The sequence below is a fragment of the Zalophus californianus genome, chromosome 9 (genome assembly GCF_009762305.2).
Source record: "Zalophus californianus isolate mZalCal1 chromosome 9, mZalCal1.pri.v2, whole genome shotgun sequence".
Lineage (NCBI taxonomy): Eukaryota > Metazoa > Chordata > Mammalia > Carnivora > Otariidae > Zalophus > Zalophus californianus.
The window spans coordinates 10,750,242-10,803,681 of NC_045603.1; the positions used below are offsets into that span (position 1 = coordinate 10,750,242).

At 57.4% G+C, this 53,440-nt stretch overlaps 2 protein-coding genes across 5 annotated transcripts; both read left to right on the forward strand.

Annotated features, from left to right (window-relative positions):
- Nucleotides 1–803: 803 nt before the first annotated feature.
- Nucleotides 804–27,246, forward strand: CARD10 (caspase recruitment domain family member 10). 3 transcript variants are annotated; one of them, XM_027594878.2, is made up of 21 exons: nucleotides 804–991; nucleotides 1,162–1,413; nucleotides 2,315–2,452; nucleotides 4,287–4,612; nucleotides 8,074–8,259; nucleotides 9,164–9,319; nucleotides 9,935–10,060; nucleotides 11,101–11,292; nucleotides 12,498–12,632; nucleotides 12,981–13,096; nucleotides 14,023–14,051; nucleotides 14,499–14,622; nucleotides 19,564–19,723; nucleotides 20,163–20,274; nucleotides 20,741–20,984; nucleotides 21,164–21,233; nucleotides 22,311–22,413; nucleotides 23,887–24,045; nucleotides 24,148–24,263; nucleotides 24,722–24,834; nucleotides 27,117–27,246. In XM_027594878.2, the coding sequence occupies exons 1-21, from the start codon at nucleotides 853–855 to the stop codon at nucleotides 27,127–27,129; spliced, it is 3,009 nt and encodes a 1,002-aa protein (XP_027450679.1). In that variant the 5' UTR covers nucleotides 804–852; the 3' UTR covers nucleotides 27,130–27,246. The 3 variants fall into 3 exon arrangements, with proteins under 3 accessions (XP_027450679.1, XP_027450676.1, XP_027450677.1); XM_027594875.2 differs by lacking the exon at nucleotides 27,117–27,246 and adding an exon at nucleotides 25,019–27,021 and having other exon boundaries at nucleotides 24,719–24,834; XM_027594876.2 differs by lacking the exon at nucleotides 27,117–27,246 and adding an exon at nucleotides 25,019–27,021 and having other exon boundaries at nucleotides 805–991.
- A 1,397-nt stretch (nucleotides 27,247–28,643) lies between these two features.
- Nucleotides 28,644–44,564, forward strand: MFNG (MFNG O-fucosylpeptide 3-beta-N-acetylglucosaminyltransferase). Of its 2 annotated transcripts, XR_003520037.2 has the most exons (9): nucleotides 28,644–29,140; nucleotides 34,294–34,342; nucleotides 34,733–34,835; nucleotides 35,252–35,405; nucleotides 38,370–38,455; nucleotides 40,208–40,373; nucleotides 42,130–42,215; nucleotides 43,619–43,777; nucleotides 44,237–44,564. XR_003520037.2 is itself a non-coding variant. In XM_027594879.2 (8 exons), the coding sequence occupies exons 1-8, from the start codon at nucleotides 28,886–28,888 to the stop codon at nucleotides 43,683–43,685; spliced, it is 966 nt and encodes a 321-aa protein (XP_027450680.1). In that variant the 5' UTR covers nucleotides 28,644–28,885; the 3' UTR covers nucleotides 43,686–44,564. The 2 variants fall into 2 exon arrangements, 1 of the variants encoding a protein (XP_027450680.1); XM_027594879.2 differs by having other exon boundaries at nucleotides 43,619–44,564.
- The last annotated feature ends 8,876 nt before the right edge of the window (nucleotides 44,565–53,440 follow it).

The window sequence follows — 53,440 nt, forward strand, 5'->3', positions numbered from 1 at the left end:
GGGCCCCTGGCTTTCAATGAGACTTCATGTAGGGTGGGTGTTAGCAGTGGCGCCCTTGCAGTTCAGACTCCCATCTCTGAGAAGGTGGCCGTGACCTCTGTCCTTTGTTGCCCACGCGGGGGCTGCCAGGTGCCAGAGCTGGCAGTCCATTTGGGGGCAACGAGCCCCAAGAGGACAAGCCCTTGGTCACTTGCCCAGGTCAGGAGCAGGCCAGAGGCCCGGCTGAGATGAGGATGACGTGCTCCCAGGCACTGCTCCCACACCGAGGGCGCCAGTGGCCCCACGGCCCAGCAGGGCCCTGGAAGTGCTTTAGACCCGGGAGGCCTCTGGGGGCGGCCTCCGGGGTTCCGTAAGCACCGGAGCCCTGGCCCCTCGCTTCACGGTCACGGAGCAGATAGGACTGCGATTGCGTGTGTGGCTCTGCACAGAGCCCGTGCGCTGTGTGCGTGGTCGTGCGGGACCCCCGTGCTGTGGGAGCTCTGTGCGAGTACGCCGAGTGCCGGCGGGACGCGCGTGCCGGGGTGCGCTGCGTGCGGGCGGGCCGCGGGCGGGTGTGGCCGCCGTGCGGGCTGCGCGTCTGGGCAGCCGGCGCCGCGTGCCCCGGGGAAGGTGTGTCCCGGCGCGGGCGGGGGTGCTGAGCGTGCGTGGTCGGTCCCCGCCCCGCCGGGAGGCCGGACAGGTGTGGGCGGGCCGCCGGGACCCCGCGGGGCCGGGGCCGGGAGCGCCGGCGGGAAACAGGAAGCGGGGGGGGGGGGCGGTGAGGCGCGCGGCCGGAGGGCCGGGAGGCAGGGCGTGCGGGCGGACGTGCGGGTGGCTGGCGGGGCCGGACGCTCGGCCCGGGCCGGGGCGGCGATGTGGGGGGATCCGGGCAGCCCTGGCGGCCGCGGGGACGGGGGCGGAGCCCGGAGCGCCGCGGACACCGCCCCCCTGCGCCGGCGGAGCCGCCGCCCGAGCGCGGACCCGGGAGCCCGAGGCGACTGCGGCGTGCGGGGTGAGTCCCGGGGGCGCGGGGCGCGAGCGCCCGGCGGGGACGCGGGGAGGGGGCTCCGGGGACGACGGGCGGCTGCTCCCGCGGGCGACGTCCCGAGGTGGGGGGGGGATCGGCCGGCGCACCCCGCCCCCGGGCGACCCAGCTGACCCCCGCGCGCCTCTGGCCCGCAGACCCCGAGGACGCGACCATGCCGGGCGGGGCCGAGGCTGGGGAGGCCGAGGAGGAGACTGGGGCCGGCTCCGGGTCCGAGGCGGAGGAGGACGCTTTGTGGGAGCGGATCGAGGGCGTCCGGCACCGGCTGACTCGCGCCCTCAACCCGGCCAAGCTGACGCCCTATCTGCGCCAGTGCCGGGTCATCGACGAGCAGGACGAGGAGGAGGTGCTGAGCACCTACCGCTTCCCGTGCCGTGTCAACCGCACCGGTGAGCCGCGGGGGGCGCGCGGGGTCGAGCCTTCCCGGGGCTGACTGCCCCTACCCCGCCCCGCCCCGCCCCGCCCCCGAGCGCAGCGCACCCGAGCCTTGGCGCTCGAGGCCAGGGGTTCTGGTACCCACCATCCTGCCTCCTGAACCACCATTACGATCCAGCGGGTGTGTGCTGCCCACTCGGGCATCTGGGGTTTATCTATCTTGGACTTTCCTCCCACTTCCTGGGCCCACTTTAGAGCAGGGAGGTGGGTGTGGTTGCCAGTGCAGTCTAGATCTGGGACCTCCGGGCATCTTTCCTGTGCCTTTTGATCTCCTGGGTTCTCTCTGCCCTCTACCTCTGTGTACCACACATTCCTTGGGGAGCCGTTTTTCCTTAAGTGCTCAAGAGACATCAAACTTTGTGAGGGTGCCCGTTCCCACAGAGTGTGTCTTTGAACTAGAGTTAGCTAGCAAAGGGATGAGGGTCTAATGGTGGAATTTCAGGCATTGACCGGTGGGGGGAATAATAGTATTTTACTTTGCGTTTGGGGTAGGGGGATTCCTGTGTGCACTTAAAAGGCAGGAAGTATTTGCTGGCCCCGGATCTGTGTGTGTGTGTGTGTGTGTGTGTGTGTGTGTGTGTGTGTGTGGTGGGGGGTGGGCAGGCTGGGGGTTGGGAAGCCGTTGAAACACAGGTGCGTGGCAGGAGGGTCCTGGCTTTCTTGGCTCGGGCAGACAGGCTCTGCCCACTGATGTGTTGAGACAGGCCCCTGTGTGTGTCACTGGCTCAAAAATCTGGGGAAATAAAGTCTGGGGAACGTGGGCCCTGGAGCATGGAGAGGGAAAGGGGGAGGAAGTGGCTCGGCACTGGGGGAAGCCCTGCCCTTGACCCTGGGGCACCCCCTGCCACTCCCCAGGGCGCCTGATGGACATCTTGCGCTGCCGTGGCAAGAGGGGTTATGAGGCCTTCCTGGAATCGCTGGAGTTCTACTACCCCGAGCACTACACACTGCTCACGGGCCAGGAACCTGCCCAGCGCTGCTCCATGATCCTTGGTGAGTGAGTCCGCAGTGGGTGCTGGTGCCTGGGGCACCCATGCAGAGGTTCCTTACCCCATCCCTGTTGTGGAGGCACTTCCGCTATCACTGTTGAACAGATAGGGAAACTGAGGCATGGAGAGACCAGAAGCAGTTTGCCCAAGTTGGGATTCTGATCCATTTTGTCTGAGTTTAGAGCCTGCCCACTTAACATGGCTCTTTCCCCCTAAAATTGTTTTCGGATGCACACATGTCAGACATACATGGGTTTATAGTTTCCTGTGTAAATAATTCAGACACCCCGGGTAACTTTAGAATAAAAAGAAAAGATCTTTACTTCTTCCTTCAGCTCTGTTCTGCTGGTGACAGTTTGGTGAGTCTCTTCTTTTCTTTGCATTTGCACACACACACACACACACATGTTCACTTTTCCTGAGAACTGATTTTAGCGATTCTTGCACATCTGGTGCATTATCTGAAATGACTGCACATGTTCCTTAGTGATATTGTGCCATAAGTCATTTAAGCGACCCCCTGTTCATGGACATCTAGGTTGTTTCTGGTTTTGTAACATGTACCAGTGATGCCGGGAACATCTTTGTATGTGTATATTTGTGCAAATGGGTGTCTCAGGAGGAGAGGTTCTGGGAAGTAAAATTTCTCAAAGATTGTACGTATTTTAAGTGTTAAATCAGTGTTCATCCCACCAGCAGGGTATGAGTGCCCATTTTGCTGTATCCTCATGAATCCCGGGGACCATTTAAAAATGTTTTTGGCAGTCTCATATGTCAAAGATATCTCGTTTTAAATTTGTACTTCATTGAGAAGTCATTCACAGCTTACTAGTTAGTAAACCTTGGGCAAATGACTTGACCTTTCGGGGTTCCAATTTTTTTGTCTTTCAAGTGGTTGTAACAATAGTATCTACCTTATACTGTTGTCATGAGGTTAAGTAAATTATTATATTTACTTAGCACAAAGAATGGAGCCAAATGTTCATGGTTACTATTATTGTCATTGTTACGATTTTTATTGCTGGTGAGCTGGAGTATTTTTTCCTTTGTTTATTAACCAGTTTTGTCTTGGACCTTGCCTATTAGTTTTTGCCCATATATTTTTTGGTTTGTGTTTTCTTATTGATTCGTAGGAGCTCTTTTTATATTGTGGCTCTGAATCTTTTGTTATCTTTGTTATATTTTCTCCTGCTCCACTTGTTACATTTGAACTTTTTTGTCACAGCTTTCATTGTTCAGAAGTTTCAGAAATTTTTATATGGATTTGTCCGTTTTTTCTCTTATAGCTCTTTTTTTTTTTAAAGATTTATTTATTTATTTATTTGAGAGAGAGAGAATGAGAGATAGAGAGCACGAGAGGGAAGAGGGTCAGAGGGAGAAGCAGACTCCCTGCCGAACAGGGAGCCCGATGTGGGACTCGATCCCGGGACTCCAGGATCATGACCTGGGCCGAAGGCAGTCACTTAACCAACTGAGCCACCCAGGCGCCCAGCTCTTATTGATTTGTAGAAGCTGTTTATATATAGTGGCTCTGAGTCATCTGTTACGTTTGTTATACTTTCTCCTGTTCTGCTGTCTATCTTTTAACTTCTTTTGTTACATCTTTTCTTACATTGTTCAGAAGTTAAAAAAAATTTTATATGGATTTGTCCATCTTTTCTCTTATAGGTTCTAGATTTTGTACCTTAATTAGGAAGGCCGCCTCTACTCCAGAATGCTAAAACAACATTCCAGAATTTCTGTCTAGTGTTTTCACAGTTTGGGTTTTTCGGTGCAGGCTGCTATCCCCCTGGATTTCATCGGCTTGACCTGACGTTTCTCTCCCCTGTCCCTGGCAGATGAGGAGGGGCCAGAAGGCCTGACCCAGTTCCTGATGACGGAGGTGCGACGGCTGCGGGAGGCTCGCAAGAGCCAGCTGCAGCGGGAGCAGCAACTGCAGGCTCGGGGCCGGGTGCTGGAGGAGGAGCGGGCGGGGCTGGAGCAGCGGCTGCGGGAGCAACAGCAGGCTCAGGAGCGCTGCCAGCGCCTCAGGGAGGACTGGGAGGCGGGCAGCCTGGAGCTGCTGCGCCTCAAGGACGAGAACTACATGATCGCCATGCGCCTGGCCCAGCTCAGCGAGGAGAAGAACTCTGCAGTGCTGCGCAGCCGGGACCTGCAGCTGGCGGTAGGCCCCAGGGAGGGGCGGGTGGGGAAGAGTGGGGAAGTAACCTTTGTGAAAACTGACCGTCATGGGGTAGCCGGCCTGTGTCCCAGAGCCACCGTCTCCCAGCTGTTGGACCATGGGGCAGGTCCCGTCCCCATCCTGTGCCTCAGTTTCCTCACCTGTAACACAGGGGGGTTGGTAGCCCTGATGTTGTTGAGTTACGAGGGTGGTTCTCAACGGGGGAAGCATTTGGCTGTGTTTGGAAACGTGTTTGATGCTCCCAGCGAGGAGTGTGCTCTGGGCCTCTGGGGGGGGAGCCCCAGGATGCCGCTGGGCAGCCTGCAGAGCACAGGGCAGCCCCCACGGCCCAGAATTACCTAGCCCAAGAGGTTGGTAAGGGCCGAGGTGAAGAAGCAGCCTTGGTTAGTGAGGATTCTAGTTTAAGACCCAGAGTTTGAGACACATGAGTGCCTGGCACCATTAGCACTCAGACCTGGATGGTCATCAGCAGCTGTCATTAAGTGCGACCGCGCTCCACCACCACCCCGGTTATACACGTCATGTCGTGTGATTCCCGCTGAGGCACCAAGCACCAGGTTTCATTTTGAAACATAGGCACTGAAGCCGGGATTGTGGAGGCACTTGCTCAAGGGCACAGAACTGGGAAGCGGCACAGCCTGGCTTGGCACCAGGTCTGCCCGGCACCCACGCTGGCCTCCGCTGCGTGATGCTCTTCTGCCCGCTCCCATCCAGGGGCGGCTGGCCTGCTCCTTCCCGGTGGTGAGTGTGCCTGCACCTCGTCCAGGCCGAGAAGCCGAGCCCGCCTTCTGGGTTCCTTCCTGGGACTCAGTATGGGGGTAAAGCTGGTGTCTTCCCGCTGCAGGGACTTGTCCAAAGGGCTTAGTGAGCGAATGCTTGTCCAGGGTTTAGCAGTGCCAGTGGCACCCAGGAGGCTCTCTCCAACGATACAGTACGAGGTCCATGGGGGGGGCTGCTGCCTGTGTGATTTGAAGCCCCCTGTTGCTGCGGTGCTGCGGGTGCGGTGGGTTCCCGGGGACGATGGGTGGCCCGTGGGAGGCCGTAGGTGCTGGTGCGTCGGTGCGCCGGAGCCTGTGGCTGTGCGTGCTGGCGGGTTGACGTTTGGGGAGGAGAGAGTCCTGATCGGGGACATGGAGGCCACTCGTTGAAGACTGCCAGGCGTGCTGAAGAGTGTAGGTGGCTGATGGGAGGGTGTGAGGCTGTCCTCGGAGCATCTGCTCGGTGTTTGGCATGAGATGGGGCTGTCTGAGGCCTGTAGTCTGGCGGCAGACTGAGCAAAGGTGGTCCTGGCAAAAGGCTTCCCTCCCTGTGCCTCAGTTGCCTTCTGGTCCTTGCAGGAGGTCACGGACGAGGCTGCTGGAACCGCGGTCCCACACCTCCCGCCTCAGGCATGGTCCTCTGTTTGCCCTGCACCGGCTCCCTGACTTCAGCAGCTCCACCGGGAGAGGCCGGTGGGGGGACACACTGTGAGCGCCCCCGTTTCTGGATGAGGAAACTGGCTCGGGGAGGTTGGTTAGAGCACTTTCCTGGGAGCCCAGGAGTGAAGGATTTCTGACTTTGCTGTCAGCACTGCTGGGGCCAGACTAGGGTCCCCCCTTCTTTGCCGTGTCTGCTTTTCCTGAGACGGATGTGGGGTGTGCTGTGAGGTTTTCCTGGAAGAAAGGGGTCAGCTACTCAGAGGGGGCAGTGGGACAGCCACCAGCCCCGGGGTGTCAGGAGGGGCATGGCTTGTTTTGTCTTTGGGATGGGTGTAGCTGTGAGTTGGGTCCCCTGAAGTGGCAGATGTGTGTATATGCCCGGGGGGATGTTCTCTGTGTGTGTGTGTGTGTACAGCTGTCTGGGGTCTCCTGGGGTGGGGTAGGGGGATGAAGAAGAGGTGTTGGAGGTGCCTCTGTGTGTCTGCAGATTAGCAGCAGGTGCATGTTCATATGCCCACCTCGGGTTGAGGTCATCTGCCCCTGGGCAGAGAGTGACCGCATTTCCCCGGTTTAGGGGGTAGAGGGCAAGGGATGAACTTTAACCAGTAGATAAGATTTTCTTTGAACGTAGCTAGCGTAAATTTGCCTTAACTTTTCGGAGCTTTCCTGCCACAGAATTAACCAGAGGTGTTGCAGGAAATGAACAGAGTAGCTGATGGCACCTGTCTTGGCTGCTTGGGTCCCCTACCCCCATGGGCAGGTGTGTGGTGGCTGAGATTTAATACCGTGTTTTATAAGGTGCAAATTTAATGAGCTCTTATTTCTGAGCAACGTAAACTTCAGGACCGAACACTGTAATTTTGTGCTCAGTGAGTTTGTACGCCAGGATTAGAGGCATCCGCGTTTCCTGGTGTTCGGGGGAAGACTCCCAAGTGGCCTGTCCTCTGAGCTCATCGGGGGCGCCTGCTGGCCACAGGGCAGGCCGGAGGCCGTAGTGTGTGGGGGCAGTTCATTGGAGAGGGTGTGACCACACTTGCCCTTGTAACTAGCTTTCTCTGGCGGTTCACAAAGCATGTTTTGTGAGGGGAAAGGAATGTGAGAGTCATGAATTTCTTTCTGAGTCCTTTGTGGAGGAGGAGTGGAGCTGCCTGACCCAGCATCCAGACCCGCGAGCGTGTGTGTGTGTGTGTGTGTGTGTGTGTGTGTGTGTGTGTGTGTGTGTGTGTGGGGCCACGCCTGGCTCTGAGGGATGCAGGGCTACCAGCCATTTCCAAGAGAGGCCAGGGCGCTCCTAGGACACCAGATGTTGGCACGCCTACGCAGAGCACCAGAGGTCATTGTGTCCTTGTCCCAACAGTGACTTCATTTTGTGGCTGACACCTGCTGCTAGTCTTGTCACTGTCCGGCCACCTCAGACCCCACATGGGAAATAACCCTGGCCGGGTGCACTCCTCATCCAGCAAGCAGACTGTGTCACCGTCGGCCAGGCCACCACGCAGCTGCCCACCTACCACGCCACCCCCCCTGCCCCGGGCCAGCTTCCGGCGGCCCACACTCAGCTGGTGACAGGTTGGGGTTCTGGGATTTTAGTGAAGGCTGTGAAGACAGCCACCGTCCCACCCCTGGCAGTCCAAAAGCCAGCCTCTGACAGTTTGAAGGCCTCTACCCGTCCACTGTCATGCTGAGTCCGAGGCAGAGCTGGGCCCAGACGCCAGCTCTCCCTGTTCCTGGCGCAGCCCAGCTCTCCTGTCGCGCCGGCCCGTGGATCACCGGCGCTCCGTGTTGGAGCTGTGGGACAGACGAGCCTGTGGGGATGTGCTACACCCGCCCCCAAGTCCTTGAAGCACAGTCCCCTGGGACTCCCCAGCCTGTCCCTTCTTCATAGACCAGTCCGGGGAGGACTCCTGTTCAGGGAACCCTGGAGGCAGGGGGAGTTGAGAGGGTGATATCTCTCCCTGTGCCCTGGCCGGTGGCCCCTCCCCGGGCTGCGTCCCTCCTGGGGCTGATCCTTGTGTTGGGCCCTAGGTGGACCAGCTGAAGCTCAAGGTGAGCCGGCTGGAGGAGGAGTGCACCCTGCTGCGGAGGGCCCGGGGGCCGCTCCCCGGGGCCGAGGACAAGGAGCCGGACAGCGTGGACCTGGTCTCTGAGCTGCGCGCCGAGAACCAGCGGCTGACCGCGTCCCTGCAGGAGCTTCAGGAAGGCCTGCAGCAGGTACGAGGGGCAGTGAGGGGGAGTGTGTGTGGGGAGGTCAGACCACCAGCTGCTCACTCATCCCCCTGAGGCCCGGAGGATGAGGATTCTGGAGTGGAGATGGAATCCTGGCGGGCGTCTTGTCTTAAGCCCTGAGTGGAGGGTCCTTAGTTAGCGCTCAGCTCTCCCTGGGTGTTTGGTCTGGGACCTGGGGGTGGCCCCAGGAAGTCTCTGAACTTCCCGAAACGGTGCACCTGATTTCGTGTGAGCACTTTTCTGGGGAGAGGCCTGTAGCTTTCCTCAGATTGGTAGAGGAGTCTTTGACCCTGGAAAGGTTCAGATCCCTGAGTCTGGGTGGCCCTGGGGCTTGCTGGGTGTCCCGTGGCTGGTCCGTGGCGGGTCAGTGGCAGTGTGGGCCTGCCGCCTGGGGGATGGGAGCCGGGGCTCCGTTGTATTTCACAGGGTTGGGGTGCCCGGCTGGGGTGTGGGTGTGTGGGCTGGATCTCGGGCCCATGGTCTACCCACCTGCGCCAGGCTCAGCCCCTGTGAAGACCCCTTGTCAGAGGGGTGGGGACAGGCTTTGGAAATAGCACTCGTCAGCTGCCCTGGGCGGTGGCTGGGGGCCAGAGCAAGAGTGAGTGGGCTTGGTTCTCGTTTAGGAATAAAATCCGGGCCAACTTGTGTAAGCACGCCCTCAGCCACTTACTTCATTTCCACCCCAGTTGCTCCCTGGAGGGTGTGCAGGGCTGTGGGCCGCACCCACTCTACAGACGGGGAAACGGAGGTCCAGAGAGATTGAGGCCCTCGGCCAAGGTGGCAGAGCGAGTGGGGCGGAGCTGAGGGCCATGTGTCCCTCTCCCTCCTGCCTCAGTCACGGCGGGCCCTGGGCGAGAGGCTGAGGCGGCCTCTGAACTGTGCTCCTCAGGAAGCGAGCAGGCTGGGGGCCCCAGGCTCAGAACGCATCCTCCTGGACATCCTGGAGCATGACTGGCGGGAGGCTCAGGACAGCAGGCAGGAGCTGTGCCAGAAGCTGCATGCCGTCCAGGGGGAGCTGCAGTGGGCTGAGGAGCTGCGGGACAAGGTAGCGTCTCCCTCGCGCCCCACCCCACCATCCTGCCTTGTCCCGGCCCCGTCCGGGCCTTGTTCCCGCGTTCCTTCTTGCTAACAGCCTGGCTCCTAGGGAGGGGAGGTACTGCAGCCCACCTACTCTGAGCGTCTGCTGTGTGCCAGGCACTGTGCTAAGAAACCTGCGTTCGTTTGTTCTCGAATGTTGAGACATTGCAGGCAACAAAATAAAGGTTTCTGTTGCTGTAGAGGGTAAATTCTCATAGGGGAGACCAACAGTACTCTGTGCACATAATCCTAAGTCAGTTACTTCACATAGCAGAGGGCAAGTGCTGGGCAAGAAGCAGAGCAGCAGGTCAGATCCCAGTTTAAATGGGGAGGCCAGGGTGGCCTGGGAGGGTGTCATTGTTAGAATTATCCCCCTTTTACACGGTAGGCCCCTGAGGCCCAGGGAGGGGAAGTCAGTCTGTGGCCCAGGCCACCCAGCTGGGGAGGTGGGCCCTTGTGCTTGAGGCTCAGGCCTCTCTTCCTGGACCCGCTGAGCATCTGCTGGTGAGCTTGCCCCGGTGCCCGGCCCCGTGGTCTGACGCGGGTGCTCGTCCCGGCCGGCTCCACCCCGCCCGGCCTGCAGTACCTGCAGGAGATGGAGGACCTGCGGCTGAAGCATCGCACGCTGCAGAAGGACTGCGACCTCTACAAGCACCGAATGGCCACGGTCCTGGCCCAGCTGGAGGAGATCGAGAAGGAGCGGGACCAGGTGAGGCCAGCCGCTGGTTCTCCTACTCAGGAGGACGGGGAGAAGCGGGACTAGGGTTGTAGATGGAGACTTTCCCGGGGCTCGGACTGGTCTGGGAGGGGCAAGGAGGCCCGCAGAAGCACAGACTCTGGCCTTTAAGCACTCGAGATCCATCAGCCCCGCCCCCTGAACACACCTGCCTCACCTGAGCTCCGCGTTCAGGAAAGCTGGTCCTGGCACCTGTCAATTCCGAATCCCTTCTTCCCTTCATGTCAAGGACAAGGCCAACACGGGGAGGCACTTGCAAATATTTGCCGGCGAAGAAATTCGCTGGAGTTCTGACTCCTGGGCCCTGGGTCTCATGGTCTTCATCTCCTGTGGCCACAGGGCGGGCCATCTCCTCCTGGTCCCCTGCCTTCCTTGTGGAGGGCTCCCCATGCAGAGGGCAGGGCAGGAGGTTTTGTCCTTGCACCAAGTTCGAATCCCACTAGAGCGAGCCTCAGGGACCACTGGTGGGCATGGTGAAAGTGCAGGTGACCTGGTGGTCTGGGGTGGGCCCAGGACCCTGCACTGCCTCTGGCCCCCATGCCCCCTGAGGCATTGGGGGGCAGGTCCCGGCCATTGTCCCAGCTCCCAGGGACTCTGGTCTTCATGGTGGGGACAAGTGCTTTGGGTGCGGTGTGCTGGGTTTGAATCCCAGCTGCTCCGCTAGCCCGGGATGCTGTGAGTGAAGCCCCAGGCACACAGTAGGTTTCCCAGAAGAGGCTTAAGTTGCTCTTGGGAGACGGCAAGGGCCTGGACTCGGCACCTCCACCACCTGAGTTTGAATCCCAGCTCTGTCCCTGCTGGCTGGGCCGTCTGTAAAATGAGAATAAAAAGAACGTCCACCTTGGAAAGTTTGTGTGAAGGTTAAATGAGCTCATATTTAGCACAGGGCACCCAGGAAGGGCTTACTACCTGTTAGCTGCTGGTCTTGTTGACCCCCACCCCATCCCAGAGGGTAGAGGGCAGGACAGTTGGGCCAGTGTGGCCCCTTCACCCTCGCTGCCCGCTCTCCCCAGGCCATCCAGAGCCGTGACCGGATCCAGCTGCAGTACTCCCAGAGCCTCATCGAGAAGGACCAGTACCGCAAGCAGGTGCGGGGCCTGGAGGCTGAGCGGGATGAGCTGCTGACCACGCTCACCAGCCTGGAGGGCGCCAAGGCCCTGCTGGAGGCACAGCTGCAACGGGTCCAGGGCGGCCCCTGCCTCAAGGTGAGCGGGGTCAGGGGTACAGGGGTTCTGGTGGGAATGCTGGGGTCCCGGCAAGACCTCTTGGCCGGGGTTGGGAACATGCAGGACCCGGTGGGAGACATCAGCCCCGGGGGTGGGACTCCGCAGGACCCAGTGGGAACCGTCGGCTGGGCTCAGGAAGATGCAGGTTCCGGGAGGAAATACGTGGGTCCTGGCTGGAGCCCTCCCCCTGGGTCAAGAACCTGCTGGTCTGGGACGGAGCCCTTGGGCAGGACGGAGAATACGCAGGTCTGGTGGAGCTTTCCGCTGGGGTGGGTTGGTGCATCCGGGGACGGGAAAGGGACACGTGTGTCTCCAAGTCTCTGGGGTTGCTCCTGGGGCACCAGGAATAGTGAAGTTTGTTTTTGCATATGCTTGGAGAAGCCCGGCTGCAGGAAGGCCTGAAAGCCCCTCAGAGACCAGCTAGCCCAATTCCCTCATTGTATAGGGCCCAGAGAGTGTCAGGGGCTTGCTCAAGGTCACACAGCCAGCCAGCGCCCCTCTCAACCAGATATTAGTCCTTGGACCTCTGTCAGGAACTCTGCCTTTTCCTATCTTGGGTTTGCTTGAAGATGATCCCTTGGCCCTGCATTTGATGCATGAAGCCTGGAGGAATAGAACAAAGGAAGCATGAATCTGTCTCCTCTCACTTAAAATTCTCAGTGGCTTTTTTGTTTTTAGGTAAAGACAAAGCCCCTTATCAGGCCCTAGAGACCTGAAAGGTGGGCCCCTTCCTCCTTCGAACCTTGTTCTCTGGGTCACAATCTTTTAATTCCTGGATTGTGTCACAGTCCTGCCCCAGGGCCTTTGTGCATACCATTCCATCTGCCTGGACCATCCTCCCCAACTTTATCTGCTTAACGCCTACTTATCCTTGAGTCCTCAGTTCAAACCACACTTTCTCTAGAAAGCACTCCGTTGCCCCCAGGTAGGTTGGGCCCTTTGAGTGCCTTCCCCACACTGGGCACCTTCCTTCTCTGCTCTCTTGGCAGTGTGGGGTTATTTCCTTAATCAGCTTGCTTGTTTACAGTCAGTCTGCTCTAGGCTGTGAGCTCGGTGAGGGCAGGGATCCAGCTGTCTCATTCCCTGCTCTGTCCCTGCTCCTCCGGGCATCCAGTAAATGCCTGTGGCTCACCCTTGCCCCTTGCCCCGCCCTGCTCACCTCCCCTCTCCCCTTCCTCTCCCAGGCTTGTGCCTCCTCCCATTCCCTGTGCTCCAACCTCAGCAGCACCTGGAGCCTCAGTGAGTTCCCCCCGCTGCTGGGAGGCCCGGAAGCAGCTGGGGAGGCGGCCATTATGGGGGGATCCGAGCCCCACACCTCGGTAAGACACCTGCCCTCCCCGAGTGTGGTGGGGGCGGGGTACGGGTGCTAATAGTGTTCGTGTGACGTAATTACTAATATGTGGAGTGCTGTCCAGTTTGTCGACAGTCCCATTTCACATGTGAGGACGTTGAGGCCCCCAAGTGCCTTAATTAAGCTCGCCCAGAGCCAGCTCAGTGCTGGGCCTGAGTGCCAGGAGACTTGGGACCCCCACTGTACTCTTGCAGAGCCCACACCTCCGCCCTGGGCCCTACTTGTCTGTCACCTGTGGAATGGGCACAAAGTAGGGGTGTTGAGGTGTGGGAGATGCCGTGGAGGTGACCCAGACCCTGTTGTGGCCTGTTGGCAGGAGGAGGCGACAGACAGCGAGAAGGAGATCAATCGGCTCTCCATAATGCCCTTCCCCCCAAGCGCTGGCTCCATCCTCCGCCGGCAGCGTGAGGAGGACCCTGCACCCCCGAAGAGGTAAACAGGATGGGGAGAAAGCAGTGGAGGCTCAGGGACGTGCTGCTGCTGTTTCTCCAAACAGCCATCTCCCGGAATCCCTAGCACCAGCGTCGGGGCTGGGCCAGCACCTCCCTTGATGGCTCTTCAATGGCTGGGGCGCTGGGGACTCAGGTCCCAGGAGTCACAGCCGTGACCCAGGTCAGAGGCTAAGACAAGGCCAGAGGGCGGAGTGGGCTTCATCCCTGGGGAGCACCCTGGCAGGAGAGCCCCTGGAGGGCAAGCCTCAATGATCCTAAACCCCGGGGGATGTCTAGGTGGTTCAGGACTAGGGGACATGGAGAATGTTCCAAGCGGTCAGGGGCCTCAGGCAAGAAAGCCAGGCCCCACGTTCAGAGCGGCAAACGGGGTCCGGAAAAACCAGGCTGTGTCTGCTGGTGGCAAGACCAAGGGCAGGGGCTGGTATATGTCCCCCGTCACAGCTTTTTCCGGGCAAGTTGCCCTTGATTTGTTCCCTTACGGACGTTGGGCACAGGAGGCCGTGATCAACACGGACTTGATTGATCTGATGAGCGCGTCCCCTGTGACTAGGGTGTGTGATGAGGAAGGCACCTGGGAGTCACGAATGACAAAGGCAGAAAGTAGGGGTGAGGCGAGGGGTAAGGTGAGAGGTCAGGAGAGGCTTCCAGGAAAGGGTGGCATTTCAGGACAGGCCAGGGGGCATTCTAGGTGGAAGGACGTGGGACGGAGGTCAGGATCTTAGCTCCTTGCCCTGTGAGTTGAGGGTTGCTCATTGGCACACTTGCCCTGTGCTTGGGACCCCCGCCTTGGCTGTAGCCTCTGTGTGCTTGGGGGCTGCAGGACCTCTTGGTGGCCAGGGTGCAGGAGGAGTGGAGTGGGGCAGAGTGCTCCCTGTGCCTCAGCTCCTGCCTCCCCCCCACCCCCAGGTCCTTCAGCAGCATGTCCGACATCACAGGTAATGACCCTCTGGGACTCCGTGGGGAGGGCTCAACTGTGGGGGGTGGCTTTCCAGCCCACCTGAGGCCTGAACTGCTGGCTCTGCCCTTGGCTCCCCTTCCTGAGGCCCCCCTGTGCCCTGGCCAGGCAGGGGAGGCTGTGCTCAGGAAGACCCTGGGTGGGGAGTCGGGCCATGCCGCTCCCCCTGAGCCCAGGCCTGCTCCTCTCTCCCATGCCTGGCTGTGCTATACGGGCTCCTTGGTCCCAGGCCGCCCTCCACTCTCTCCAGGGTCACCCTGGCCCAGCCCTGAGCCCTGCGGGTCCAGTGTCCTTCTGGGGCCTCAAACCTGCTAAGGTCCTGGGCAGTCCCTGGGCTCCAGGGGCTCACCCCCTTCTCACAGGCCCTGGTTTCTTGGTCTGGCACCCCAGAACCTCACTTCCTCCCCCCCACCCCACCCCTGCCCAGGGAGTGTTACGCTTAAGCCCTGGTCTCCTGGCCTCTCCTCGTCTTCATCCTCCGATAGCGTGTGGCCTTTGGGGAAGCCCGACGGCCCCCTGGCCAGAGGCTGTGGCCTGGATCTCCTCAACAGGTACTGTGGCTGCCTGGGGTGGGTGGGGGGGCGGAGGGACAGGGTCGGGTGGGAGTGCAGTGGGGGGGCCAGGGGGGTGGGAGGGTCAGGCTCCTGGAGCAGGGCAGGGGTGGGGTGGGAGGGAATAACAGCTCAGCCTCGGCCTCATGCACCTTTAGAATAGTCAGGCTTTTAGAGACCTGGGATTCAAATCCTGTCGCTGCTGCTCATCATCTGGGTGACTTGGGCTGGTCACTTCTTTATCTGGGTCTCCGTTTCCTCTGCCGAAGGCGGCCAGTGATCTCTTCGGCATGGGGGTGGTTTGGGGGTTTAGGACTCGTGTCAGGAAAGTAGCCTGCTTTGCCAGGCATGTTAATAGGTACTCAGTAAATGGTAATTGTTACTCATTTCCCCGGCTCTGAGCTCCCAGCAGAGCTTCGTGCTGTGGGTGGGGTGGGGCCACCATGGGAGCCCTGCAGCTGGGCTGGCCACAACCCGTGACAAGAGTCACGAAACAGATGGGCTCAGCATGCACTGCAGGCGAAGTGCTCTGTCAGTGTTGACTGGAGAGTGACCTCCCTGGTCAGGCTCGCTGGTGGGTCTCGGGAGGGCGGGCGAGAGAGGAGGCCGTGCTGAGAATGTGGCCTTGGAACTCAGGTAGGGAGGGCAGCTGGGGAAGAGCAGAGGGCAGAGGCTGTCCAGGCAGAGCCCGGAGCTTGGCTCTGACTGGAGTGGGAGGGGGAGGGGGCCGGGCAGGCTCAGTGAGTCAGGCTGGCGGTGTGAGTCAGGCGGGAAAGTGTGGACTTTGGCTTCTACACTCTGCTCCGGAAAACGCGGCAAGGTTTGGCTGTTACGGCTGCTTCACATTATTCTCTCCATTCGGGGAGGTGGGTGTTGTTAGGATCATCCCTGTTTATTATAGAGGAGAAAATCGAGGCTCAGAGAGGTTAAGCCACTTGCCTGAGGTCGCACAGCTGGGAAGCGCCAGGGCCGGGGTCCCCAGTGACCCGGTCGGATTTGGGTTTGGGAAAGGGCGTACGAGGCACGGAACGTCAGAGCTGGACGCGTGGGGGTGCGGGATGCAGAGGATGGGCCACACAAGAAATTGGGGCAGAGCAGGAACAGGGGCCTGAGCAGCTTGGCCAGGCCCTGGTCCAGGCCCCTGCCCCCACTCTTGCCCTCCGGCAGCAGGCCCAGTACGACATTGTTTCTCCCTGTGCAGGACGTGCCTCTGGGGGAAGGGGCGGAGGCGCCTCCCTTCCTGCCTGCTTCCCTTCCTCCAGCGCGGCCTGCAGCAGGGGTCCTGGCTGCTGTCCACGGGGCACCAGGGCAGGAGGTTCTGGCCCAGCCCCCGCCCGGGGCCTGGGATCCCAGGGGCCCCCTCTGCAGTTCCTGGGGAGGAGTGGGGCGAGAGAACGCACTGGGGTGGTGGACTGAAAGACGTGGATAGATTGGGGGGCAGCGGGGATCCCGGACTGGTGTGTGGGCTGCTGCCTGCGTGCGTGCGTGTCCCGGGCCGGTGTTACCGTGCAGAGCACAGTGGGCAAGAACAGACACTGGGGCTCTGTCACCTGCTACAGAGGGATATTGGGCAAGTCACTGTATTTCCCACGGCCTTGGTTTCCAGCTCTGTAAAATGGGGTTGTCGTGGGGTTCCAGGGTCCCCATTAGAGTGTTTGGAGCAGTGCCTGGCTCAGAGCGAGTGGTAATGGTAGCTCTCTGCTCTTGTGATCGGTGCTGCTCAGTTCCCACAAAAGCCCTGCAAGGCTGGTGCGTTTAGCCCCATTATACAGATGACAACACTGAGGCCCAGGGGGAGTCAGGAATTTGTCTCAAGGCCACTCGGTGGTGGAGTTGGGGATTCCGTGGTACCTTCCTTCCGGCTAAGCTATTTTCACCTCATGCTTGTGGTCTGTGCACACTGTGTGCTGGGCCTTTGCAGCCTCCCGGTCTCCCCTGCCCTTCTGGGCTCCCAGAGCCCTGGGGCAGGGCAGGGGATGCTGGAACAGTGGGTGTGCTGGGGCAGGCTGGAGGCTGGATGGACACCCAGGCAGGCGGGGAGATAGGAAGAGCCAGAGAGTGTAAGTGGGGTGCTGAGGGGGGCAAGCGCTGGGCGAGGGTTGCTGGGTGAATGTCAGGGTGGGTCTCCCTGGCAGGCCCCTGCCCCCACCCACACTGGTCACATGGATGCCACATCTCTGGCACCAGCTGCCCTTGCCCAGAGAGATTATCGCTCTCCTCCACCACCCACTGGCTGGGCAACCGTTGTCAAGTTATAACTTCCCCGTGCCTCAGTTTCCCTCTTCTCTAACATGGAGGCTCACAGATGGTTCCCATGGGGCTGTCAGGAGGGTTAAATGAGGTAAGTTATGTGACAGGCTTGAGTCTGAGCTTCCTAGGTCCCTGGCCTGGAACAGAGCAGTCATGTGCCCGGCCTAGAGGTCTTCCCACAGTGCACTGGGGCGGGGGAGCACTCATCCGGGTAACTCGGCCCATCACTGCTCAGAGTGGGCAGAGTGAAGGACTGGCCCCGTTTCCCTCTGTGACCCGACTCCTCACTGGACATGGGGGGGGAGGGGCTGGGAGTTGGGGACCCCATCCTTCCCACCACTCACAGGGAGGGTTGGGGTCAGTCAGGTTGTGTTGCTAGAGACCCAGGAGTCCAGAGGTTGGAGCAGGCAGCCCCGCGCCCCCCGCCATGCACTTGTCTGCTGAGACCTGGTGCTGAGAGGGACCCAATTGGACCTGGCCCCAGGGAGCCCCCAGGTGGACACTCCCCCCTTCCCCAGGGGGGCCATGGAGGCACAGAGAAGTCACATGGTCCCTCAGGGAGTTGGGCAAGGGTGTCCTGCCTCAGGGCAGTGCCTGAGCTGTGTTGGCCTGGGGTTTCAGGGATTGCAGGGCGGGGGATGGGGGTGGTGTGCCAGGGCAGAGGGTGGGGGGCGAGCAAGTGGGACGGGGAAGGGCTGAGTGCAGGCTGGTGGCTGGGCTCTTGACTGGGGAAGCCATGATGCTCGGTTCTCTGTGGGTCTGGAACAGGTGGGGAAAGTGGGGGCCACACCTAAGAACAGTAGATGTCCAGTTTTGATTGGGCACGCAGTGTTACCTGGCCACGTTCGAAGAGCACTCCACGTTTAATTGAGTCCCATGATGAGGTGGGTGGATGCTGCTGGGGCTGCGGAGGACCAGAGGCTGAGCAGCCAGGCCGTCTGGCCCCAGAGCCCCTGCCGGTGCCACTTTCCTCAGACTCCCCTGATGGCATCCCACAGCGACAGACACCCAGTACACATGCCCGAAAAGGATCGTGAGACAATAGTTAGATTTACTCGAAGCGCGGCTGGCTTACATTTTCCATTCCATTCCAATCAGAAACAGCGCTGGCCATGACCTTGTGAATTTCACAACCCTCCTGGGGCCAGGCCTGCAGCTGGGTGTTCCTTGGAGCCCTCTGGTTTCCATTCTACCCGCATGATCTTTACATTTGTCTGACCGTCATACCTGTGGTGGGAGAAGATGCCATTACTGTCCTGGCTTTATGGATGTGGTGACAGAATCAAGCAGCCAGCTCGCTCGTCCAAATCCGGGGCCCAGTTAATGCTGGGTGTGGAGCGGGACTGTGTTTCTCCAGCCGTGGGGCAACCTAGCCTGGCCCAGCCTCCGGCCTCCCATCTCTGGCAGGGCTACCTCCATGCAGCCAGGACAGTCCCGGGCCGAAGGAGCCCATGAAGGCAGCGCGGATGCCTCTGCCCACCCCCCCCCACCCCGTCCAGCTGCAGCCCCTCGTGTTTGGCTGTTTTGACTGAGGGCGGAGAAGCCGAGAAAGGCTTGGGGGGTGGGGGGCCGTCAAAGTTCCCTGCTCCCCACTGGTGCTGATTGGGTTAAAGTCCCTGTAGCCTTGCTAATCCCATGCTGGCAGCAGGGGTCAGTGTGGCTGCGTGGGCTGCAGTTGTGGGGGGGTGATGGGGAGGCGGGGGACACTCTGGCCTTTCCTCTTCCCTGATGCTCTGGCCTGGCTGGGGGGAGAGTCAGGGAAGGGAATCTCAGGCAACTGTCTCTGAGCTGGCCCCTGGGCCTTAGCAGTTCTCTCCAGGGGCAGGAAGAATCATGCTGCCAACATGGGGATCTGGGTGACTCTGTCTTAACTGCCAGTGGTTTCCACTGCCCACGAGGAAGGCCAGACGCCTTCGTTCTGTGCCCTCTGCGGGCTGGCTCCAGCTAGCCCTTTCTGGGAGCTGTCTCCCATGATGTTAAATTAGCTAATTAGGACAAGGAGCTTAGCATGGCGTCTGGCACATGGGGAGCACTCAGTAAGTGTTCGCTGTTGCTATTATTACTGTTGTTACTGAATCCTTCCCCACATCCTGTATTCTGTCCTCCGCACCTCTGCCCCTGCCAGCCCTTCAGGAACACCACCTCCTCTCTGTCTATTCCCGAAGTGCCTCTCCTCTCCACCACGGTGTAGCCCCGCGGCCTCTTCCTCTGGGAAGCTGCTCCCCTCTGTGCTCCCACGGCTGGCTGTAACCGTCTCTGGTCTGTGTTATGTTCTAATGGTGACCTTCCTCCCTCAACTGTGAGCATAACAAGCTTTTATTAGTTGTCTGCTGTGTGCCAGTCATGGTGTTTGGTGCTAGGGACCCGGAGCTGAGCATGATAGCAGGCTGGTTCCGAGGGGGTTTTCTTGGCCAGGTGCAGATGGTGCGGCCCTACGGGAAAAGCTCTGCCTCACATGTGCAGGGGGCTGGGAGGGAGAGGTCGCTTTGGAACTGAGCTTTGCAGGATGAGCGGAATTCACCAGGCAGAGAAGAGGGGGAAGGGCGTTCCAGCAGCGCGGCAGGTGCAGTGGCCCCAGGGGTGGGAGTCATGGCACACTGGGGGGATTGCTGTGATGGTTCTCCCAAGAAGGTTGAACCACGTGGAAATACTGACTGAACTCTAATTCCCCTCTCCCTTCTCTCTTCCCAGGTCTCTGGCTATCCGGGTGTCTTGCCGGAGCCCCCCGGGGGGGCCCGAGTCCCAGGACAAGGGCGCAGATGGCCTGTCGTTCCTTGGGGACAGCTGGTCTGGGGCCATGGTGCGGAGGGTGCTCTCTGGGCCAGGGTCTGCCAGGGCGGAGTCCAGAGAGGTATGATCCTGCCCTTCTGAGTTGGGGGTGGAGCCAATGCATTAGCTGGGGCTGGAGCCCTCTGATTGGTGGATCTGGGTCACTGGGCGGTGTTTCTGGGGGTTGACCAAAGCAGAGGCAGGCTCAGAGATGACACTCGGGTTGCCCTACCTCAACCAGCGGTACATTAAATCTGATCAGGCAGGTGGGCTGGGAGGTGGGGCAAACTGACAGCACCTCGACAGATCTCCACCCTTAAACATGGGAGAGACCAGGATGTGGCAGCCTGGTTCGGGAGTCCTGTTGGTGGGAGAAGGGCCTGATTGGGACTGGCATCCTGGCAGGTGGGGGCATCTGAATTATGGGACACGCCATCCCCACCCCAATCTTCCTCCAGCCCCAGGGCTGTGTTGCCCTGGGAAGCTCACTTCTTTCCCTGCCTGCCTGGGTTTTCTCCCAGCCAAGGGCCGAGGCTGCTGGCCTGGAGGGGGCAGGTGTGGAAGGTGAGGTCCAGCAGAGAACATTGCCCTGGAGCCAGGTGTCCACGTTCCCCTTCCTGATGGACTTCAAGGGTAAGTCTGGTCCGGGGCGGGGAGGAACTGGGGACTCCGGGTCCTAGAGGGATGGAGCTGAGAGCCCAAAAGAGCTTGTCCAGCCCATTGTGTAGGTGGGACAACCAAGGCACGAGAGAGAGAGAGACAAGACACTTCGCTGCCGGACTCTCGGCAGTGCCCTTCCCTCCCGCACTGCGGTCCCCTTGCTGGTTGTCCATCTCCTCCTCAGTAAGGAGCTTACTGTGAAAGGAGCACTAGACAGGAGTCCAGAGACCTGGGTTCAAGTCCTGGTTCTGTTCCTAGTGGGCTTTGTGGCCTTGGGCAGGTGCCTGCCCTCTCTGGGCCTCAGGCTCTGACTTTAAGAAGGAGAAGGTAGGGTTTTGGCAGCCCAGGCCTTGAAAGGGGCATGTCTGTGGCCCGAGGCTGCTCCCTGACTTTGTCGTCCTCTTGCCTGCCCTGCTGCCCCTGCCCTTCCCACATTCAGCCTGTCAGTCCTTCCATGAGGCCCTCGACGCCTGGACAAAGGGGCTGAGCACCGAGCCCTTCTATATCCGAGCCAACCTTACCCTGCCGGAGCGAGCAGACCCTCACGCCCTGTGTGTGAAAGCCCAGGAGATCCTGCGTCTGGTGGACCCGGTGTACAAGCGGCGGCAGGAGTGGTTTTGCACCCGGGTCGACCCCCTGACGCTGTGGGACCTGGACCGGGGCACTGTGCCCAATTACCAGAGGTGATGCAGACCTGGGAGTCTGGGCACAGGTGCCACAGGGAGCCCAGAGCAGGCTGGGAGACTTTTCCCCTCTTCCTGCAACCCCTCACAATCCTCTGGGACAGGATGAGGGGCGCTGGAGGGGGCCTCCCTTTCTCCCTACAAATGCATGACGTGTGTCCCCCACCTCTACCCCACAGAGCCCAGCAGCTCCTAGAAGTTCAGGAGAAAGGCCTGCCCTCCAGCCGCCACCGAGGGTCCCGAAGTAATGTAAGCGGTACTGGGTGGGCTGGCAAGGGCCTGGGGCGAGGGACTGCCAGGGGTCGGCTCCCAAAGGGAGAGGCCGGGTTCCATTCTCTGGAAGCCCTGCGGGGAGAAGGGGAGGGAAGCCCCCACCTCGCTCCTTCTCCTGGACGTGGTTGATGGTCTACTGCATGCCGGGCAAACAGAACAACGGCGGGGCTTGCTGGCCAGGGGTGTTGAGAGGGTTAAAGGAGGTGGCAGGTGCCCGGTGCTCAGGAGCTGGCCTGGCCACCATAAGCACTTGACAGAGCAGCAGTCTCTCCTTTTTCCAGTCCCCGGATAAGGGCTGGGCTGGGTGAACCTCCCTGTGTCAACACGGGCAAAGTGAGGCTCGGAGAAGTAAAAATAACTCAAGAGGCCATGGTGCTTAAGGGGATGAGAACTCGGGCTCTGGAGCCAGGCTGCCCAGGCTCGAATCCCAGCTCTGCCACGTGCCTTGCCACCTTGGACCAGCACCTGACCCTCCCTTGAGGCTCTGTTTCCTCCTTTGTGAAATGGAGGAGTTACGTTGCCTGCCTCGCGGGCTTCAGTGAGCTCATGACATCTGGGGCTTAGTGAGAGTCTGTCACATTGTAGCCACTTGACACCTGGTAGGTAGCTGTTGGTGTGATTGGTGCTGTCTTTATTGTTGTTCTTTTCTTCTTACACCAGGTCACATTGCTAATTCATTGGAAGGGGTCCCAAAGTTTGTCTCTTGTGTGACATTAGCTTCCTCGGGTCCCTGGGCCTCGGTTTCCCCATCTGTAAAGTCCGGGGGGGTAGACCTCAGGCGCCTCTAACTGGTACTGACAAGCTTGCTTCCCTGGGCCCATAGGGATGGTTGCCCTCGCCTGCCTGTGGTGGGGGGCTCTGCACTGGGCTGGGTGAGGGCAGGAGAAGGCCTGGTGGGGAGGGGACCCTTCTGCTGACCCAAGCTCTTCCACAGATCCCGGACAGCAGGGGCAGCCCGGCCCCCTCTGCCAGGGGTCCCGTCCAGCCTCTCCTCCCTGAGGGTGGGATGGAACTGGGCTCTCAGGGCCTCCTCTTTCTCTGCCCCCTCCCCAGCTGAAGAAGCGAGCCCTGGACCAACTCCGGTTGGTGAAGCCCAAACAGGGGGGAAGCTCCGCGGCGGCTTCTCCAGAGCAGCTGTTGCTGGAGCCCTGCTCAGGTGAGCGCACTGTGGCCAAGGCATGTCCTGTGCTGGTCACGGCGTCCACGAGTGTGCACGTGTGGGGGGCCTGGGAACTTGGTGGTCCCTTTGGCTCCTCCAGCGGGGAACAGGGCGTCCAGGGATCTGAGAGGCTCCCCGTGGGGGGCACATGGGCCACCAGGGTGGAGGGAGCCAGTCAGAGGAGGCACACGTGTGCAAGTGTGATTGTGGGTCTGTATGATTTTGGGGCACACATGAGCACAGCTCTGTTCTTGTCTGGCAGAGCGGGTGTCGCTGCGCTTCTCACATGTGTGTGCTGGCGGGCACCACGAAGAGCCCAGAGTGGGTTTCTGGAGGCAGAAGGGGAGGCCTTGGGTTGGATCAGGGAGAAGGGCTTGGGGGAGCCCAGATGAGGGGTAGCAATCCTGAGAGGCAAGAAGATGGTGGTTAGGGAAGACTTCCTGGAAGGGAAATTGGGGTAGGGTTTTCAGGGATGAAGAGGAGTTTGTTCCAGGCACAAGGCACAGCCGTGCAAAGGCACCGAGGTATAGCTGTGTGTGATGTGTGTGCAGGCCATTGAATACAGCAAGTGCCTATCAAACGCCAGGTCTGTCACGAATTGTGCTTGGTCCAGGGGACACCGTGGCACTTCCCCTTGGAGCACACTGCCTAGTGGGGGTGGGTGCAGCTGCCTGCCAGTCAGATAATTCTACCTGCAAACGTGATTACAAAGTGCGGCACGTGTACTAGAGGAGAACTGGGTGTGTTGGGGCGCATGCCGGAGACCCTGCATGGCTGGGGACCAGGGAAGGTATAACCGGGGCTCTGAAGGGAGAGTTGGGGTTATGTGGGCCGGGAGATGCTGGAGTGCGGCTAGGCCTCCCCAAGTCATGCAGAAGCCCTGTGATTGGAGGCAGTCGATCCATGCGTTGGGGCACGGGACTCGCCGCCTCTCTAGGCTCTGGCAGGGCTGGGTCACCCATGTGGAGGATGTGGCCTTCTTCCCGAGGGTCGTGGAAAGTCACTGGCACATTGAAAGCAGGGGAGTAACTCGATCTGACTTTCGTTTTAAAGCCTCTTTCTGACCGCTGAGAGGAGAATGGTCTGGAGCGGACAAGGGTGAGGTGGGGGATAGGGTTCGACGCTGCTGTAGAGGCGCCAGCCAGGAGGGGGCAGCTCTGGGGTGTGTGCGTGTGTGTGTGTGTACGTACGTACGCGTACACGCACGCACGCACACACAGCCAGGAGGGGGCAGCTCTGGGGTGTGTGCGTGTGTGTGTGTGTGTGTGTGTGTGTGTGTGTGTACGTACGTACACTCGCACGCACACACCCCCAGGAGGAGCAATAGTAAGACTTAGGAAGGGAAAAGAGATGGGGGGCTTGAGAAGAGGTGATGGGGTTTTGAGTATCGAGGGGGCTGGCCACCCTCGGAATGGGGAGCTGGGGACTCTACCTGCACCCTCATCTCTTCTGTACCCCACCCCACTGCAGAGCCTGAGCGAAGCCTCAAACCCTACAGCCTGGTGCGCCCACTGCTGGTGTCCGCTCTGCGGCCCGTGGTGCTCTTGCCCGAGTGTCTGGCACCCCGGCTCATCCGCAACCTGCTTGACCTGCCCAACTCCCGGCTGGACTTCCAAGTGTGCCCAGCAGGTGAGCCTGTGCCCGGGGAGGGGAGGGATGGGGAGGGCTGGGTGGCACCCCGGGGCAGCCCAGCCCACTGGCCCTTCCTCCCTGCGTCTCACTTCTCTGCAGAAAGCCTCTCTGGGGAGGAACAGTGCTCATCCTCAGCACCTGGAGCCCCCAAGGCCCAGCCTGCCACCCCTGGGCTGGGCAGCAGGCTCCGTGCCATCCAGGAGTCTGTCGGGAAGGTAGGTACTGGGGTGGGGGGCTGCCTTTCTGGGCCAGAGGGCTAGAGTCTGAGGGGCGCTGGGCAAGCCCCTGCCCTTCCACGGGCCTGTTTCCTCACCTGCAAGTGGGAGCGCTGGGCCAACCAAACGTGGGTCACCTTTGAGGTGTTTGGTCCGTCTCACCCGTCCATCCCGTCTCAGATTCGCCGCTACCTTGGGGGGCTGGCTAGGGGCTGCCAGGCATGGGGGTGGTGGTGGGGTTTGCTCCATCCTATCAATGGCGAAGCTGAGGTCCGGAGCGGGGATGTGACTTACTTCCCCAGGCCTCCCGCCTTCCCTTGCAGCTCTTTCCTTGTTGCCAAGGCCCTTCTGGAGAGGGATGCAGGCCCCCATGGGGGCCTGTGCCGTGGGGCCCAGTGGGGGCAGGGAGGTTGGTGTCTCCGGGCCGGAGTAAAATGTAGCCTTGGTCTCCTGAGAAGAAGCACTGCCTGCTGGAGCTGGGTGCACGAGGCGTGCGGGAGCTGGTCCAGAACGAGATCTACCCCATCGTCATACACGTGGAGGTGACAGAGAAGAACGTCCGGGAAGTCAGGTAAGGAAGGGTGGGGGTGGGTGGGACCAGCCTTTCCTCCTCTTTGGATGTCCCTGTCTCTGTGTCTTTTTGTCTCTCTGCATCTGTCCGTGCTCTCTCTGGCTCTCCATATCCTGGTGTGTCTCTGTGTCCCTGTCTGTCCTGGGCCCCTGCTCTGACCGCTGCCCGCCCGCTCTCTCGGCAGGGGTCTGCTGGGCCGGCCCGGCTGCCGGGACTCGGAGCTGCTGCGGCAGTGCCATCGCTCGGAGCAGGTGCTCTGGGGGCTGCCCTGCTCCTGGGTGCAGGTGCCTGCGCATGCATGGGGCCACTCGGAGGGGCTGGCCAAGGTGGTGCGCGGCCGCATCCTGCAGGAGCAGGCCCGCCTCGTGTGGGTGGAGCGCGGCAGCTGTGCCGGGGGCGTCGGCGGCAGCAGCAGCGAGGCCTGAGGGGCCCCTTCTGGTGCCTGCGGCTTTCTCACACACCTCCGAAGCCCCCGCTGCGGACCCCGGTGTCTGCAGTGGGAGCTGGGTCCTCCTCATCCTGAGCCTTCCTAGACCCTTGGCCTCCCAGACGTGGGGCCCCCAGCTCTGGGCTCTCCCCCGAGTGAATTTCCAGGAGCCCTCGGGGCGGAGCTCCCACCGCCCCCGTACTTGCTGCTCTGGGCCTTCAGTGCGCCCCTTGTCTCCGTGATTCCAGTTGTGGGCCCCACGCACGTGTCTGTGACCTGTTCTCCTTGCCCCCAGGAGCATCTGAGCTCTCACTCCGGTGCACTGGTTTACACACCCAGGTTCTCACGGCAGGCACATGAGGTCTCCTGGGTCCTCGTTCCCTTCTGTTCAAGGAAGCCCCGAGCCCGCCCGGCATGCCCCTCCCCCGCACCCCGCTCACGTTTCTTGTGTATACCTCCACGTGTGGGCACCGTGGTTTCCCTGGCCCACCGGGCCCCTCGCGTCTTCTCGTCACATGTATGTCTGTGGTTCTCTCCTGTGTAAATGTCACACCCCGTCCCGTGACACTTGGGCACTAACCCTCGTGTGTGCCCGGGGAGTACACCGAGGACCATGTTCTCACAGCGCCGTCTCCCTGCAGTGACCCGCCTCTCAGAGGTACAGTGGGGGGAAGGCCGGCTGCTCCGTCACCAGAATGTACGGCCTGTTGATTTTTAACGGGCCTTTTTCACTCAGATTCTACACATTATGGAACATTAAACAGTTTGTCATAGAAGCTGGTGGCCTTTTGCTTGCTCGCCTTCCGGGCCCCGGACCCCCTCTCCACTCCCCCGGCTCGTCCCCCCACCCCCAGATCAGGCTGATACCACCTCTCAGGCCCCCGCTTGCCCATGGGAAGGGTCAGATTTCGTTTCTGACTCATCCCAGAGCCGCCCGCCATCTGCTGGCATCACCTTACCTGCCCCTGAATGACCAAAGAAAGGGCCCCACAGATGGGCCCCCTCCACGCTCAGCCCTGCCTGTGTCTAATCCTCAGAGGAGCGTCCCCTGGAGAGGAGACACTGAGGATAGCAGGGTATGGTCTTGGCTTAAGGAGCCCAGCTGCTGAGTCCAGGAGACCACGAGCAAACCCTCTGTGCGCAATCAGGTCCTGAGACCATTCCACCGGCAAGAGGATGGTCCAGGCAGGATTACCACGGGGGTTGCTGCTTCAGCTTAGGGTCTGGGATTCCTTCAAGAAGTATTTATTGGACCTATGTGCCTAAGTGCTGTCCTTGGTCATCCTATGGCTGCCCTCTGTCCTAGTGATGAACTTGGGTCAGCCCCTGGAGGTTGGGGTGGGGGAATGGGTTACTAGGTGGAGGGAATCCCCGGAGTGAAGTCTCAGAGACAGAAAATGGGTTGAATTTGGCCACCTGTGGAGTGGTAGGAAATGAAGCTGGGAAGTCCCAAGTTCAGGGGTGGGGGCTGCCTATATCTTAGTGTCTTTTGAGGTCTGGCTCAGACACCATCTCCAGGAAGGCTGCTTGATTCTGCCAGGCCTTGGGACTTTTCAGTCATGCCTTGTGGCAGGATGGTGGGTCTCTGAGGGTGGCCGTGAGCTCCCTGGGTGTGGAGACCAAGTAATGCTCATTTGGGTAAACGGACCTCCCCATTTTCTTGCTGCATGCCTGGCCCAGTGCTTGGTCTATGGACATGAGTCTGGGTTACATTGCGGGACCTCAGTGAGGCAGTTGGCTTTGTTTGGTCCCATGGTAGGTTTCCCTTTACTGGGCAGAGAAGCCCACTAACCCCTTAATTCTCACCATGTCTTAATTTTGTCTCCATTTGTTAAATGATGAAATTAAAATTCAGAGAGGTGAAGTAACTTGACCAAAGCCACATAGCTGGTAAGTAGCCCAGTCAGGATTTGAACCCTGGTCTGTGGTGTGAAGCCTGGGATCGTCCCTCGGAGATGCCGTTCTGAGAAGATGGGCCATGAAGGGCCTTGGCGTGGGGCTGGCCCACAGGAGGGTGATTCAAAAGGGTTGGTTCTCCTTTCCTCTCACCCCAAACGCCTACTACAGGCTTGGGCCCCAGCGGGCCCAGTCCAATTCACCAGCCATCTGGTATTTTCTTGTGTTTAATGAATATTTCTTGGGTGTGCCAGGCACTGTTCTAGGCAGTGGAGATTCAGTGAATAAAAAAGAACCCCCTGCCCTGATATATTCATGAGAAAGACAGACAGTAGATAAGTAAAATACATAGGGTGTTGGAAGATAAAAAGGGCTATGGAGAGAACACGGCAGAAAAAGGGACCTGGAAAGGACAGGTCTGGGGGGGCTAGGAAGGAGGGGGGAGATGATAGTGCAACTTTTTAAAAGTGGCCTGGGAAGTCCTTGTGGAGAACATGACGTTTGTGTAGGTCTGAAGGAGGTGAGGGAGTGATATGTGCAGACCTTTAGGGAAAGGCCCAGGCAGAAACAGCATGTGCAAAGGTCCTGAGGTGGGTGTGTGCCTGGACTGGCCACAAGCCCAGTGGGTCTGGAGTGGAGGGAGCAAGGGGAGAGTAGTAGGAGGCGGGGTTGGAGGGAATGGGGAGCCAGTTCACACAGGACCTGTTGGCTGCGGCATGATCTTGGGCTTTTGTTCTGAAGGAGATGGGAGATGCAGGGCTCTAACAGGAAGGATGAGATGTGAATGACCTTGTGTCCAACCAGATGGAGGCGGTGGCTGGATAGAATGCCCTCTGTCCCTGGCCTGGCTAGGAGAGAGGCAGCAATAAAGACTGCTGAGTGAGATGGGGTGCGGTCGGCTACAGCAGGACAGGCACCCTTTGGGGCCTCCTGGGGGCCAGGTGAGACCCAGAGACCTGGGTTCGATTGGCTCTGTGGCTGAGCTGCTGGGTCATCTTCGATGGTTCTGTGCCTTATGTGCTCAGCTATCAACGGGACTAGCAATCCTCCCGCTGTTGTGAAGAGCCAAGGAGCTGAGCAAACTACTGTGGGCGCCCTGGAGGTTGGGAGGGGGGCATCCTTGAGCTGAGCCTTAACGTCCAAGTAGGATGTAGCTGGGTGAAAGGAACATGGGTGACGGTGGGGAGGATGGGGGAGGGCATCCAGGAGGAGGTACAGTGTGAGCAAAAGCTGGGAGGCTGGAGAGCAGGACACCGTAAAACAATGGGTGTTGAATGAGCTAACCTGACAGTCCCTGGGGAGTGGGGAGGCTGGGCGGCCCCTCCCTTCCATGGGGGCATGGAGGGTTTGTTGTTGTCCCCACCCCCACTGCAGCAGCTGGCCGGCCCCCGGGGCTGTCCCTTTGGCAGAGCCTTTTCCAGCCACCTCTGGGGCTCCCCGGGCCGGCCCCGCCCCTCGGGCTGCGCTGGAGGCAGGGGCGGGGCCAGGCGTCCCGGAGCCGGGCGGGAGCGCGCCGGGAGCAGGTGGAGGGCTGGCGGCGGCGGCGGCGGCGGCGAGGCTCGGCCTCCCCGGCCAAAGCACCGGCTCCCACCTCTCCCCTCCTCGCCTGCCTCCCCCACCCCCCGATGCCTACCAGACTTTTGCCTGGGCCGGGGCCCCTGCCGAACCAGCCTCGCCTTCCTGTCGGGTGGGGATTCGGGGGCTGAGCTGTCTGGGGTCCCAGGGCCAATGCAGTGCCGCCTCGTCCGGGGCCTGGCGGGAGCCCTCCTCACCGTTCTGTGCATGGGGCTCGTCTCCCTACGGTACCACTCGAGCCTGTTTCCACAGAGCATGCGGGAGACCCCCGGACTGAGCCCGCCAAGCCCTCTGTCCCCCGAGCTGCGGCTGCACGATGTCTTCATTGCAGTCAAGACGACCCGAGCCTTCCACCGCTCCCGCCTGGAGCTGCTGCTCGACACGTGGGTCTCCAGGACCAGGGAACAGGTGACAAGTGGGCGACTGCGGGCCCCAGGAGTGGGCCCTGGCCTGAGGGACTCCTGGAGGCCTTTCTGTTGGGCTGGGGTCCCTGGCGGCCTCCAGGGAGAAGCTGCCCGCCCACCTGCCCAGTCTGGGCTTGTCTTCCCCCTCCTCCTTCCTCTGGGGACCAGCGGCTCCTGCCGCCCGGCCTGGGCCCCTCGCTGGCCCTGGAGCCAGGTGCTCCTGAGGCCCCCTGCTCCATGTCTTTCAGGGGCCAGGCGGGGCCCCTGCCCTAGGCTCCTCAGTCCCTCCTGGCTCTTCTAGCACAGTCTTTGCTCCTGCCCACCTTGGCCCAGACTGGCGATGGGGACAGCGGGGAGGTGCAGGGTGGCCAGGGTAGAGGCGTCTGCGGGGTCCTGACTCGGACGTGTGCCCAGGCCAGGCTGCCGCCAGCCCAGGCCTGTTGTCCCGCTGCTTGGGCTGCTCGGGCTGCTCGGGTGGAGACCAGGGGCTGAGCCGCTGAGAAGGCAAAGGTCTTGGGGGGGCCTGTTCGGGGAGAGGGGTGGGATGGGGGGGCATCAGAATTCCTGGCAGCCCCCCCGACGCCGCTGCTACCCGGGGTGTGCCCAGCGCAGCGGCGCCTCATCTCCTGTGCTCCTTTCCTGTGGGGCAGTTTCGGATGGAGGGGGGAGGTCCACTGTGACGGTGGTGACCAAGCGATGGCGGGGAGAGGTTAGAGGTCTGCCCAGCACGCATGTGCGTGTGTGTGTGTGTGTGTGTGTGTGTGTGTGTGTGTGTGTGTGTGCGCGCGCGCTCCTGCAGGGAGCCAGAGTGTCCTCGTTAGACGGGCTATGACAAGAGGTGTGTGGATGATGGGGCCGTATGGCTTATGTCTTTCTGGGGACAAGCAGAGTCCCTCTGGCTCTTGCCCTCCACAGACCCAGTGCCCTCCCCAAGCAAAGTCAGTGATTTAGGGGTGTTGGGAACCATCTCTGGGGGAGGTGAAGGGTTAGCTTTACCCACACGCGCACACACACACACACACAGTCCCTACTGTGGTGACGGGCTCAGTGGGAGGAAGTGACTGGGCTTTTGGAGGGGACTGCGGGCTCCTGGGAGGCCAAGGAGCAGGGGAGGGGATGTCTGCAGGAGCCCAGGGCCTTCTGGGGAGGGGCACCCCCACTCCCCGATTTCCTGACCATGATGTCTTAGCACCCTATTTAACCCTTTCTCCAGGGGGACCCCAGCACCCAGGTTCTTCCCTGGACCCCCCACACACAGCTTCTCATCTTGGGGAGATTCTGGTTCCTCCTGCGGAAGCCACTGAGCCTGGCCCTGCCCACAGACCTTCCTGTTTATGGTGCTGCGTCTGTGTACCCGGGAGCCTGCCTCACGTGGTCTGAGGCCCCTTCCTGCCTTGTCTTGATCACCATGGTGGTGCCCTTGCCCCGGATGAGGAAACTGAGGCCAGAGGGAGGAAGTGCTTGTCAACGTCACTCCGAAGGCTTGGGGGTGCAGAGCCCAGTGGGACCCAGCCCCTTCCTCCTGGCTGGGGCCCTTCTTTCTCTGCTGAGACCCAGGATCCCAGAGCTGCCTTGTCGCTGGGCCACAGGAGAGGGTCCTGGGGCCCCCAGCCTGAGTGGGCCTGGCAGGACCAGGTCAGCAAAGGCGAGGAAGCAACCACCCACTGTGTGCCTCAAGCTCAATCCCACATGCCCACTGCTCAGCACCCAAGGGGCTGCCCATCAGATGCCTCACTCTGTTTAACCCCCACAGCAGCCCCGAGTGGGAGGTATCGATAGGCCTGTTTTATAGGCGAGGAAACTGAGCACAGTGAAGCTGAGGTAGGAGATGAATTCACTCAGTTGCGTGACACCCCTCCACCCCCAGCACAAGGGGCAGAGTCGAGAAACCTTGTCCTTTATGTAGGGTTGAGGAAAGGAAGGATGCTTACATCGAGGAAGAGGAGGGGAGGCAGGGAGACACATGCTTACCGCACACTGCATCTGGGGCTCATTTGTCTCAACCCTTTGGCGCATCTCTTTCTGTGACCTTGGCTGAGACCCTCCCCCTTTCAGCCCTCAGTTTCCCCATCTGCACAGGACAGGAGGGTCTCTGAGCCTCTCTTAGCTCTGCCCTCAGCAGTGGGCCTGAGCTAGTTAACTCCAGGGCCAGGCGCCCGCCCCAGCTGGTTAAGGGCGGCCGGGTGGCAGGTGGGCCTTTGTGGTGGCAGGCTGGGGCTCGTGTAGCCTTTGTCCCAGGCAGAGGGGGTGGGCTAGGGGAGGCTCCGTGGGGAGCCTTTCCCTTCCCCACAGACCCCTCGAGGGCGGTGGGTGGGGGGTAAGGGCTGCAGAGCCTGCCCCACATCTTCCTTCCTTTTCACCAGATGGCCCCCAGTCCCCTCTCGCCTGACCCCAGCGGGCTGCCTATCCTTTTGTTTTCCTGTGAGGTTTTAACCATTGTCAGAGTCTCCTGCTTAAACAAATTAAATGCAACCCTTGGCTCAGAGGAAACTCTGCCCACCGCTCTGTGCCAATCTCAGGGTTCCCAGGGACTGGAACACCGGCCTCATGCGCCCTGCCCAGCCCCCAGCCCTGCAGCGGGACCCCCTCCCTCCCCCTTCCCCTACTGATTCGGGGCTTATTCATCCATCAGCAAACATGCCCTGGCCCATTTGGCCCATGCTCCAAACTCCAGAGAGTTCCACTATCTGGTGGATGTTTGGTGGTAAAAGTTTCCCAGGGAGCAGGGCAAGAAAGGCCTGATTTACTTCCCTGGCTCCCTGGGGGCTGTGTTGAAAACAGACTTGGGGTGGGGACAGGACAGCAGAGAGACCAGGGCAAGGGTGACTGTAGCAAAGCAGGCAGAAGATGACCAGGGAGGGGCTGGGCCACCAGTGGCCGTGGAGGCTGCTGTGGAGAGGTCGCATCCTGGGTGATTTGAAGGTTGGGTGGGTGTGGGGTGTGAAAGAGAGGAGGCGTGGTGACCCCAGCGTGTTGGGTCCCAGCAAGATGGGGAGCACCGAGAGGAGCATAGGTCCAGGAGGAGCTGGGGCACTGAGTCTGAGGCACCCGGGGAGAAGTTGTGGCTGCCGTGGGGTTTGATGGCTTCTTGCTGAAAGCCGAGGGGCTGGAGAGCATCACTGAGGCGGTGGGTGGGACAGAGAAGAGGGCCAGCATCGGGCCACCAACACTTTCTGCAGCGACATCCAGGGACCTCCAGTGTTAGCTAAATCTGAAGGTGGGAGACACACCCCAGGGAGGGGGGCTCAGAAAGTGGGTGCTGCCCAGGTCTCCTGGACAGGGAGATAAATCAGACCAGGCCTGTGCCCTTCAGGATGTCACTGTCTGGTGGGAGAGACCAAAGGATAGATTTTCATTACCAAGGGGCTGTTGTTACTTACCATCAGCAGGAACAGGTGGCTGAGGGGCACGTGGGAGGGGTGTCAGGGAAGGCTTCCTGGAGGAAGTGATGACTGAACTAGGAGTTAGGAGGCAAGAAATGGGCACAGCCTGTGCAAAGGCTCAGAGGGGTGTGCATGTGTGTGGCACATTTGGGGAACTGAAAGACCTTTGGATTTAAGAGAAGGGGTGGGGCAGGAAGTGGTGGGATAGGCTGCATCAGGCACAGGGGCTGGGTGGCCCCTCATGGCCACACTTAGGAGGCTGGCCTTTATCCTGAGGGCAGTAGGGAGCCACAGAAGGTGCTAGGCGGGGTGGTGGGTATGGGTATTATCTGATTCTGGTCCTGACAGGAAAAGAGATCTGAAGGTCTTGCCCTAATCCGTTGAAAGATAATGGCTCAGAAGGCCCATGGTTGTGGACTCTTGGGGAGACAGGACTCATTCCCTTGTGCCCCTTCCTGTGCCCAACCCTGGCTTCTGGTCTCTGGAGCCTCAGTTTCCCCCGAGATAAGAAGCGGAGCCTGGCTTCGCTGCCACCTCTTTCTTCTTCTTTCTCACATTATCTCACTTTACTGTCACAGCTACTGCTCGCCCCCATTTTCCGGCCAGGTAAACTGAGGCTCAAAGCAGGGGCTGATCTGATCTGAAGGGCTAGTTCCTGGAAACCAGGGAGAAGTTTGTGGCTGAGCAGGGAGGGGCATGCCGTTGGAGGCCCTGAGTCTGGAAGGAGGACAGGGCCAGCCCCAGGGTGGCCCGAGTGAGGGATGGGGATGTTGAGGGCCTTTCAACAGGTGGGGTGCTTTCTTCTTGGTCCTCCCTTGGAAAGAATTCAAAATTGTCCAGGCCCTGGACAGGGCCACCTAAGGGTCAGAGGAGGCTCTCGCTGTGCTTGGCGGACAAGAGGACCTGCTCAGGCAGGGAAAGGTGCATGTGCTGGGCAGGGTGTGGAATGGGGGTTAGACGGGTCCCCGGCTGTGGGTCTGTCTTGCCACAAGCTGCTTCTCATTCGTCTCTCATTCAGTTTGTGTTCAATTTATCTAGGGCTTGAGTGGCCTCTACCTGCCTGGGGCGTGGTGAGGAGAGATCCAGGGCCTGTGGGTCCGAATCCCAGCTCAGCAGTTGCCAACTGTACAACCATGGCCTGTCCCTTAGCCTCAGTCTTGCCATCTGCGAGGGGGACAGATTATGACACCTGTCTTGAGGTTCAGTGAGGTCATCAGGGACCAGGAATTGTGCAAGCCGCTGGTGGGCTGCTTCTGCAATCTGGGAGAGCTGGGGTTGGATCATGATGTAAAATTTCTGAGATGCGTAAGGATCCTGCACCTGCCCAGGGAGTCTGTGTGGCTGTGAAAGCCATGGCCATCTCCCCAAGCAGGTGTGCTGTCCCAGGGTCTGGGTCTTGCCACGCAGAGTCTGTCCCCTGACAAAGTGTCTCAGGTTGTGTACGTGTGGTGATGGAGGGGCCAAGGGGGACTGCAGTGTGTGTATGTGTGTGGGATAGAAGAGGGTGTGACTCTGGGAGGGTCCCCATGGGCGCTGGTCTGCAAGGGTACTTGTGCAAGTGACGTGGTCGCTGGTGTGTGGTGTGAGGCTGTGTTGTGTGTCTTGTCAGGGGAGTAGCTGAGAAAGTCGTGGTGTCTGAAAGGAGTGTGTGATGATGTTGGGAGGGGGTGTGTCTGTCACTGCCGGAGGATGGAGCTCTGACAGGTGCTTCAGCAGGGGCGTGCCTGCGGGCTGTCCTTGGTCGACTCCGGTCCTGACTCCTCTTTCTCCTTAGACGTTTGTCTTCACCGACAGCTCAGATGAAGGCCTCCAGGAGAGACTGGGTAAGTCCAGGTGGGGCCCCTCAGCTGTTTCCAGGGAAAGCTGGGGCGGCTGTCCCCTGGCCTGGGGTCCCCAAGAAACAGGGCTGCCCTCTCTTGGCATGTGGGGATTCCCCTTTGCCCAGGAGGGGAGCAGGCTTCTTCCTTGGAAGCGGGTGTGGGTGTGAGGAGGGGCTGTTCTGGACGGTACCCTGGACTCGTGGGTCCCAGCCCAGCCTCCTGTTCATTAGCTCTGGGGTCCTGGGGAGTCAGCCCTCCCTGGTCAGTTTCCCCATGTGTAAAATGGGAATGGGTGGGCCGCTCCAGGCTGAAGTCTTGCTCTGCATTCTCATGGTGTGCCGGGCTGTGGGGAGGACCTGGGTAGGGTCCCCTGACTTGTCCCCGCTTCTCCAGGGTCCCACCTTGTGGTCACCAACTGCTCTGCTGAGCACAGCCACCCCGCCCTGTCCTGCAAGATGGCTGCTGAGTTTGACACCTTCTTGGCCCGTGGGCTGTGGTGAGTGCCCCTGGGTCTCTGGGGCCAGGTGTGACCTTTGCCTCAGGCTAGTTCCTGAATAGGGTGTTGTGTCAAAAAATGAAGTCGGCTGGGTCCTGTGAATTTAATCATGTAAGGGCCTCCTGGGGTCTGTCTCTGGGCAGATGGCCTGGGTTCAAGTCTTGCCATATCCTGACTGTGTGACCTTGGGCAAGTGTCTTAACCTTTCTGAACCTCGGTCCCCACCTGTTAAGTGGGCACACTCTCCTTGGGAGCTCACACAAGATGCTATCAGGCTCAGAGCATGGGCCTTCAGTGTTAGCTACTCTCACTGCCAAATTTTGTTGACTGATTATGGGGGGCATGGGGGAGTCTGGCTAGCTGGTGGCCCTTGGGAACCCTCCTCCAAGCTTACCATCCCCCTTCTGTCCTCACAGGTGGTTCTGCCACGTGGATGACGACAACTATGTGAACCCAAGGGCACTGCTGAAGCTGCTAAAAGCCTTCCCACAGACTCACGATGTCTACGTAGGCCGGCCCAGCCTGAACCGGCCTATCCGCGCTTCTGAGCCGAGGCCCCACAACCGCACGGTGGGTCCCTTCCTTCCTCCTTCGTGCATTGGCCGTGGGTGTTGGCTGTGGCCAGGCCGGGGGGCGGGGCCGGGCCGGGGCCAGGGCCCTTGCGGAGTCAGGTGGGTTTTCCCACTTTCTCATTTGGTCTCCTTGCTGTGTGTTTGGGTTGGTGACTTTGCCATCGATCTTGTCTTCTCCTCTGAATTGGGGAGACTGAGATAATGCAGGTGAGGCGCAGACTCTGGCACACAGGAGGGCCTCAGTCACTGAGGAGCAGGGGCTCATTCTGGTCACACAGTGACAGGGGTGTGTGGGGTAGGGGGTGTGTGTGTGTTGCGGGGGGTTGAGCTGAGGCTGCCTGACTCCATGGCAGGGCTCCTAGCCCCTGGTATTGTCATGTAGTTGTACAGGCTGTTCAAATGCCCGATACTGCTGGGCTGCGCGGTAAATTGCGCTGCCCCCCAGCCCCTGAGCACTCCCCTCCCCTCTGCACCCCTCCTTTCTCCAGACTTCACTGACCAGCAACTAAAGAGGTGACACCTGGGCACAATGGGGTCCCTAGCACCAGCTTCATTCAGCTCCAGACCTAGATGGCTGCTAATGAGGGTTGTGAGATTTAGGAAACAAATAAACCAAAAATCAGGATAATAGTTAAATTGAACTTGCAGATAAACACGGAAGAATTCTGTAGTGTAAGTATGGAGCATGGTTCTCTCCTGGTCCCCAGGACCCACCAGGCTTCTGGTGTTGGTGTGACCCAGGCCCCTAGGGGGCTCCCTTGGCCCCAGGGAAAAGGCTAGTCAGGGGGCGCCCCCTCCCTAGAGGCGGCACGTGGCGCAGGAGCTGGGCCTGCAGTGGGGCTCTCTGCCTCCCTGGCTCACCATCTGCTTCGTTAGGGAGACCAAGAGCAGGAAGCACACAACCTTAATTATCAGTGGCTAATCGGCCTCTGAGCCCTAATTAAATCCTCCTGGGCCCTGGGGGTGTGTGTGTGAGTTGACTGCAGGTGAGCGAGGGGTGCCCCAGGCCCCCACACCACCACATGCTTGGCGGTAGGGGTTGAGCACGCGGCTCTGGAGCCCGGCTTTCGGGCTTCACACGCCATCTGCCACCTCCTGGCTTCCTGACTTTTGCTCAAGTCACCCCACCTTTCTGTGCCGTAGTTTCCTCGTCTGCAAAATGGGTGATAACCATCCCCACCTAATAGGGTGGTTGTGAGCAAAAAAGGGAACAATTCAATGAGGTCACCTACCCAAGTGCTTGGAATGGGACCTGGCACGTGATGACACTAGTAAGTGTCAGCGATTGGTACCCAACCCAGCTACACCTGCGTCCCCCGGCCTCCTACTCACTGGGCAGGTTCAGCACCTGTTGAGTACACGCAGGCCCTGACCCCACAACGTGCACTAACACCCTCCTTGCACACACTCCATCGGCAGGATCCTTAGACTCTGCCCCAAAGTGTCCCAGCCTGTTTGGATTCTGGGATAGCCCCCGGGTTGTGTGGTTGGGGGAGGGGAACAGCAAAAGGGGGCAAGAGTTCTGGCTCAGGCTCAGTCCCAGCTCTGGGACCCCAGGCTGGTGACCACCCTTCTCTGCACCTCGTCACCTCGTCTGTGGCCCAGGATGCCGTATAGCAGTGCTCAGGGTCATAGGCACTTCTACTGTTAATGCCGTCGCTCCTTTAATTATCTGGGAACAGAAGCCCTGGGCCTGTAGGTCATTAAACGAGCATTCACTGGGCACCTCCTATGTGTCAGGTCCTTAAGAACCCGTTCATTCTGCTTCGAGGCCTGACCTCTAGCTAAGAGGGAGGCATTTCTAGAAGCAGCTCATGGAGATCTTTAGGAGGAGGACACAGGGCTGGCCGCACTGGAGCAGAAGTGCTCACAGGTGACAAATCTGAGGCCCAGAGAGGAGCAGAGACTTTCTCAAGGTCACACAGCTGGGAGGAGTGGAGGAGGCTGAGGCCCCAGAGTCAGGCTTCCCAGTTTCCTGCCCTGGATTCTTCTTACTGTTGCATCATGGGAGATAACCCAACCCCATGCACCGTGCATCAATTAAGCACCAACTATGTACTTGGGAGAAGGTAACTGTAGGGAACTCGTTGGTCAAGATATAGTACAGCTGAAAGGGAGCAGGGTTTGCCAAAAGCCTTAGAGAAATTCATGAGCTGTGACTTCACGAGGCCTCACTGACGAGGCAGGGGCAGAAAGTGATTTAAACCCCAAGGGAGGTTATTGGTTCCTGAGATTGAGATGTCAAGGGGTTTGCTGGCCTTGGGGACGTCATTCTCTCTCTACTCTGCGAGAGGCCGCGATCTTTCTTTGTGCAGAGTTTTCTCAGTCCCAGGACCTGGAAGTGGTGAGGCCAGTACAGGTGGCTTGGCACCGGGGGCTTTGGGACTACCGCTCCCAAGACTGGTGACTCTGTAGAAAGCAGCTCTTCCCCCTAGGTAGCATAGGGAGCTCAGGGAAGAACTCGGATTGGCTGGCCTGAGTCATTTCCCGTCACTGAGCCAATCACTGGCTCAGGGGGTGTGGCCTTGTGATCCACCCTTCCTGCCCACCTCTTGTGGCCCAGGGCAGCAGATGCTGTATTTGGCAGCCCACCCCTGCCCCCGAACCACCTGGGGTGAGGTAGAGGCATTCCGCTGGGGAAAGGGGTAAGGTGTGCTGGGCGGACAAATAGGATACATATTCTCTTTAACTGAAATCCAGCCAGACTGGGGTCTAATTGGTGACTTTTAATTAATTTATTAATTAACTTAATTAATTAATAATTAATTAGCCATGTGACTTTGGGCCTCGGTTTTCTTGTCTATAAAATGGGCATAATAATGTCAGGCTGTCGCAAGACTTTAGTGAAATGTGAAATGAAAAGGTTTTGAATCATGCTGGTTGGGGGGTGAGGGAGGGCCCGGGCGTTGCCCCCACCCCCAGGCTCACCCTGCTCCTTGGCCCTCCCCACCTCTCCCGCCAGAGGCTGGTACAGTTCTGGTTTGCCACCGGGGGTGCTGGCTTCTGCATCAATCGCAAACTGGCTTTGAAGATGGCCCCATGGGCCAGGTAAGCAAAGCCCCACTGGCGGGTGGGGGAGAGTAGGGCCTGGTATGTGTGGGGGGCTTTGCAGCAGGAAGGGCTTAAGAGTGAGCTCAGGAGAAACTGCCTCTCATTCATGCTGTGTCACAGAGTTACACAGTTAGTGGTGAGCAAGCCACCTGCCATCCTGCCCTCAGGGCACTCTGCCACACACAGGCAAGTTGTATAATCTCTGGGAGCTTCAGTGACCCCATCTGTAAAATGGACCTGATAATATGATCGCTAATGGTTGGTGTGAGGGTGAAATGGGAAAATGTTTGGGCTGGTACCCGGTCCCCAGTGTCACAGGGGAGGTGAAGGCCAAGTGTAGAGGCATTCAGAGGAAGGAAGTAGGGACTTCTGCCTAGGGACAGAAGGAAGGCTTCCTGGAAGGGGTGACCTTTGAACTGGGATAGCCTTAGAGGTCCCTGAGTGAAGGGGTTCCTTGGGGTGGTGGAAGCCCCCAGTATGGGATGAGGGTACTGGTATTCTAGAGAGGAAGTGGCAAAGGCCTGGGCTCTCGAGATCTGCCTGGAACAGGATGTTGTTATTAGCAGCAACATCCGTGTCGCTACCTTGTGTTGGGGGCTGACTCTGAGTCAGGGCTGCACTTTACCGGGGAAGAAGGTGTGTCAGCCTTGTTTCCACAGCTAAGGAGACCGAGGCGTGAGAGGTTGGGCAAGTGACTGGTCCAAGGTCACCCAGATCCGAGGTCACTCAGCTGCTGGCTTTGGCTCCAAGGCCTGTCTGCTTTGCCCCTATACCACCCTGGCGTGCTCTGACCTGGACAGGAGGGGTCCTCCCCGGGGGACCTTGGGCCCCAGTTGGGAGTGGTAGTGCTGTCCTAGGACATGTCCACAGCAGGTGTGTACACGTGACCAGGGGTCCTCCCTGTGCCCAGTGCCCCCATCCGGGCTTCTGCCCACCTTTATGGTATATTTGTGTGAATTGGAAAAGGTACCCCCCTTGGGCAGGTGCAACCCTCGGGCACAGCCTGGGGTGGGAAGGGAAGGCTAGGTTTCTGCACCCACTGAGCCCCTCAGGGAGGCGTTCTGTGCAGCGGCGCGGCCTGCCCAAACTGGCCCCCAGGGATGTTCATGGGGCATGCAGTCCGGTGATGCCCTTCCCTGGGACACTGCCCCTTTCCTCCTCCACATCTGGCTGACTCCAACACATCCTGTAAGACTCTATTTAAAGCCTGCCATTGTCATGATTAAATAAAAAGCAAAACAAAAGACTGCCACCTCCTCTGGGAAGCCCACCTTACCCTCCCTGTGTCTCCCAGGCCTCATGCTTCCCTCTGACTTAGTGCCAGTCCTACTCTGAAATGACCTGTTCACTGTCTCCCCTCAGAATGAGGGCTGCTGTCGAGGGCAGGACGCTTTTTCTTCTCATCTCTGTATCTGCAGCCCTAGCCCGGTACCTGGCTCCGGGTAGCTCCTCGAGGCTCAGCAATGGATGAATGAGTGAATGAATGTAAAGAGAGGAAGGGATACATTTATAAAGGGCTACTTCTTGCCATTCTTCCACTTAATCTTCACAATAGCCCAGTGAGGGCACGGCCATTCTCATGCCCATTTCACAGAAGAGGATGCTGAGGCTCCCCGGGTTTGTGGCCTGCCCAAAGTCACCCAGTGCACAAGAGGCTCTGCTCTGCCCATGGACCCCGGTGGAGGGAGGGCCTTCTGGGAGGCAGGGGGAGCTCTGCGCCAGTGGCCACAGCATGGCTCTGTCTCTCAGCGGCTCCCGCTTCGTGGAAACGTCTGCCCTCATCCGATTGCCTGATGACTGCACTGTGGGCTACATTGTCGAGTGCAAGCTAGGTGGCCGCCTGCAGCCCAGCCCCCTCTTCCACTCCCACCTGGAGACCCTGCAGCTGCTGGGGGCTGCCCAGCTCCCAGAGCAGGTGAGCTGGCCCCGGGGCAGTGGGGGAAGGATGTGTGGGGGGAGGGCTGTCCCATACTGATGGGGAAACTGAGGCTCAAGGTGGGAAAGGACCCTCAGACGGGCCCACAGTGACTCAGCCCTCTCCACCTCCAACCCGCAAGGGTTAGCGTTTGTGATGCTCAAATTCTTTGGTCTGGTCCCCGAACACCAGCTGGAACGACCTGCACAGACCAGGTGAAGCTTGCCTTCAGGTTCAGACCACTCCCCTCCCTACCTGCTCTGCTCCCTCTTGTCTCTCTGTTCCTTCTTCCGTTTTCCATCCCCCCGCCACGTCCCTCCAAAGGGTTCAGGCCTGCCCTTTCCAACTCTGCCTGTCAGCTGTCCTGCCTTCACCAAAGCTTACCTGTCTGCTGCCCCCCTGCTTTCTTTCTAACCCAGATGTTGCTGAGAAAGAGCAGGTGCTTAGTGGGAAACCTCAGGCATAATGTCTGGCTCGGGGAGGGGCACCCCATTCTACCACCTGGCAAACAATGATTCCGCGGAGTTCCAGCTGGCTCTGCCTTGCACACAGAGCCCTCCTACTCATGGGTGGTCAGTTCCGTAGGGATCCTGGCTGGGAGGGCCCTCGGGATCCTTCACCCATCAGTGCGAGTCAGAACACTTTGGCAGCAAGGGACACAAATGCAACACAGACCAGTCGAACAAACAAGGACACGTATGGGCTCATGAGCTTGAGAAGCTGGGGGCCGCCTTGCTGGTTCTGGCTAAGTCTGCGTGCTCAGACTGTCCCCACTCTGGTCTGTCTTCCCTGACATTGGGCTTACCCACAGGCAGGCAAGATGGCAGCTCCAGGTTTCCACCCCACCCACAGGAGGAGAGCTCCTCCTTCTGCCACATTCCAGGGCTGGTGCTCATTGCTTGGAAGGCCTGCTTGTGTCACATGACCCGTTTCCTACCAGGGCCAAGCGTTAGTGTTGATTCGCCAGGCCTGGAACTGGGGTGTAGGGTTGGCCCCAATAAGACCGCAAGGCTTGAAGCCAGGAAAAGGGGGCAGATTTTGGGCAGCCAAAACCACGTACCCTAATGGCTGGATTTTCAGAATACCCACCACACAAGGCACCGTGCTGGGGTGGCTTTATTTGCTTTAACTCTGTTTCCTTCCAGCATTTGCATGAGGTCAGCACTAACATTCCCATTCTGTAGGTGGGGAAACTGAGGCCCAGAGAGCTGAACATAGCACAGCTAACATAAGGCAGAGGGGGGATTTGAACCCTGCCCAGGTGGCCCCTAAGTCCACAGTCTTTAACTACTGTGGTCCCCTGCCTCTTGACGAGGGGCGTTATCCCATGTCCTCATTGTATGTGGAGTAACCCAAGGCTCTGGGTAGAGAGGGAGTGTGAAGACCCCATGGTGAGTCTCAAGAAACCTCTGTCCAGGCATGGACTTTACTGGAACAGTGCCTTCCCCTCTTGAGACTCAGTTTCGTAGTCTATAGGCAAGGGACTCGTTCCATCCTCTCAGGTGAGGTGGATAGCTGGGGAAGCAAATAGGGTCTGGGCACGATGGTGCCCTACGAGCTTGAAGCGCCTTGCGGAGTGGGGTGGGCTCCTCAGTGAGTGCTCAGGGTGGAATTTCAGGGGCCAAGGCAGGCTCTCTGTGCCCCTCAGAATGTCTTATGGATCTTCCCTGCTTCTGGCCCAATACCGCCCCCTTGTGGGGTCCCCAGCGGGACACCCCGCCAACCTTCACTTTCTTCTCTGCTTTTCTCTGCCCAGGTCACCCTCAGCTATGGCGTCTTTGAGGGGAAGCTCAATGTCATTAAGCTACAAGGCCCCTTCTCCCCTAAGGAGGACCCTTCCAGGTGAGTCTGGGGGCTCAAACTGCAGGATTGGAGGAGGGGTTGAGTCCAGGCATAGGGGAACCTGGAGGGAAGGTAAGCCCTGGAGGCTGACAGCGCAGAGCCAGGAGTGGAGGGAGGGGATTTCAGTCTCTGCTCTGCCCCAGGATTGCTGTGTGACCTTGGGCAAATACCTTGCTTTCTCTGGGCCTCAGCCTCCCCATTTGTAACACAAGGAGCTGGGTGTCATGGATCTGAAGGGCTCTCCCAGCCCTGATCCTCTGCGGTTCTTCAGGAGCCCCTGGAACACTGGAATGTCTTCACTGGGCAAAGGAGATGCTCTAAGGGCAGAACTTCAGGCCCCGATGGGAAATTTTTATTTGAGCTTTTGTAGGCTCTCTGTGTCTCTGATACTCTTCAGTGGTTCTTTTCAGTAGGTAGATGGTTGGAAAGGAGGCTAAAATGGCGCCCAGGCACCTTCCGGTTCTGTCCCTACACAGGCCACAGGGAGGCTGAGGCTGTTCCGCTCAGGCCTGGCTGCTGTAGAGCATCTAGGTGCACAGCCTGTGACACGCTGTGGTGGGAGGACAGGCCCGCCCGAAGGAAGTAGCGGCAGCCATTGTGGCTGAGATGCAGGAAGAGAGGGGGCAGGGGACTCCCCAAGGCCTTGGGGGCTCTGTCGGGCCTTCGGATTTATCTGGAGTACGGAACCCTTGGGGGAACTAGGACTCCTGGCTCTGAAGTCCCGCAGAGCTGTCTGTCGGGGGCAGAGAGCTCACGACTGTTTAAGGGGCCCTGGGGCCAGGGCTGTGTTGAACAAGTTAGACATTACAAGGAGACAGAGTTTGGCTCAATATAGGAAAAAAAATTCACATTTCTGAGATGAAAGGAATCGCCTTCTCTTGGAGTGAGCTCCTCATCAGTGGAAGGGCACAAGTTATGGCTAGACTACCAAGAGGTTTAAGAGTGGATGGGAAATTCTCTTTGAGCCCGAAGATTCTAGAATCCAAAGGTTCCTGCCTAATAGGGCTGGAGCCGACTGGGGACTCAGATACATGTGATCAGATAGTCTGGCCTCAGCTGGGGTCTCTTTGTGGCATCTCTGGCCTTTGAAGTCTCTCTGAACCGGTGGTTTTCATGAGGGGCCACCCCCCTGGGGACATCTGGCAACGTCCGGAACCATTTTTGATTGTGACGACTCAGGGGGGTTCTCCTGGCTTCTCGTGGGTAGAGACCAGGGGTGCTGCTAAACATTGGACAATGCACGGGACACCCGAAGGCAAAGACTTATCTGGCCGTAAGTTTTAAGAGTGCTGAGGGGGAGAAATCCGGCTCCAAACCGTCTCTGTGACATGTGCTCTCCCAGGAACCTGTGGAGTGAGCGTGGGAGTCAGGTGACCATTTGTCCATTTCTGGTCTCTCCACAGGTTCCGTTCCCTCCATTGTCTCCTCTACCCAGATACTCCTTGGTGCCCACAGCTGATGGCCAGATGAACCCTGAACGGCCAGGCAAAGTTTGGGCTGAGGCTTCTGGCTGTCCTTGGCCTCCCCAGGCAGCCCTGGGGACTCGTGGCAAGTGCTCTTTGGTAGGGAGTCCCTGGCAGGGCCTCTGAGGGGTGGGTCAGCCCAGGATTGGATGGTGGCTGGCGGTGAAGGCGTCCTAAGCCCCTGGGAGGTGGGTTGGACAACCCAGAGAACAGGTACACCAGGCGAGGGCCAGAGAGGCCCGAGGGGCTGGGCTTCTATGGGCCTTGGGTGGCTGAATTGAACAAGCATGGAGGGCCCTTGAACTGGGTTGGGGCTCAGGGGTCCTAACCCTCCAGAGAATTACATGGGCCCTCGGGTGGGGTCTGGCCTCCACCCCCAGCTCTGGTCTCTGTCATTCCCCTGGGGTCAAGCACTGGGCCACCCACTCCTGGCTCCCTTGGCTTGTTCCCCAACCCCTGAGGGGACCTAGGTGGAATAAGGGCAGAGCCCGGGGTCTGTGGCAGGGGCTGTCATTGCTGACCAGTGTCTAGCTCCTTGCTCCGACCCCTTGCCAACAGATCCCATTTTGCTTGGAGTATCAGCGTGCCCAGACCCTGATGGTGGATCATGATGGATCCCAGCCCTTGGTGACGATCCTTTTGCTCACTTTCCCAGCCTCCCTTGCTCAGTCTGTTAGTGCGAATTAAACAAAGCCAATAGAGAGGCTTCTGGGGAAGACTTGGCAGTCCCGTACCCCATACCTTTAGGCTGCGAATGTGGATGTGATGTCTGGATCTGGGGTGGTTGTCTTGTTATCATGAAGGAAAGGCCATGACAATCAGGCACACCTGTCCCTTTTGGCATCTGGTTCTGTGAGAAAATTAAACCCTTACTTGTTTCAACTTCTCTTGGTCCAGTTTTCCGTTACATGCAGTCAGTGTGTTCCTGGCTGGGGCGGGCTCTTAGATCGGCCTGTCACAGTGGTGATGGGTGGTGTTGATTTGGGTCCCGAGCTAGATACCCCTGCTCTGCCTTTGCTGGCTGGATGCATGACCTTGAAGCATCCACTCCGTCTCTCTGGCCTGTATGCCCATTTTATAGAGGAGGGAAGGAACCCCTTCTCTGTGGGTTGATATCTGGGTGAAATGATAGAGCGTTCGTGAAGGGCTCGGCACAGTCTGGCATGGAGAAGGAAGGGTTCCGTGAGCAGTGACTGTTCTAGCGAGTGCTTGAGTCAACGGTGAGCCGGGGTGTGTGAGGGTGTGCGTGACTGTGTGGGGTGGTGTGTCCCCTTTCTACACAGATCTGTGCATAAGGACACGTGCGGTGGATGTGTGTGTTGGTGCTCACGTCACACACATGTGTGTACAATGTATCCACGTGTGACTGGGTGTGTGCCATGTGGTGCTAGTGGGCTGGGAGCTACTTCTCCTTTTCTCTGCCCTTGGAGCCTGGGTTGGGGGTAGCCAGAGAATTGGGAGAGGCAGAGTGGAGACACAGCCGAGGGAGTCAGCCTCTGGTGTGTCAGAGAAAGGGGCAGTTTGACAGCCGGGGTAGGAGATGAATCAATGCAAACATGCTTAGGATCGCAGGTCCCAAAGAGGCTGCCTGACTGAATGAAAACAGTCATGGTAGAAGTTCAGGAATGCTGGTGCTGAGGTTGGGGAGGCTTGGGGATGGGATGCCTCTTCTCTCCTTGCATCCTTCCCAGTGATGTGGGAACTTTTGGCCACCATGGGGCTCTGGGATGGGGATAGGAGGGAGGACAGAGGAGAGCTCCCGAGGGATAAGCCAGGCAGCCAAGGCTGGGGGCTCCTTGGAGTGCACCCCCTCCGGCCCTTGGATACCCCAGCTAATGATACCCCACCTTGTCCCTCATGCAACTCTGTCTGGCACAGCCTGAACCATAGAGCACCAGAGCCTCAGCCCTGGTTTTCCATGGAGGAGCTTGAGGCCCAGAGAGGGACCACCATGTGCTTGTGGTCACACAGCAGGTCAAGTGCAGAGTCGGGCTGCTTGGGCTCTTGCAAAGCCTCCTTTCTTTCTGGGCTAAGCTAATGCTGGGTTTGTGGGCCATGAACGGAGTAGGGGTGGCCCTGGCCCTGCAGCCCTGGTGGGGGTGGACTGGGTGTGCTCCACAGCTGTTGTCCTCTCCACCCCGTACCCGGAAGGCTGCCGGCCGGCCTGCTTTTAGAAGCAACAGCAGGAGATTTGCGGGTTGTTCCCAGATCCTGGGGGTCGGGTGGAGGGAACAGGACTCGGGCCATCTGCTGCCTCCATTGTCCCAGAATAGCTGTGGTAGGGAGGGGGAGCAGAGTCAGCAAGGATCAGAATTGGGATGGAGGAAGCGGGGGGGAGGGGGGGTGTCTGGATTTAACCCTTTGCGGGTCTGTATGGGAGAGTAGAAAGCTGCCTGCACTGTGGACTGATGTGACCCACGTGGGCCCCACAGGCAGGGCCGGCCATAGGGGAGAGGGACAAGGTTGGACCACCCTGTACTGGTCTTCAGGTGCCCCTTGGGCAGGTATTATTCCCATTTGATAGATTAGGAGACTGAGGCACAGAGAGGGAGAAGGCCCATGGTCCAGGTCACAGGGCTTAGAGGTGCCAGAACCAAGGCTTGAGGCCACCTGGCTCTGCAGTGGTCACCTCAGTGTGGGACGACTCTGGAGGGTCGGGAGAGCTCTACTGTCCTTTCTACTCTGGCTCTATGCTCTTGGGCAGGTTACTCCACCATTCACCGGCCGCACCAGTAAAATAGACACAGTGACTTCTGTGTTGTGTGCTGTGCTGTTTTGAGATGCTGCACAGAAAGCTCTTGGCACAGGTACTACCTGTCCAATAAACAACAGCTCCCTGGCCTCTCTCTTCTGTTAAAAGGGGGGGCAGATAGGGTGCTGGACTGGCCATCCCCTCCACTCCCCGGGGTCTGGACCACTGTCCGCCTCACCTGTGTCCCCACAGCCGCTTCCTTGCTCACTACTGGTGGGTACACTGGCCTCCTTGTTTCCCCTGGTGGATACCCAGCTGGTTTCACCCAGGTGGGTAATCAGCCTGGGGACACTGATCATTTTTAGTATCACCCCAAAAGGGAAAACCTGACCTTCAGTGCTCTTGATGGGATGCAATAGGAAGGACACAGCACCACCCAGGAAGTCTGCTTGCCCAAGTAATTGGCCCTACACTGGCCACACTTCTAGATCTAAATACCAGGATCCAGGAAATGGGGGGACAGTGGAACATGTCCAATGACACTGTGAGGGTTCAGCCCAGCATGTCAACAGGGAGCTCATTCTACAGGACGAAGGACGTGGTTTCTTCAACAAGCACGACGGCAATCACAAGGCAGGAAGGAAGGACCGTTAGAGGTTATAAGAGATTGGAGAGGCATAGCAAGCAAATGCAACACATGGACCTTGTTTAGACCCTGGTTTGAATAAATGGGCAAGAAAGGGCATTGTTGAGAAAAGTGAGGAAATTTGAACATGGACTTTATCTTAGACGGTATTTTTTTTAAAGATTTTATTTATTTATTTGACAGAGACACAGCGAGAGAGGGAACACAAGCAGGGGGAGTGGGAGAGGGAGAAGCAGGCTTCCCGCTGAGCAGGGAGCCCGATGCGGGTCTCGATCCCAGGACCCTGGGATCATGACCTGAGCTGAAGGCAGACGCTTAACGACTGAGCCACCCAGGCGCCCTGTATTAGATGGTATTAAGAAATTTTTCATTTGGGGGCGCCTGAGTGGCTCCGTCGGTTATGTGTCTGCCTCGCCCTCTCTCTCTGCCCTGCTCATGCTCTCTCTCTCTGTCTCTCAAATAAATAAATAAGATCTTAAAAAAATAAATTGTTAATTTTCTTAGGTGTGATAATGATATTGAGGTTCCTTTTTTAAAGTTTATTTATTTATTTAATAATGTGTCTATACCCAAGGTGGGGCTTGAACTCATGACCCCGAGATCAAGAATTGCATGCTCTTCTGACTGAGCCAGCCAGGCAGCCCTGGGTTCTTTTTTAATAAGAAACGTTCTCATATGTAAGAGATACATTCTGAAATACTTATGGGTGAAATGATATAATGTCTGGAATTTTGACATTGAGGGGAGGAATGAAATAATAGCAAAATAGGGGTGGTTGTGGAAGCTGGGTGTTGGGCACATGGGGATTCATTACGTTATTCCCTTTAGGGTGTGTTTGAACATTTCCATAATAAAAAGTAAAATAAAGAGGGTCTGTGGATATTCCATTTGTTGGCTCTGGCCTTCCCCCTTTTCTTTCTCCCTCCCCTGCCCCCTCCTCCATGCCCCACATTCAGGCCCAGATAACATCTGTTCTCATCAGACGCTGCAGTCTGGTTCCACTTCCTGTTCTCCCCAAACAGCCAGAGAAAGGAGAGGCAGACCTTGACTGGAAGCTGGCCCTGCCTGAGTGACTTTTGGCCTCTTGCCTGGTTTCCCCAAAACCTACCCTGATTCTTTTGGTTCTGAGCACTTGTTCCAGCTGCTTTGTAACCCAGTGGCACTCTTCCTGCGCACAGTCATTGGACACATTCCTCCGCCCACTTACCACTCCCCCTAGTCATCTGTCCAATAAGAATGTACTGCTCACCTCCTCTGGGTGGGGGAGGCATCCCCGTGTGAGAGGTTACACAGATGCAAGACCTAGCCTCAAGAGGGAGCTCAAATCCCAGTCCGGACATATTGAAAACATGGCGTATCTTGTAACGATGATGAAACAAGACCATGGGGCAAAAGGAGGAAGGACTAAAATCTGGGGGGCTTACAGGGCAGTACAGATCAGGAAGACTTGATGTATGAGTTGATGGATCTGGGTCTTGAGCTGTGAGAAGATCAGAAGGAGCAGCATGTGTGACACACTGCCTTGCAGATAGGACTAGGGAGACGCTAAGGAAAGGTACAAATACTGGTTATGGTTATGGGTACTACTGTTTTCAGGTACCTACTTATCTCATCTTGCAGGATAAAGGCGTACCTAGCACGGTGTCCACATAAAACAGAGGGAGTACTTTTCCTCCTTGCCTCCCGACATCTCCTCCCGAATGACTCTCTAAATTTCTCCCAGAGCAGAGGCTCTGCTAGATGCGTTTCTGTGCCTCCCAGTATCTAGCACAGTGCTGGACACATAGCAGGCACTTCATGAATACCAATGACCATTTAATTGAATGAGTCAATTTTAGGCCAGTACCAAGATGGCTGCATTAAAATCTTGGGTGTTTGGTACAAAGGGATTCCAGGGCCCCATCTTAGATCCTTAGAATCCAAGTCTCCAAATAAGGGGCTAGGGAGTCTGTATATTCCCCTGGTTTCCCAGGAGGCTATGAATTGCCACTGGGTTAGAGGACGGAGTGGGGGCTGAGGTGAGTTCAGCACCATGGACAGAACCCTCCCTGCCGCCTCTATCTCCAGAGCAGAGGCTTCCTGGCTCTGAGACCTTAACCATGGCACAGACTAGCTGCATGGCCTTGTGCAGGCTGCACAGCTACCAGAGCCTCAGTTTCCTAATCTGAGAAACGGGAGTGATGACATCCTCCAACTCATTCCGGGGCATTTGGGCACAGGGCACCCAGCCCAGTACCCATGATAGAGCTCGAGCACCACTAATTTGCTCACAGACTCCGAATTTATGCCAGGCATGATACCATGAACCAGGTGGTTGAGAGGTGGCACCCAAGGATCCTATCCTAGGGGTGGAGGGCAGCGGTGGCACTTCCTCTCTTCTTGCTGGGCCCCCGCTGGACTCCATTTTCAGCCTCCCTTGCAGTGAGGGCGGCCATGTGGCTGAATTCTGACTGATGACTGTGCTGTACTTGTAACCTCCCCCACCCCCCACGAGAGGCTCTCTCTCTGTCCTCATCGCTGGCTGGTGGTGGGGACTGTGGGTTAGGGGAGGGTAGAGCATGGAGATGGGCAGAACCCTGGTCCCAGAATCTCCCCATGGAAGTCTGTCCGCCAAATGGCTGCACTGAATTGTCAGAAGAGCCAGAAACAAACTTGTGTTGGGTTGAGCTCCTGGGTTTGGGATGCTTGTTACAGTGCTTACTGGATGCTGACTAAGACAGGGAGATACAACAAACAGGTGAACAAGCGAGCAGGAGTTCCAGAACATGATGGTGTGATGAGGGACACACACAGGGAGGAAACAGTGGAGGATCTTTGGGGGCACACATTATCCCTTTGTTTTTAACTTCTTCTAAGTTCAGCTAATAAACCTTTTGCCCCTCAGTGGTCCGGGTCTGAAATTTTCTTGCTTTGGACAGGTAACTTCCACCTCAAGCTTCTCAAAACCCTATCTCGCATGATATGTATATCACTCATATTCCTCTCCCACCTTCTGGATTTTATTTCAAGGACCTGCTGGCCAGGTTTATCTTTCATTTGGCCCTGCTGGGTTGGAAACCCGTCCCTTCATGCTATGCACCCCCAGTGAACTTTGTCCTTCCCACCCATATCCTCGCCTTCTGGGGTAAAGATCCGAGCCTGGGTATGTTCCCAGCCAGCTATGTCTCCAGCCCACTGACCCCCCCCCCAGCTTTGTTTAGTATTCAGGTGAAAGTATCTTTGCACCTTTAATGACTTTATAGAGGCAGGATACAGACCATGAGAGAGGAAACACTCAATTTACCAGTTGGTTTGCAAGATTTATGTAGTCTAAATCTGTTTTATTTGTATCTGATTATTCTAAAATTAAATCAAAATAAACTTGAATACATAAGTAATATGTTTACTGTTCCATTTACTCAATGCTGCTAGCAGACTGCCCCAAAACTTAGTAGCTGAAAACAGAACACCACTTATTTTCCTCACGAATCTGCAGTTTGGGCAGGATTCACAGGACAGTTTGTCTCTGCTCCACTGGGTATCAACTGGGGTGGCTCTGAGCTGGGGCTATGGTCATCTGAAGGCTCTCTCACGGGTCTGATACCTGGGTGAGGAAGACTCAAATTTCAGGCATTGTTCTCTATCTCTAGGAGGTCTCTCTGGCATGACTTTTCTGGGTAGCTGGACTTCTTACGTGTTGACTCAGGGCTCTCAGCCAGGGGAGCTAGGTAGAAGCTGGATTGCCTCTTCTGACCTGGCCTATGAGAGGATGAGCATCACTTCATTAGAAGCCAGTAACCAAGGCTGACCCCTAATCGAAGAGGACGAATTAGACTCCCCATACTCCTTTTAAAAAGTACATTATTAATTTAAAAAATTGTGTTAAAACATATATAACAAAATTTGGCATATTAACCATTTTAAATGAACAACTTAGTGACATTAATCATATTCACAATGTTGTGCAACCATCACCAAAACTTTTTAAAAAGATTTATTTATTTATTTATTTATTCATTCATTCATTTATTTGAGAGAGAGAGAGGGAGAGGGAGAGAGCACGAGCAGGTGGAGGGGCAGAGAGAGAGAATCTCAAGCAGACTCCCTGCTGAGGGTGAAGGCCAATGTGGGGCTTGATCCCAAAATCGATGAGATCATGACCTGAACTGAAACCTGATGCTTAACCACTGAGCCACCCAGGTGCCCCAGCAAAACTTTCTCCTAATGTTTAAGTATAATGCTCTCAAGGTTCCTCCATGCTGCAGGATGTAGCAGAACTTTCTTCCTTTTTACAGCTTCAGACTATTCCCTCATCTGTGTACGTTGTTTTGTTTATCCATTCATCCATTCATGGACACTCGGGTTGAATCCGTTTTTTGGCTCTTGTGAATAATGCTGCTGTGAACACAGCAGGTATACAAATATCTGTTTGCATCCCTGATTTCAGTTCCTTTGGGAATATGCTCAGGGTGGAATTGCTGGATCATATGGTAATTCTATGTTTAATCTTTTGGAGGAATGGCCATCCGTTCCCACAGCAGCTGCACCACATTTTACATTCCCACCAACAGTTCACAAGTGTTTCATTTTCTCTACACCCTCCCCACACTTGTTATTTTTCTTTCTTTCTTTTAAAAGAATAGTAGTCCTCCAAGTGGGTGTGAGGTGGTAGCTCACTGTGGTTTTGATCTCCTTTTCCCTAATGGTTAGTGATGCTGTACATCTTCTCACCTGCTTATTGGCCACTTGTACATCCTCTTTGGAGAAATATCTTCTCAAGTTCTTTGCCCCGTTTTTAATCAGGTTATTTTCTGTTGTTGATGGGTCCTCATTCTTTTTTTACAGCCATGTAGTGTTTCAAAGACTTGCTCTCCGGTGTTTTATTAACCCGTCCTCTACTGATGGATATTCAGGTTGTTTCCAGTCACATGCTCTTCAAAAAAAAGCTACAGTGATTTTTCTTGTACATATGTTATGCTCACGTGCTGAGTATTTTGGAGGATAATTTCCCAGCAGTAGGACTGGTGAATTAGAGAGAAGGTGCATTTATCATTTAGGTGGCTACTCTCCAGTTGCCCTTGAGAGAGGATGTACTGATTTATATTCCCTGTAACCCATGTAGGAGAACAAGGCGCAGCTTTAAAACTAACACATATGTTTTCGGAATTGTGCCAAAGATTTCTTCTTCCTTGGGGATGCTAATCTGACATTTCCTAATACCGATTAAAACATTGGCCCAAGGCTCCACTCTGTTAAGGGATTTGCAACTTAATTGCATTTGTTCATAAAATGGAATTAATATCAAATAACTCGCCATCAACAGGACTAATTTTTGACCCTGGGCTATGACAAATCTATTTGCATTTTATGTTTTACAGATCCGTTCAAAGTTTAAAAAAAAAGCCACTATCTGAATAGCATTAAACTGATATAAAAAATCAGACTCAAACCTCAATGCGTATGCCAATCTTTGCAAATAATACAGAATTTATTTCTATCAATTCTTTCCCAGAGGTATAGCCATGAAAATTCACAACTAGAAGTTCTCTTCTCTTATTAATAGTATCTAACAAGATAACAACTCACATCAGATATTAACTCAACCTGCACTTTCTAGACTACATGTAGATTTAGAAGCAAACAGAACCTCTTTACAAAGCCCACACCAAACCACTTGCTCCTTCAACTTCTACTCAAGAAAGTAACTGAAAATTGTTAGGAGCAAACCAGGATCCAATTAAAACAGATAAACAGATTATAACTACATTAACCACTTTATGTCAATACATGTTCATAAGTAACTAGTCACAGTTTTCAATAAGGGAAAATTGTTTGAAGGGGAGAAAATTCCAATAAATGAAGAACTAACTTGTAAATAAACTCAGGACAGAAAATCCTATATGTTCTGAGCAGCAATTAATGTAATACTTATATTAACTGATAGTAAAGACATGTGGTAAATAAAACATGATATGCAGCATGGATAAATGGGAAATATTTAACCAGTATGTTAAAATCAGAGTAAATGCACATCAACTTTATACCTTGTGTTACTTTGTTTACGTAAATATAAGCTCACTTCTCTTTCCCTGCGTATCTTCAGGTTCATTAATTTCAGCTATTCACCCAGCGTGGGGATCCCAGGGCACCAAGCATGGCTTGCTTCCTCCGATGATGGCAGTTTCACAGGGTGCTCCTTATTCAGTGCCCAAACTGAGTGTGTCAAGGACACAGGGGCTTCCTCCTCAGCCACCTGACAGAGACACATACCTGCCCAGAGATGTTTTTTAAAGCTCCCCAGGTGATTCCAACATACAGCCACGTTTGGGACCTACTGCTGTCTAAAGACCATCCACAGTCTGCCTGATCATCTCTTTACTCACTCATTTAGTACACTAGCATTTATCACACACCTTCTTTGCTAGGTCTTGAGGATACCCACGTG

What these genes read in the sequence shown, in the direction of transcription:
- CARD10 (XM_027594875.2), top strand. Translation starts at nt 853, where the DNA reads ATGTGGGGGGATCCGGGCAGCCCTGGCGGCCGCGGGGACGGGGGCGGA. An exon ending in CCAGGGCGGAGTCCAGAGAG is followed by an intron (nt 19,724 to 20,162) that starts GTATGATCCTGC and finishes GTTTTCTCCCAG; the next exon opens with CCAAGGGCCGAGGCTGCTGG. An exon ending in GTTGCTGGAGCCCTGCTCAG is followed by an intron (nt 22,414 to 23,886) that starts GTGAGCGCACTG and finishes ACCCCACTGCAG; the next exon opens with AGCCTGAGCGAAGCCTCAAA.
- MFNG (XM_027594879.2), top strand. Translation starts at nt 28,886, where the DNA reads ATGCAGTGCCGCCTCGTCCGGGGCCTGGCGGGAGCCCTCCTCACCGTT. An exon ending in TCTCCAGGACCAGGGAACAG is followed by an intron (nt 29,141 to 34,293) that starts GTGACAAGTGGG and finishes CTTTCTCCTTAG; the next exon opens with ACGTTTGTCTTCACCGACAG. An exon ending in CCTAAGGAGGACCCTTCCAG is followed by an intron (nt 42,216 to 43,618) that starts GTGAGTCTGGGG and finishes GTCTCTCCACAG; the next exon opens with GTTCCGTTCCCTCCATTGTC.